General features: G+C 35.2%; 1 protein-coding gene across 1 annotated transcript; it reads left to right on the top strand.

The window, feature by feature from the left end:
- The first annotated feature begins 4929 nt into the window (after positions 1-4929).
- On the top strand, positions 4930-49502 carry LOC119260824 (transmembrane protease serine 11F). The gene is made up of 10 exons (XM_037529914.1): positions 4930-4984; positions 20030-20181; positions 23833-23951; positions 34091-34161; positions 35839-36002; positions 36265-36303; positions 37447-37648; positions 40734-40993; positions 46929-47071; positions 49336-49502. Exons 1-10 carry the CDS (start codon positions 4977-4979, stop codon positions 49492-49494), a joined length of 1317 nt encoding a protein of 438 aa, XP_037385811.1. The 5' UTR covers positions 4930-4976; the 3' UTR covers positions 49495-49502.
- The last annotated feature ends 5704 nt before the right edge of the window (positions 49503-55206 follow it).

Here is a 55206-nt window from a genome sequence, read left to right as displayed (position 1 = left end):
GCACCAGTTCAATCCCCGGCTGCTCCCCGGCCACCGGAGGAGGGTCCCACATGGCGCCCAGTCCTCTCCTGCCACCCGCTGCTCCCCTCAGCAGTGTACTTCAGTCCTTCTGCCTGTTCTGCTCCCCGCTCTGGCTCTGGTGAATTCTCTCACCCTCCCGTGCTTCTGACTGTACCCAGTGCTTGTATGTATGTATGTATGTATAAATAAATAAATAAATAAATAAATCTAAAAAAAAATAAATGAAGGGTTGGCCTGCTCAGAGCAGGTCCCAACCCTTCCCACTCAGCTCATGAAAAGTTCCACCTGAGAGATTCCTTCTGACCATAAGTCTCTGCTCTTGGGGTGGGGTTTCTTTTTTGAGGAGAGAATATCTCTGTCTTTTCTACTCTTCTCAGAGCTTCCCCTCTATGACTTGTTTTTTTATAGTATTTCTATTTGTCTGATTTTCAGGTCTTCTGATTAAATTATTCTATATGTTGTATATTTTTTGTGTCTGTGGGAGTAGGTAAGTTTAAGTTTTTCCTACACTGCCATCTCAGACCAAACCCATGATTCCTAGAGAATTTTGAATTTCAGAACATTCTTATTGTGGTAGAAAATGAGGAACCATTAAAAAATTTTAATAGTCACGTGATGCTTATGGATGGTCTTTACTGAGCATGAAGGTGAATTAAAATGGGAAACGAACAAGAATCATGAAGTTCAGCTGGGAAGCTGCCATATAGTTTAAACTGCTTAAGGAAGAGAAAGGAATATATGGACCAAAACGATATTTAGAAGGAATAATTATCAAAATTGTCTGAATACAGTGAATGAAGTTGAAGACTGAGTCAAGTATATCTTTTGGATTTTGAGTGTAGGTCATTGGGATTTTGGGTGGTACTACTGCAAAAAAAAAAACAAAAACAGAGCAGCTTAAAGTCACAAAGATTTGTTGAGTTTTAGATACTTAACTGCACTAAAATTCTGAGAGCAGGCTGTCATATTTAGCATGTTTGCCTTAGCAAAATGACAGGTAAGTGCCTAGCACATAGTTGAGAGTCAAGAAAATATTTTTTTAAATGATTGTATGTGGTCACAGTAAGATAATAAAAACCCAGCAGATATTTAAAGAAATATAACTTCAGTGCATGATTAAAATGGATACAGATTTAGAAATCATCACACTAGTGCCATAAATTCATGAGAATGATTTACTCATGAGAGAGATACTTGCTTTGAAAAAAATTTATTAAGATCTAATACAGATCTTAAGTGGGATTACTTGAAGCCCTAAAGGACTGCCTTCAATTTAAAATTTATGAAGGATAATAAATACATATTTCATGCTTGTATCACAAAATACACTTTGTATTAAATACTACCTGGGGAATTTATCCTGTGCCACTCAGCTTGACTTATCTTTTTCTTTCATTCAAAGTCAATGAGATAGATATAATACACAAGATACAAAGTAGATTAGTCTTTTATTCAGATCCAAAGTCACTTATTGAAGAAGACAATATCTCAATACACTTGACTCCAAATGAGACATACCTAATGATTTTTTTTAAGATTTATTTATTTATTTATACAAGCACTGGGTACAGTCAGAAGCGCGGGGAGGGTGAGAGAATTCACCAGAGCCAGAACGGGGAGCAGAGCAGGCAGAAGGACCGAAGTACACTGCTGAGGGGAGCAGCGGGCGGCAGGAGAGGTCTGCGCGCCATGTGGGACCCTCCTCTGGTGGCCGGGGAGCAGCCGGGGATCGAACCGGCACTGCAAAGGCTGCGGGCAGCTTCGCAACCCAGCGCTCAACTGCTGCGCCACCGGGGAGGCCCCTAATGATTTTTTTAAATAACATACACTGGAAAGAAATAGTAGATCATGTTTATAATCTATGCTTTCTCATATAGGAAAGTTTTACACTAGTATAATGGCAGTGGTTAACTCTGAGTAGTATGGGAAAACTACAAAGACCAGAAAAGTGGATTTTAATTCAAGAAAATCTCAATCATATCTTTTATTATATTTTAGCAGAAGGCTGAATGTATTGCTATTTGAAGATTTTGAAAACCAAAACTTGCACTTTCTCTCATTCTACTCTGAAAGAACTAATGCTTCCCAATATGTCAATCTTCTGTTTGTTAATTATTTATATCCAACCTTTTCTATTTTGTGAGAAATGCTTAACTGAAACAAGATCATTGTATTCATAAATAATTAACTTAATCAAATACTTACGTAAGTGGAAATACATCAAATACAATGAAAGCAAGCCAACAAATGTCAGTGTCACTCAGTGAACACCTCTTCTTTCCTCAGGGTATCTAGAGGGCAATACATGCTCATAGCCTTACCATGAAGGCTGAATGATGATGCCAATGTCAATCTGTGAAGGTCCACAAATTACTACTTTGACATAGAAATATTGGGCATATGTAATTTTTGTCATTTGATTTTGATGGCTATCAGTGTGTTCAGTGTGTTCAGAGGACAATTTTTAAAGAAAAGAAAAAATTTTTTGGTGGGAGACTCCTTGACATTAAAAGGTTTGTGCTATACAAAAGCAAAAATGGACAATTATAAATCAGAGACATACTGCAGGGGAGGAGGAGGGAGAGGGATCAGAGGGAGGGAGGGAGGAGCATAAGGGACTGAGGTGATGGTGCACGGTTGCATTGGTGAAGGAAACTCTATGGGGACTACACCTGAGGGGTGGGGGGAAGCAAATATTGTTTAAAAATGAACAATGATGTAAAAAATAAAAATATTAATAAAAACAAAAAAAATTTTGCAAGATCTTGTGATCTTGCAATTTCTAGGATATAAAACACTAATATCTTCTTTATCTTTAATGTTTACTTGATTCTATTATTAGACAGTTGGAAAAAAGAAAACTCCAAAACCATGAAGAGACCATCCAAAAGTGCTATGTAACTTTGTTCCTGAAGTCTCACTGTACTGTTTAAAACTAACAAATTAAGTATAATTACAGATGTTTATCAACCAGGACATCATTTTAGTACTTTATTATATATGTGAGAAAGTATAGTATGCAGTAGTTTACATATATGTAAAAAAATGGGGCCTCCCCTGGTGGTGCAGCGATTGAGCGCTGGGCTGCGAGGCTGCAGCGCCAGTTCGATCCCCGGCCGCTGGCGAGGGTCCTACAAAAAAAAAAAAAAAAAAAAATGTCTACAACTTCATTGCTAATTACTCATTTCACAATCCTAAAATTGGCTTTTGTATTAACTTGGACATCTTACACAAGCATAATGTTCTCCACCTGAAGATTTTATTAATATTATATTTTATTTTTTTTAAGATTTATTTATTTTTATACAAGAGCTGTGGTACAGGCCAGAGGCGCGGAAGGGTGAGAGGATTCACCAGAGACAGAGCGAGGAGCTGAACAGGCAGATGACCGAAATACACTGCTGAGGGGAGCAGCAGGTGAGAAAGGAGAGGTCTGTCATGCCATGTGGGAATCTCCCTGGCCGGCCAGGAATCGAACCCATGCTGCAGAGGCTGCAGACAGCCTCACAGCGCTGTGCACTCAAACTGCTGTGCCGCCGTGGAGGCCCAGATTTTATTTTTTTAACTATATTATTTACTAGCATAAACATTGAGCACATTTTTATGAACTTTAATAAATAATAATTATTAATTAATTTATTATTGACATGTAAACATGAAAGCCTTTTTTTAAAATCACATTTGCTTGATTTTAATTTCACATTAGCACAAGTACAACTATATAGACAATCAAAATAAAATTATTGCCTAAACTAAAAGCAGTATGATTTTAGCAACTTTTTGTTAGATTTTTATAACTTCTATTTCTGAAAAAAGTCAAACCCACAAAGAACAAAATTACTTTTGTAAACCAAGATATAATTTTCAATGCAGTTAAAGTGACTTGGTAAATTTTGTGAGCACTGTATTCAGAAACTTTCATTTCTTCGCAAAATTATATTGTCACATATTTTTTTGACATATCATTGTACTGACTTTCTCCCTCAGTTTTTCCATTTTGTCTTGGGAAAGATATTTTATACTATTGCCCTGGTAGGATATACTATGATTAGGCTACTGTATTTATAGTATTTCAGCTAGAAATATTCTGTGTGAGCAATAAATATGCATGTTTAAATTTTTTTTACTACTTTACTACTCCTGGCTTTTAGCTTTTAAGAGCAACTTTTAAAATTGCAATGTCTATTCTGCAGCTTTACTGATCTTCATTAAAATTTATGTATTCAGACTAAAATCTCCATAGATGAATGTAGTTATCTAAAGAGACTATAAATACTGGGGAATTTGCATACTGAGACAAAACTATTACTTTTTATTTTTTTGCTTGCATGGGGTGAATACATTCTTTCAATACAATCTGTTATTTTTAGAGCTAAAATGGAAAGTATTAGAAAAAACAAATGCAGTCCTATCATTACTTGTGAGGAAAATAAGTGCTGCCTGCAACTTAAGCAGCTTTGCCCAAGGTCATGGTAGAGACAAACCTCTTGGTCTGTAGCCCAATTTTCTATACCACCAAAATTCATGTTTCTCTTACTAGGAGAGACAAAAGGATTCTAGTTATGAAATGGAAGTGGCATCAATGTACTCTAGAGTTTTAGTGTTTTTAAATTTTTTTAAATAAATGTGGCCACACCTCAATGTTGATTACGCCTCACCTCCCAACAGGAAAAGTGTTGCCTTCTGAATCACCAGCTGCACCTAACATGCCCTCCACTGCTTAGAACTTCTCTGTGAAGATATTGACAATGACTTCACTATGTGGAAGCAGTTGGCTCAAATTGATCATGTTATCAGGTTATGTCAGGACTACAGACTTCAGTCACTAAACCTGTCAGACTTGTTTCCTTTACTGTTGCTAATGACTCTCATTATTTTTCAGCCTCCCTGTCCTGACTTGGCTAATGTAGATCAGATGGTGAGTGAATAGAAGCTTCCCCAGTCCTGAGTCCAGGATGTATGCGTAAGTACTCAGTTTTTCTCACTCAGGGTTATCATTGGGAACAAAGGTTCACAGCTCCTGGGATAGGCATACTTTTGGGGATAGAGAGTGCTTTAAAATTAAGCTGTTGATGTGTGTTACTATTTTATTTTGTGTTAACATTTTATTTTGTTTTTAAATGAAAGAAGTTTTTTTTAAACAGAGCCAAAGTGATCATTTCTAAATAATAGAAATAGGAGATATGCAGCAATAGATTAACTACATTATATTTAAATATTAAGGAAAACCTATGGTTCAAAGAATAAAGGATTTATATTTTATAGTGTGGTCAAAAGCTTGGTGTAAATTTTTGTTTTATGTTGCTCATTGAAGTATTTTCTGGACTGCAAATGTGAGAAGCTTTTAGAATTTTTATTTGTTTGAAATAGAAAGTGTGGTAGCAATTGGATTATCGTATATATATATGAATGAAAGATGAAAATGTAAATGTTCCTATCTAAATAATTGAAATATAAAATGTAGACTCTATGAGACAGCTGTCATAGTTGAACTCCAAAAGAATTTGATCAATTCATGAATTTATGGTAAAGAAATTTGTATATAGATATATTCACTTTTATGTTTCTTGACTATTATTTTATAGACTCAGAAATGAATAACTGATATTTGATGAGTGATTTCATTCAAATACCTGCTTAGTCTAATTTTGTTTCTCAAAAATGTTCTTGGCCTCTCAACTGACACATTTCCCTCATGTTGACTGATGTTTCAAACTTAAACATGATTTTGTGACAACTATAATTGTACAGTTATTTGATATTCTTTTTCTTTCTTTTTTTTTAGATTTATTTATTTATGCATGCAAGAACTGGGGTACAGGCCAGAGTTTTGGTGGGGTGAGAGGTTCACCGGAGACAGAGTGGGGAGCAGAGCAGGCAGATCTACTGAAATACACTGCTGAGGGGAGCAGCAGGCGAGTCAGGAGAGGAGGTCTGCCGTGCCATGTGGATCACCTCCCTTGCTGGGGATCGAACTTGTGCTGCAGTGGGTACAGATAGCTCCACAGTGCTGCGTCTTAACCCCCCGTGCCAGCAGGGAGACCCCTGATTTTCTGTTTTAATTTCTTTTTAAAGATTTATTTATTTATTTATTTATTTATATAAGCACTGAGTACAGTCAGAAGCGTGGGAGGGTGAGAGAATTCACCAGAGCCAAAGCAGGGAGCAGAATAGGCAGACTGACGAAATACACTGCTGAGGGGAGCAGCAGGTGCATCAGGAGAGGTCTGTCGCACCATGTTGGACCCTCGCCCGCTGCGCCACCAGGGGAGGCCCTTCTTTTTTAATTAAGAATAATAATTTAAGCCTTTAGTCTCTGGCACTCTTAAATGATGAGTATTCTTGTCCTACCTAATTAACATGACAGAGGAAATTGTCCATTTCATGCACAAAGCTCACCCCACAGGGGTTTTCATGATATCATGATAAAGCACTATTTATACTTTTTAATAAATATGAGAAAGTAATAATATCTTATTTACCAAGATAATATCTTATTTACCAAGATAAGGGTAAAGATGACGTTCAGTAGAAAAATCTTTCTTTTGTATTTAGCGAACTCTATATAGATATGTTAAAATTTTTAAAAATCAGCAAAGAACTTGAAGTTTTCATTATCATTTCATTTAGAATTCCAGAGTATAGATTTACTGTCAGCCTGATTCTCTTCCCAACTTATAGAATTATCCTCACTCATTCACTTTTCAGACTATCATGCAGATATGAAAGTATTTGTATTGAAGACTTCTCAGCTTGGATCCAGAGTTTATAGTCCTGAGGATTTTAAATAGGTTTTCTTATTGGATTCCAGAGCTTTATTATTTTTAACACAGATATTCTGTCAAAAAATATGGATTATAGCATAGAGAAAAAAGATACAAAAGGTAGGCAGTTGATTTATGGACTTCCTTGGTTAATGTATGCTCTCCAAGAGATCTCATCTCAAAGAGTGAATGAGTTAGATATTATATAACTTCTTAGCAGATATTTTACACTGTGTTGTAATGGAAAGAGTACAAGCATGAGATTGAGCAGTATTTTAATATATTTCTACTCATTTTTTCTGGACAAGTCACTTATTTCTTAAGATCTCACTTCTTTTATCTGTAAAATGTAGGGAGACTGTACTTTAAAATGAACTGGGTGGGACCTCCCTGGTGTCAGAGGGGTTAGAGTCTCAGCAAACGCTCTCAAGCTATTGCCAGCCACTGTGGCTTGAGAGTTTGATCTCCAGCCAGGGAGCTAACCCATATGAAGTAGCAGACCTCTCCTACCTAGCTCGTTGCTACCCTTAACAGTGTATTTCAGTCGATGTGCCTGTTTGCTCCACACTTTGTTTCTGGTGAATTCTCTCATCCCCTACCCCTTACTTCTGGTCTATATCTCAGTTCTTTATGCATAAATAAATAAACCTTTAAAAAAATAAAATTAATTAGGGAAGAGTTCTCACCATTAATGCAAATTGAAATCTTTGTGGATAAGCCAAAACTATCTTGATTTTTTATTTGGTTCATTTTGGTATTATTTTGATTTACCTTTTTGTGTTAATTGGTAATGAAATAATATCTGACATTAATCTTGTTATACTTTTACCATATCATAAATAGTTTAGTGTAAATATTATACATGGAATTATTATTTTAGACATATGATTATGTGTGTATAACATGCTGTGATGTAAAACATTTCTTACTGTGGGTCAGATCAAAATATTTTCAAAAACACTGCATTAGACAAGGCCTTTTGATTATTTAAATTCTAAAATTCTATCAAAAGTGTTAATAGTTAATACGGAAACACTAACTTTCTGGAGGCACTGGAGATCCATTTAAATTATCCCAGAGAGTAGATTTTTTTTTCACTAATCCCTATATCGATGCCCTCCACAAATGAGGCTGAGATAACAGACATGGTTACCAGCAAATAGAGACCTTACTGGCAGAGGCCACGCTCTGATGGCACAATTTGATAAATGTTGAAAAAGAAATATAATCAGTGTGCTATGGAAGTGCCCCCTCAATCTCATAAAGGCTTCTCTGAAGCTATAATGATTAAAAGCTAATAGGAATTAATTGGAGGAGAAAGGAGGGACTCTGGTACTGGAGAACACGGCCCTGCAAAAGTCATGAGACTGGAGATACACATACAAACAGTTGTTGGAAATTATCAGATGAAACTTAAGTGTTCAGACTATGAAGGACCTGTAGTGCTAGATTAAAATCTTTGAGTTTTATTATGTGTTGTGTAGAAATTTAAATAAGGTGAAGAACTGATAAAATTTTCAACTTAGAACCCTAAAGGTGGACCAGAGCAGGTTGGAGGTTCTGTTGTATTCCAGGTATAGTTGCAGTACTAAAAGCATTTGAACCCTTAGGCCTTCAGGAACATTCACATTAAAACCCAAGTTCAAAAGTCAATTCAAAGAAAAATCAGAGATGTCTGTAATTGCTATTGTATATTTTGTATATTATATTTTCTTCCAATAGTGTGACTTAAGTTTGAATTTTAATTGATTCCCTGTTGTCAGTATTTAAAATGTATTGACTTGTCTTTAAATTATTTTGCAACAGTTTTGATTTTCTAATTAATTGCTTATTACCACTATCTATTTGAATTTGACTCCTTTCAATGGACTCCATTCAATGACATAGAACAATGTATCATTTGGTGAAGAGATCAATTCACATACTTGCAGAATGTGAATGTGGTGCTACATATATGTAATTACATATAGTATGTGGCATGACAAATACAACTTTAAAATTTTATGATTTTATTAACTGTCAAGGTAACATTAGAAAAAATTCTTTCTATTATCTAAAAAACACTCACTTAGATACTAGATTGCCAAACAATCTTGAACACATATCCTGACAATGGGATAAGATATAATAAGTTGACAACAATTAACTTCTGATAATATAAATAATAATGTATATAACAAAGTAATATGTGTATCTAGACACTACTGTAAGCATGAAAGGGGAAAAATTCCAGTTAACATTTGCTCTACAAGGAGTCAAACAACAGACTCACCTCTTATTTCTGTCCCTCTTTATTCGTTGTCAGATTCTTATATTTTTTGTACTACTACTCATAACAAGCAGCAATAAGCCTAGACAGCCAGGAAGACCTAAAATGAAATGGCCTTTATAGCAATATGGCAGTGCTAATCATGAGCAGTTACACAAATAAGATCTACAGTTTCATCTTTTAAATAGATTAAAATTTATTTTGAAATAGATTAAAGTTTTTAAATAGCTTAAAATTCATGTCATTTAGGTTATCCTCATATTTCACACTGAACTCAATTTTGGTCATATCTATGCATCTGAGCAAGTGATAGAGACCTATTAAAGACTGGGTTTAACATATTAGTGTAAACAATACATTGAAATGATGTCAATATTATTTTGGTTCTCCTCTCTACTAAGTCAGTGAGACATATCCTACGTCATAATGACTATCCTCCTTCCCTTCCTTATCATTCATCCTTTCATAACCATCTTTGCTCTTGGTGGTTATACCTTCATTTCCAATCTCAAATTTCAGTTGCTGTAAGTGATACAGGCATTTATGTTATTGGGAAGGTATAGGAAAGATCAATTCACATTTTCACTGTATATGTATCATGTCACTTTTAAGAACTCATGAGATATTTTGATTGGATACCTGGGATATTGTTAGATAAAATGGTTGAGAAAAGTAACAATACCTTTCTGTATTTTTAAAAATGTTAATTCAAGAAATATGTACTTTTTAGAGAAAACACAGGCTTAGAATACTTGTCTTTCATTATTCATCTTTTTGGGGGCAGCTCCTTTTTAGGACTGCTCTGTGTTTAATCTGTTGGCTCAACAAGAGCAGCAAAAACTTAGTATGTGTTATTTCTTTAACTTTGGGAAACCATTCATTTGTCCTTATTTCCATTTATTTAACTGGTTTCTCTTGCTGACAACAGCTTTTAAAAGAAACTTAAATATTATTTATAATAAACTGTGACGGCATGAAAGATACAACTTACGAACAAGAAAAACACTTCATTCACATACTTGCAGAATGTGAATGTGGTGCTACATATATCTATTGTATTGAAGTATTTGTTTTATTATATTTGTGCAAAGTTCTCCATTAGTTGGAAATTTGGATGACTATAGGTAGAACTGCAGTTATTATCAAGGAAGATAGTAAAGTCAATTGTTACTGTATCTTTACCTTACAACCAACTTAGATAAGCTGAACTAGGTACTATTTCTGATATTTGTAAACTAAATAGTTTACTCAAACTATTTTCTCTCAAGAAATATTTTTAAGAGGATCAGGAAGTCAAGATGTACTCAATGTACATACCTCAAAACTAATGAGGATAAAGGGTACCATTTCATGACGTCTTTCTGGAAGAGGCTTAATAAGTTTTAAATAAGATGTGCTTTCATCCAATAGATCATTTATTAGGAATTGTTGTAGGTGTCAGAAAATGGACTATTTGTTTTAATGCATTAAAAAAATAAATATTATTTAAAATGTAATCTACTCACCACTATGGTATTTTCTTTGATTCATATACTAATGTTGTATTTATAATACTTCATGGCTTAAATGTATAGGAAAAAGTACATGGAAACTAGATTCCAAATCCTGAATTATACTTAATGAAATATGGCTATTTTTTTTTTAATTAATTAATTTATTTATACAAGCACTGGGCACAGTCAGAAGCGCGGGAGGGCGAGAGAATTCTCCAGAGCCAGAGTGGGCAACAGAACAGACAGACTGACGAAATACACTGCTGAGGGGAGCAGTGGGTACGGCAGGAGAGGTCCAGTCGCACCACGTGGGACCCTTGCCGGTGGCCAGGGCTCGAACAGGTGCTGCAGAGGCTGCGGGCCCAGTGCTCAACCACTGCGCCAGCAGGGGAGGCCCTGAAATATGGCTATTATTATACATATGTTCTGTTTTTCCTGAGTATTATTCCTTTTCAGGATTTTATCTGTCACCACATATAATATATATTAAGCTGATTAATGGATTGTCATTGAAATATAGAAGTAAATTTTTGTTGATCTATTTATGAGGTTAAAAGTAGGGGTCTATCAAAATATGAAAATCACAATTAATATTTGCATTGTTTAAACTATGCACACAATTTGTATTTGTAGTGATGAAATACAGACCTTCAAAAAATTTTAAAAAATGACTATTTGAAGAAACTGAATACATTGAAAAGACCTAATGAAATAGCACTTTTGTTGCACAATATTTTAATTAGTCAGGGACAAGGTAATTTGGTAAGACAAATTTCAGCATTTGAGGGGAAAATTCCAAGAATGAGAAGCTCTTAAACTTCTTTATATTCAATGCTGTAACCTATTCATTACCTCTTTCACACATGGCCCTTCAGAAATGTGACAGAAAGATTCTGGAACATGTTAATCTTGTTTATTTAATATGCAGATTATATTAGTTATAAATGAGAACATTGTTGATCTCCTTTATCTAGGACATTTATATCTCAATCACAGCTCCTCCCTCTGAGCTGTATTACAAAATACCAATGAAGTTCAAGTCCTTATGCCAGTTAATCATATAACAACCTAAGAGAAGAACACTGAGTACTTATTGAAAGCAATTGTGTTTTAAAGTACATATATATTCATTTAATTTATTTTGCCAAAAACTGCATGGCAATAGAATATTTTTTTTTGGTATCTGTGATAGATATAAAATAGAGCTGGTATTTATAACAAGTTTAAATTTATTGTAACTAGTAGCATTTTTATGTTACTATTTGGTCTTTGAATAGTAGACAAAATACTAAAGATATTTTTAAGGATGGTATACCAAAAATATTCAAATTCATAAAATATACAAAATATTTGTCAGTAGAGTGTGTGCTTAACAGTTGGTGGATTCTCTTCCGTCATTAAGACCCTTAATTCTAGTTTTCGCCTCTAAGATATTCCCCCAAACTCAGTCACAAGTAGCAGAATGTGATTTTTCAACAAGTATTTTATGCTCTGTTAAATAAGGATAGTTAAAATTATTTTGGTTGAAATAAATAGACTTAGTTAAAAAAATTTATTGGACTATTCATGAAACTGAAAAAAAAATTATTGGACTGCTTCATGAAACTAAAAAAAACCCTCCTATGGTTGACATAGGAGGTTTGGATTCAGTGTGGCTCAATTGGCTGGATGTGTTTTACAGAAGGAAGGTGAAGCTGATACACACTTTTTTATAATTCAGCATTTAAATTTCCTTTATGTCAATGTTCAGAAAGAGAATTCCTGATCATGTTTGAGGAAAAATTAAATGTCCTACCTGTTACCTGATTGAAGTTCAAAAACCTAACAGAGTGTCTTTTTGTTCTTCTTACTATTAGATTACATGAATTATTATTTGTCTACAGTTACAGGGGACAAGATAAAATTTCAGACCAGACAATTTTTTGTATTTGATGCTGGAAAATTATAGTTATTCTTATATGTTTTGTGTCAAATTGATGAATTCAGGGTTCATTGTGATTTATATAGGTAAAATTTTCCAAGTCAACAAAAATTTCTAAGGTTTTTTTTTTTTATTTTTGTTTTTCTTTAATGTAAAAGAGGGAGAGGACAAACTCCGCCCTCGAAAGTTTACAATCTTGGAGATGGAAACTTTACACACATAAATAAAAAATAAATTAGCCTGTAATCAAGGAGTAATAAGCATAAGACTATAAAAGACAAGTGGAAAGGACAGAAGAATATTTAATAATATGGCAGTAGTAGTCCCATAATCTGTACAGAGTGGTCCTCCCTAATCTGTGGTTTTCCTTTCTGTGGTTTCAGTTACCTATAGTTAACCAAGGTCCAAAAATGTTATATATGAGAGGATATTTTGGGTGAGACTGCAATCATGTAACTTTTATTATGTTATATTATTGCTATTATTAATCTTTTACTGGGCCAAATCTATAAAATAAACTTTATTATAAGTATTTTTTTATACAGGAAGAAACAACAGATGTAGGGTTTGGTACTATCTGTCATTTTAGTTATCCACTGGGGTATTAGAATTTATTCGCCCACTGATTAGGAGTATGTGTGTGTGTGTGGGGTGGTGCTACGGTACCTTTGTTTCTAAAGCAGCTCTGTTAGTACTGATTTTTTTTTCAAACATTTCTACAACTTTAAAAATATTATGAAAAGTGTGATAAACTCTTTATATTTGCATTGTTTTTTAATGAATTTCGTGTGCTGTAATATTGGCCATATTTATAAAGCTAATTTTCACACTCACATTTATTTCTGTGCAATTAAATTTGGTTATCTTTTTGTTGTGTCATTAGTCTGGTCTCTTTTTCACTGTTTTTCATCCACTCTGGCCTTATTTCAGTATGTGAACCTGTCAGACATCTATCACGTGCCTCTTCCAGACTATTGGTGCTGTTCTTCCATCCAAGCCTCACCTAATTAACAATCCTTCAGGTTTTGGTTTAAATGTCCTTAGTAAAACTCTCCTAATTCCTAGGATAGATAAGCCTTCCATGTTGAATGCACAGAGTGTTCCTTGCTTTTCTCTTCGTATTTTTCATTATGGTAATCATACATCAATTTGTGGATTTTTTTAATGTTTGCAGCTTGCTTTAGAGTATACCCTCAATATGTCTTGTTGATCATTCCACCAAAACTTGTAAAATTTTTCAATAGCTACTTTTTGAATGAATATATATTATCTAATAAAGATAAAACTGAAGGCACAATTTCAAAGAATTGTTAGATATTTGTAGTTAGCATATCAAGAATATATCATATGGGTGCTTCCAAATGACATAAAAAATAGAAAAGCTTCCCTCTTCAGTGTTACTGTATTTTCTTTTGAAATGTTCATCTATGTTTATAATATAAAAGCCCTTATCTAAAAATGTTATAAATTGAATTATAGTAGAGCTTGAATCAAATCTTTCTTGAAATTTCAGGAGACCCCTTCCATAAAATGGAAGATACTTAAGGTTATGGAATTAACATCTAAATATGTGTATTAACTTGGATGTTTTCCATCGCAATTAATAAAAATCCAGTCCCAAACTAACTTATACAGATATCAAGAATTGAATCATTGTTATGTTGATAAATTGACCCCCACCCCCCTTATCATTATGCAATATTTTTCTTTCTAGTTCTTGGTGAGTCCCTTGATTCACAGTCAATTGTCTAATATAATAAAGTTGCCAGTTTTCTTTTAATTAGATTTTATATAATACATAACTTTTTTATTCTCTTTTAACATATAGCTTTATATACATTGTGGGATTCTTGTAGACAGCTTATAGTTAGGTATTATTTCTAGATCCATTTGCATAATTTCTTCCTTTTAATTGGAATTTTAAAATCTTACATTAACTTTAATGTAATATTTGATATGGTTGGATATAAATGTAATCATTGTGTTAACCCCTGTTTATTATATCTGTTCTTTTTTCTCTGTTCTTTTTTTCCTGTCTTCTTTTGGATTAGTCAATTAATTTTTCCATTTTATTTCTACTACCAGCCTTTTGGTTATAACCCTTTAAGATTTCTAAGTACTTCTCTGTGATTTACAACATATATCTCTAAATTATTATAATTTAATTTTGAATAATATACTATTTTTCAGATGTAAAAGTGAAGGTTATCAAGAAGTTATCTATTATCTATAAGTATAGGGTAATTTATTGGCTTCTTAGTGTAGTAGGCAAGAATGTCTGAGCTGTCATCAGACTATTTATAATTTTTATAAAGAGAATGCGTTTATTAGGAGATTCAATGCAAGAGAATGAATAATTTAAGAAACAGTAAGCTGAGATGACTGAAAATTGTGATAGTAGATATGATTCCATCATAAAAGATAAACTAGGCAAACAAGGAAAGAGAAGGGAAACACCTGTATTCTGGGGTTAGAGCGCTGAGGTTTAGTAATGTTAATATATCACACTCAATATATTACAGAATTTACATAGAAACTACCTCTATTTGCTTAATTTCAGCTTAAATAAGGCATAAAACAAAAATGGGATCAACATACATGATAGTCTTATTTTGAGGGGATTTAATACAATGTATTAAGACAAACAATTGAAATGAAGTACATTTCCATCCTAGGACTTGGACTGCAGATATTTTATTTTCCTATGCCAGAAAGTCAGATAAGAACACAGGAAAACATTTCACTAGAGTGAGAACCAAAATAAAATGGTCATACTACAGGCAAGAAAGGCATTTGGATTTGGTATACCTGGAAAAACAGTGGATTTTTATAAAGATAAGCAATTTTGTGGCATTTTAATAATAGTAGAAACATTTATAGCACTCATGGCACTTTATATATATATAGCTCATTTTATTTCATAAGAAACTTATGAAGTAGAAACTGTATAACCATTTTGCTCATAAAAAATGAAACAGAGAAATTGTCACCTAAAATCACACACAATAAGCATAAAATAGTATTTAAGAGGGGACAGTTGGGTTCAGAGGGTGCTGCTAAACACTATACTATACCTCAACTCAAATCCCTCAAAACAAACATTATGCCTTTTACTGTCTATAGAACAAATCATAATGAAGATAGTCCATTGTTGGTGACACAATCCCTGTGCATCCTACATCCATAGTTAAATACTGGGGAGTAGGGTCTGGGTCTGCAAATATTGCTGAGGTGCAGAGGTTTCTTTGTGCATTCAAAATTGCATTTGAAATGAATAATGAATTTTTCTGTTGCCTCTCCTTTCCATTAACATTACCACACATATTACTACGTGTTTTAAGGAAGATCGTTAACCTTAATTAACCCCAGTCACTCACTAGGTATTACTAATCATGGTCATTGCCAAAAAAGAAGGCTTTTGGCAAGAAATAGAGAAAACTATGCCCAAAGTGAATATCTAATGTGTTCCTATGCTTCAGGTTGAATATAAATATGTTAAGATGGGTGAGGCAAAGAATTTTCCCTCAGGGTTTCACAAGAATATCTACTTAGCACATTAATGTTTTATGTCACACATTAAGTGGTGTACCTCACTTACTGTCAACTTGGTTATTTACCTTTGTTTACTACCAAGGATAGTTAGATATTTAAATTCTCATCTTGATGGCATCAGTTATCCAATAGATTCCTTTCACCCACTTCAAATTAACTGTATAGGTTTCCTTGTAAAATTTTAATAAATTAAGAACAAGCAAAGAGGGTGGTGGCGCAAGGGGTTAAGACACAACCTATGAAGCTATCTGTAGCTACTGCAGCAAGAGTTTGACCCCAGGCCAGGGAGCTACCCACATGGCGCAGCAGACCTCTCCTGTCTTGCCCGCTGCTCCCCTCAGCAGTGTATTTCAGTTAGTCTGTTATGTTCCCTACTCTGTCTCTGGTGAATCCTCTCACTCCCCCACACTTCTGGCCTGTACCCCAGTTCTTGTATGCATAAATAAATCTTTAAAAAAAAAGAAGCAAAGAATTATGCTCCAATGAATAAGCCATTTGAGAGTTAAATAAAAATTCGGTAACATTTTCATACTTCATGAAAGGACAGAATTGGCCTTTTAGCAATGAATTTTATGAAGTATATGCACATATTGATTTTTACAACGATGCACACTTGAAACTTGTATAATGTTATAATGCAACACTACTTTTTTTGAAAAAAAGATGTTTATATAATTTTCACAAAATAACTTCTCTTGTACTTAATTCTTGGCTAGCTTATCCTCCCTTCTCTGTGTTACTGAGCCAAACTAATATTCTACTTTATTCAATATAAACTCTTGGTTCTCATGTTCTGATTATGAGAGGCATCACTCTGTTGAGTGATTTTAGAACAACATCAGAACCTTAAATTCTGAATGAAGCAAACATATTTACATGGTTTTAGGGGCATACTTTCATGTTTACATTCATGTTCTATAATTCCTATTAGCAATTTCTCAATTCTTGGAAGGTATATGGGAATGTTTTCTTAACAAGTCCCTAACTGTCCCTAGGCTATAAGGGGGTTTAAACTGTTATCTCATAAGGCAACAGGGATTGATGATTCATAAATGAATACCCAGTGCCTGTAACTGTGCTGGGCACACATTAGATGCTCATTAAGAACCTATTAATTGAATTACATGTGATAGAGGGATTAGATCAATTTTATATAATTCTAAGGAAATATAGCTATTGTAATAGGTATAAACTATAGAAAGCATTCCTAAAAACTATCATTAGGTTATTTAGAGATAAAAGATTCCTCAGGAAGTTAAGAAGGAAGAATTTTAAGAATAGTTTAGACAACTCGCTAAATGGGATTTTAGCATCGGTGATTGAAGTAGGTTAATTATAAGTTACATTTATCTATGAATTCTGAGATTCTACATGGCTTCCTAGGTAAAATCAAGAAAGCAGTCTTCAAATCACTACGCCCATATTTACAAATACATGTGTATCTGCAACCAGTCTCCTAGTGGAAGTAGGTTCCTTTGTCAAAGGAATACATATACAATACATATACACACAATACAATATATATACACACACCACATCTTCTTAATACAGTTATCTCTCCTTGGGACTGTTGGTTGTTTCCATAACTTGGTTATAGTAAATAGGGCTGCAATGAACATGGAAGTGTGTATATCCCTTCAAATTAGTGGGTTTTTTTTTATACTTTGGGTGAATTCCTACAAGTAGAAATGAAGGATCAGATGGTACATCTATTTTTAATATTTTGAGAAAACTCCATAGCTTTCCATAGGGACTGGATCAGTCTACACTCCCACCAACAGTATATGAGGGTTCCTTTTTCTCCACATTGGCACCAACATTTGTTGTTTCTGGACTTTTTGCTATAGGCTATTCTCATGTGTGTGAGACAGTCTCTCATTGTAGTTTTAAATACATTTCCATGATGACAAATGATGATGACTATTATTTTGGTGCCTTTTGGATCTGCATGTATTCTTTGGAGAATAATATGTTTAGTTCATCTGTCCATTTTTTGATTGTTTTCTTTATGTTAAGTTGTATGAGTTCTTTGTAGATCTTGGATATTAGCCCCTTGTTAGATGTATGATGTGCAAATTTTTTCCCCCAATTTAGTAATGTATCTGTTTGTTTTGATATAGTTTCTTTCACTGTGCAGAAATTTTTTAGTTTGATGTATTCCCATTTGTTTGTTTTTGCTTTTGTTTCCCTTGCCCTGGAGTCAAGTCCCCAAAATATCACTGATGTCAATGTAGTGCAATGTTTTGCTTATGTTTTTGTCTATGTATTTTATGGTTTCCGGTCTGCCATTCAAGTTTGTAATCCACTTTGGATTATTCTTCGTACAGAGTTAATGATGCAGTTGTATTTTATTGCATGTGGCTAAGATTCCCAACTCATATTGTTTTGATCTTTTTGATTTGCTCATTAATAACAACATTAACATTTGCATTGAAAACATATTCTCTTTCTTTAATCTGGGAGTCAGAATTCCTATTTTTGCCCCACAGCTAAGCTATCAATCAAAAACCTCAAGAATTGGGTCTAAATTCATCGCCTCTACATTTTACTGCCCCTGATGTAGTTCAGGCCCTCCATTTCGCTCTCTCTAAACTGTTCTTACTATCTGAATACTTATACTAATCCCATTCTCATTCATACCTCTGTGATTTTTCTAAAATCTTAGTCTCATAAAATCTTGTATTGGTTCCCCATCTCCTGCAAAGCCAGTGGAGACTACTTTGGATCATGAGTCCATTCATGAGCTGGAAGAGCCCACCAGATTATCACAATCTCTACTTAATACAACAGTGCTATGAAGGATTTGTAATCATAAATATACCTAGGGAGACCATAAATTCTTTGAAAGCAAATAGTATATATTTTGTTTCCAGTACTAATAGTGTTGAATTCTGTTTCACATCCCTAGCCTTTTGGGGATGAGGAGCACATGTTATTTTCTCTGTTTCTTCTATACCTTTTTATATCTGGAGAACTTTTATTACTCAGAGCTTAATCATGTCACCTTTTTGATAAAATCTGCTGACACTAACAGTCCTCCAACATGTTAGCTGCTTTTCTCTTTCTGTACAAAGCTTTATTTTTGGCACATTTCACACTATATTACTTGTTTCTTTGTATCCCCTTTTAACGTGTGAGTATCCTGCAGACAAACAGCATATCTTAAAATCTCTGTACCCCTAGGGATGTAGGATAGTTTCTGAAACATTATTATAATGTGACAGATACTATTTCAAGGACTTTTAAATTACTCATTTAATGAATAAAGTTTATAGTAAATATTTGTTAGAGAAACTTAAAAAAATAATCTTATTTGTAAGATATTAAAATATTGAATATTATTTTGAAATTTGGAAAATGAAGAGATAAAATGTCAATTTTCAAGTTGGAGAAAGACAATTCAAATGACAATATATTCTGGGTGGAGAGGTAGGGTATTAGTGGACAGGGCTTCATGGGCACTGGAGTTGGATCAAATACAATCACAATTTGTGATTTTATTGGGAGATACTAATCAAATGCAAAGATCCATCATCAGATCTTCAAATGTAATATTGTTCTTTTAAAATAAATTAAGAATAATTTTAAGGTCATTAAAATAGTAATCTTATTAAAATCTTTTAATTATGTAAAACTTATGAGATTATTATATGACTTTATTGTTAAAAACTCCCTTATTAAAATATGAAAATTGTATTCATAAATTAACTTTTAGCTAGTGGGTTTTTGTATTTTACCAGCTGTATTTCAAATTGTCAAGGGGTCAGATAAAATGTACTAGGAAGATAATCTCATTTGAATATCAAAAATCTATGGAACTGTAACCAAATTTTATACTGTGATTGGGATTTTGGGGGAGGACATAAAAATTAAAATCTTATGTTTATTCAATATCTAAGTATTCTGTTATTATTTAGCAGTATAAACTATTTTCTTATGAAGACGACAAGTTAACCTAAAGTAGACCTATAATGAATTTTCTATTTTCTTCTTATTTCTGTTATCACAGACCAATTGAATTTTCAGAAGCTGATTATCCAGAAGTTCACTATCAAAGAAGACAGCAATTTTGGGATCCTATTCGGCTAGCTCTTTTTACATTGGCAATTGTAGCAATCATAGGAATTGCAATTGGTATTGTTACTCATTTTGTTGTGGAGGGTAAGTATCTAGGTCACATTCTATTGCCTAAGTGATTCATGCAAATATCTTGAAATTCTGTTGTATAAAAAATCATTTGCATGACATTAACATTTTAATTACTAATCTCATATTGAAGTCAAATTATAGTTTGCTCCAGTAATAAACTGTATTATATCTTTCCAGCGAATGAAACTTGCTGGATAGACATATTACATGGACAAACATATCCAAAAGAAATAAATGTTTAAAATGGAAAAGAATAAAAAGATTATTTTAAGAATAGAGGGAATGAGGGCACAATGGACTATAGTGGTGGACTAGTAGAAAGCTGTTTCATTTTCCAGACATTGATGAGGGAACGGCACTAGCAGCAATTGAGTTTGTGAGTGGACAGTGGACCTTCAAAATTTACTTATTATATGGTCAGAACCTGTTCATTAATTATGATTAGATCACAGATTATGCCAAGATTTAGTGTGGGAGATTGTAATAATTACATTTAAGATAGAGAATCTAAATGGGGACTTCTTTCTTAACAGAGTGTCATTTATATTGGGATAGATATTAGCTAGGTTGTTGATGAGAACCTGAATTAAGAGTATACCTTTTCTAGGTGGGATAAAGAATTAGAGATATTAATGGACTGCTATCCTTTTTTTTTAAAAGATTTATTTATTTATTTATTTTGAGATTTATTTATTTATTTATACAAGAGCTGGGTACAGTCAGAAGCGCGGGAGGGTGAGAGAATTCACCAGAGCCAGAGCAGGGAGCAGAGCAGGCAGAAGGACCGAAGTACACTGCTGAGGGGAGCAGCGGGCGGCAGGAGAGGTCTGCGTGCCATGCGGGACCCTCCTCCAGTGGCCGTGGAGCAGCCGGGGAGCGAACTGGCACTGCAGAGGCTGCGGGCAGCTTCTCAACCCAGCGCTCAACCACTGCGCCACGGGGGAGGCCCTGGACTGCTATCCTTTAAACTTAAAAGACTGCAAGACTAAATGTTGGAAATGAGGATGAAGTTTAGCTTTGGGGGACTGTGTGGATGGCTGGGCTATTTCTGAAGATAGAAAATATGGGAAGTAGGGAGGGCTTGAGTACAGGAATAGGTAAATGACTATGTCCCTTTGGAAATATTTTTCATATTTATTAAGATATATTCATTTATTTTAAATATACTTAATGTTTAAGGTACTTACTAACACATCCAACAAATAGTCACCTATAGTTTTTTTGTTTTTTTTTTAAAGATTTTATTTATTTATTTATACAAGCACTGGGTACAGTCAGAAGCATGGAAGGGTGAGAGAATTCACCAGAGCCAGAGCAGGGAGCAGAACAGGAAGACTGATGAAGTACACTGCTGAGGGGAGCAGCAGGCAGGGCAGGAGAGGTCTTCGTGCCATGTCGGACCCTCACCCTGAGGCCGGGGATGGAGCCAGTGCTGCAGAGGCTGTGGGCAGCTTCGCAACCCAGCGCTCAACCGCTGCGCCACCGGGGATGCCCACCCATAGTCAGTTTATAGAGAATTGAAACTCATGATAGAGATGTAGTTGGGAGGTAAAAACTTAGGAGTTATTAATTGTTAAAATTACAGGGAGTTCATTGTACTGAAGTGGCTCTAAAGCCTTGTCAGTTTACATACACAAGTCAAAAGCTAAACTAGACAAATTTAACTATATACACTATATACACTTTTTTCTTTGAGATTTTCTCAGAAATAATCCAACATAAAGAAAAGTTATAAGAATGAATATGGTACATATAAAACCATACAGATTTAACAGAGATAGATGTTACCCATTTCTTGCCTCATTTTACCTCATTTGCTTTATTAAAGTCTATATCCTGCAATGTCTTTTTTATTATCACTAACTGAAATATTATTGCTCTTCATAATGTGTGTTCATTTTAGCTCCAATGAGCTTAAACAAACCCAACTTGTTCAACTACAAGTGTATTCTGGTGGTTTTCAACTGGAGAGAATTTGCAGAAATAGAGGTTTCATCAAGACATGACTAAACCCCTGATAGCCTTGGACAGGAGCCTTAACTCATTGTGTGCACATCCAAGAGCCTGTCTCTACCAGCACATGCTAATATTTCATTGAAGCCCTTCAGTTTTGTGACAAGTTGTAACAGTGGATTATTTTGTGTGTGGGCATTACTGTTAAATATAGGGACTTTTTTCAGCACAGAATATGTATCATAAGTTAGTATGGACATTAGATGTGATTGTGATGCTACAGCAAGGTCCATGGTCTCAGATCTACAAATGGGTGGTAAGGAATTAAACAGGAGACAGGTTCTTTGCCACATGTACTGCCTGCCCATTATGAAAATTCTTTGACTTTAAGCCTTAAAATACCCACATAGAGTCTGTGGTCAAGTCATTCAAACAAAGAGTTCCTTGGACACTGGACCTCTAAAAAGAAAATGTCTTCTCTGGAGCAGGATATCAGGATTTGCTTGTGAGCATAGCATAGCTAGCTGCTCACATCAGGAGCCCAGGCCCCTATTTGGGATAAGCTATTTCACTTTTGTATCAGTTACTGGGTTATGGTAAATTTCCCAAACTTCTTTAAAAGGTGTCCGTGTTCAACTCCTTGCATTTTATTCTGGCAACTCCCTGCCTGAAGCTGCTTTCTGTTCTTCACCCACTTTTTGAGGCTGAGAAACAGAAGGTATCCTCTGTTTCAAGTAGGTGAAAGTATACATTTTTTACTGTGATTTGTTCAGGGCCATATTTGACAAAATGTCTTGTTTTCCTTATTATTGTTTCTGGAAAGGAAAACTCAAAGTGGTTTTAGTTTGAATACACAATAGTTTTTGAAATTAGGGCTTTCTTTGAAAATAATCTTAATTTAATTCAAATAATGTCAATAACATCAAAAGTAAGACAATATTCAGAGACAGTTGTTCTGATCAGATGGCCTAGAGAAATTTCTGGGATATTCATATTTGAAATTCTTCATTAATCAATGTCTTTATTATTTTTTTTTTTTTTTTTATTTTTTATAGAGGCATGTTTTATTTATTTGTTTCTTTGTTTGTTTGGTTGGTTATACATGCACTGGGTACAGTCAGAAGCACGGGAGGGTGAGAGAATTCACCAGAGCCAGAGCAGGGAGCAGAGCAGGCAGAAGGACCGAAGTACACTGCTGAGGGGAGCAGCGGGTGGCAGGAGAGGTCTGCGCGCCATGTGGGACCCTCCTGTGGTGGCAGGGGAGCAGCCGGGGATCGAACCGGCACTGCAGAGGCCGCGGGCAGCTTTGCAACCCAGCGCTCAACCGCTGCGCCACCAGGGAGGCCCTAATCAATGTCTTTAAATCTAACTGAAAACTGCAACATTATTCTTTGTACATTTTCATTATATAATGTTAACAAGCTTAGCTGCAAACAAATTAAATACTTAAGCTACTTGTTTTCCATGCCTTTTCAATACTGTGATAATGTTTATTAATTCAAAAAACTTATGTGATTCTATTAAAACTTTTCCCTAGTTCAACATTCCATTTATAGACTTGTAAAAAAGCCTAGCTTTTAACAGTTAAATAATAATTTTACTTCATGAAAGAAATAAGAAATAAACTGCTTCATGGTAAGCCTATTTCCTGTGATGAGACAGGAAATGACTTATTTAAGCATGGGTCTTTTGTTTATGTTTACCTTTCAGATGATAAGTCATTCTATTATCTTGCCTCTTTTAAAGTCACAAATATAAAATACAAAGAAAATTATGGAGTGAGACCCTCAAGAGAATTTACAGAAAGGAGTCATCAAATTGAGAGAATGGTAAGCCCAACAGAATTTTTTTTTCATTTATGAATATGCTTTTGGCCTTATGTTGAATGTAGTAGTTATAGAAATTTAGCTTCTCTGTGCCTCAACTTCTATAAAACGAGACTAACATACTATGTTGGTCATATGGTTATGAGTACTAAATAACATATGTAAAATACATAGAATAATTTCATGTAAAATTAAATGTATGTCTATTAGAGTAAGCAACAAATTAGCATCTAAGGAAATTGTTGAAAGAGATGTTCTTATTTATCATTTAGGTTTTTTTTAATGCCCGTAAAAGGCTATAAAGGGTCACATACAAGTATGTTTGTCTTTAATTTTTTATATCGACATCACATTTAATTATGTTTCTCCAATATTTTGGTTCCCCTTAAGAGCATGAATTTATCAATACAGTTCTAACTTTTAAAGTATATTAGGCAAGCTAAACCTTTACCTATCATAGCAGAAAGTCAAACTGAGCAGTCTTCCATTTTTTATTAAAAGCACATATCTGGAGAATATATATTTGTATATTTTTCATAATATACTGAACAAAATTGAGTATATTAGCATAGAGTATACTCTATAAAGCTTATGAGGGTTTTTCTGGAACAAAGGAGTAATCGCATGTAGAAAGGGGAATGAAATAATATGAGTACTTGTGGTTAGCAATTGACACTGTTTCTTTTTATATATATATTTTATATATTTGTACAATGTATGATTGTACAAATGTATGATTTCCCATGAAATTCCCACCACAATTCACCTGTGAACCATCACCATAGTCCCTTGCACTCTTCCCACCCCTGTCCTGATCCCCTTCCCTCCTCCTCCTTTACAGAATGTCTGAATATTGACACTATTTCTTAATTAAAATATGAAGACTTAGCACTCCAATCATTCATTTGCTGTGCTCTCCTTTTTCTGAATTTTTACAACTGGGGAAAGTATTTATAATTTATTCAGTTATCAATATCTTTTTATAGGTTGATTTTCAATATTGAAAACCAATAAGCAGTATTTTCATTTTCATAGCTGTTTAAGTAGCATTTGTCATTTATCAGAAGTATTTTTTGCAATTATATTGCAACAGTCCTAAATGCTGTTCAAAGAGCTACATTCCAGAAACAACTTTGTGAAGACCCACTCTTCAGCTGTTTTACTGGGTCTTTGGATATGTCCAAGGTTTCAACATATTTTTATTTTTTTAATTCTTCCTTATCAAAACTTTATGCTTCCTGCTTCAACTTGAACTGGTTGCTTTCTAGGTCTACCTCAGAGAGGTAACCTGGTTCAGGACAGGACGCTCTAGTATGTGAGATCCATTGCTTCTTGCATCCCATGTTTTCCATATTATGGTATGCTATGTCCTTAAGTATCTTCCTTGAGAAAATGCATGGGAGATAAAAGTCCTTCAATCTAATTCAATTCAATTCAATGGATAATCTGAATACAGACTTTTAAATTGAAAACGATTTCCCTTCAGACCATCCCAAAGTCTTGCTTGTTTTAGGTAGCTGATAAAAAATTATGAATATCTACAGATCTTGAATATCTCTTTCAGTTTATATTTGTTTTATATACTAGGTAGTCCAATTTTGGGTTCAACAATTTTTTTTTTAAGACTATTACTATTTTTTTTTAAAGATTTATTTATTTATTTATACAAGCACTGGGTACAGTCAGAAGTGCGGGAGGGTGAGAGAATTCACCAGAGTCAGAGTGGAGAGCAGAGCAGGCAGACTGACAAAGTACACTGCTGAGGGGAGCAGTGGGTGGCAGGAGAGGTCTGCGCACCATGTGGGACCCTCTCCCGGTGGCTGGGGATCGAACCAGCACTGCAGAGGCTGCGGGCAGCTTCGCAACCCAGCACTCAACTGCTGTGCCAGAGGGGAGGCCCTGGGTTTGTGTTTTAACATGTTCTCCATGATATTTGGCAGAGTTTAGAAGTGACTAATATAGTATTAAAACAAGAGAATATTGTTTTCATGCTATGAATTTCTAGTTTGATTATATTAAAATTAATGAAGTGTGACTAAGTGTAATACAGAGAGGAACTACATAGTACCTATTATAGGGCTAGCACTGAACTAGTTATAATTCTAACACAGACATCTCCACTTTGCAACTGGGGACATTAAGTAGTTAATCCACTCCTGAAAGGATCCATACCTCAGGGTCAGAGTTCTAAAAACTCGTTTGTACATAATTAAATATGAATAGATGTTCTGATGTGATCAATTGGCTTCCACATCTTCTATGATAAATTAGCTTTCATTTGGGAACCAATGCATAGAGTAATCCCAAATTTATTGCTTTATCACATGACAATTATTATTGGATAAGAAAATGATTTACACAATGAAGACTGAAAATTTCTCATGATTCCCATACACTATGCTGAATTTTCACTATTGAGGGTCTACAGATCTTGAATGTTTATCTGTTTCATTTAATAATAGATTAGTTTGAAGCACAAACTACTGATGAGCATTAGTTTATAAAGTAACCTAGATTATACATGTGGTACCAAATTTATTATCTAAAAAATGACATTGAAATAAAAACCCTCAAGATATTTACACTACAAGAGTTAACAGAACTGGACATGTGTTACTGGAGGAATCATTTATTATCCACAATGCTTCAAAATATGGAACATTAATATTTTGTATTTTGTTTTAGTTTGCTTCTTCCTAGGTGTAAATCTTGAGTGTACTTTTTGAACAGGCTAAAAATGTTTTTCATTGTTGTTGTCGTCTTTTTCTTTTAAATATTTATTTTTTTTATTTATGCAGGTAAGAACCGGGATGTAGGCCAGAGGTGGAAGGGTGGGTGAGAAGATTCACCAGAGACAGAGTGGGGAGCAGAACAGGTGGATCCACCAACCATAACTGTTGAGGGGAACAGTAGGCAAGACAGGAGAGGTCCGCTGCACCATGTGGACCAGCTCCCTGGCTGGGAATCAAAACTCATGCCACAGAGGCTAGCTGGCTGGCTGGAGACAGCTTGATAGTGCTGAGACTTTAACCCCTGCACCACCAGGAAGGCCCAAAATGTTTATGAGTTTTAAGCAAGTAATTTAATCATGTGCAATTTGGATTACTGCCTCAAATCAGAATACTTGCTGGCAATATTGACACTTTTCCCCCCAGTAATGTTTACATTTCTCTTGTATCTAGTGATTTTAGACTTGGTTTTGTTTGTTTGCTTTGATAGGCAGAACAAATGCAGTAATCAGCTTTCAATGTGAATTGCAAATAGTGTTCAACTGGAGGATTATTTTTAATATTATTTGTAAAGATAATCAGTTGACCTCAGATAAATGGCTATTCATTAACACAATTAGGTTAAGTAGGAAGTATATAAGATAGAAAAGTGGGTGGCCACTGTGAGTAATTCACAAAAAGCAGGAGAAATTTTTCATTGCAAAATAAAATATCTTTAAATATAACATTTTTCTATCACGCCACTTTTTACTGTGAACTTTATGTTCTAAAGTTTTAACAACTAAATTTAAAGTATGTCTTTAAATTTTTTTTCCTATTGTAAGGAAACTATACTATATTATATACAATAAAAAATCACCTTTGGAAACAAACTATTATCTCTAAAAACATTTTAAATTTATTAACTCTTTTCCTGGTTACATGCTAAAAAAATTGCACTTTCAAATTGAAAAATATCTTCCAAAGAATGGACTCAGTGAAATAGATGCTTAGCAGAGCATTCTCTAGCCCCAACTAATTTATTCTGACATAAGTTGGATCACAAGAAGTAGCATCTGTGAAGGTTGTTATTGACTAAGTAGGTTTATTAACCAACAGCTTTCTCTCTCTCTCTCTCTCACCTCACACGCACATGCGCGCGCGCACACACACACAATTGTAAGGAAGTGAGGGCAAGAAGAAAGGACAGAGGACAAAACTAGACAAAAGTGTGGTTTCATAATTGCAGCCCCAGTCTGATTTCTCTGGGAGATGTGGAGTCTAAATTTCATCACAGAAGTAGTTCTGCCCAGAGTTAAGAGGGCTGGGTTGTTTGTGTTATATCAACAAGAGCTTCTCAAGGAAGGTGGAGGTAGGCTCCCAGATAGCACTGGGTGAGGTGTTCAGGTCAGACGAGGGCAGGCCCCAGGAAAAGTGCACCTGTGAGCTGTTACCAGTGAGCACTTATAGAAACTGGGAGTTGGGCACACCTGCCCAACATATGCAGTTTCAGTAGGGAACAAATACTGGTACAATTCTCTTTCATCACAATTCATCATCATTTAAGTGAATTCAGCTTCTTAAGAAAGAACAATTTTATTTGCTGCTGGTGATTATAGATAAAAACTGTTCATTGGCTTAGGCCTCCAGATCATCTGAGGCATGATCTTGACTCTGCTGCCCTTTCTTTCATTGCTCTGTAAATTGTCTTCTTCATTCCATAAATGAAAGTCACAGAAGTCCAATTAAATAGTTAAATATGAAAGAAGGTAAAGAAGGTAAGAAGAGAGGGGAGAAAAGGTGATGGAGGAAGGAGACTGTCAGGCTGTGAAAAATTCCAAATTTATATAGTACTGTCCTCCTTTATTGGGATTTGTAATATGGTTTTTATATGGAAAAGAGTATAAACTGAACATTTAAGTAATAAGATGATTTGACATGAGAGCTGCCACAGTGCATAATATGACTGTCAAATGTATGTGTCAAACCATTAAGATTTCAGGAGTTCAGAGGAAGGAAAAATCCTTTTGAGAAGCAGAAAGCTTTCTTGGAGAGGGAATGGCTAAGGGATTTGCTTTGCTGGTGTATTTGCCCTCTGCTGGTACATGTTCTCCTGACAGCAGCAGGAAATCTACATAAGTTGCTTGATTTATTTTCATGGGTGGACCTAGAAAGGGATTCCCTAGTTGGCATCCAGTAACTACTTATTTTTCATGAGGACTTAATCTGCAGGCAGTTCCCAGCCAGAGGGAAAGTGCAAGCTCAAACTTGTCAAAGACAGTAACTGTATATACTATTATTAGAGCTATACATTTTCTTTCCAAAACTTTTTTAATGCTGAAGTTCAAACTAATGACAATTGCTATCTAATTTTAAGGTGAACTAGTTTTTCCATCTTAATATGAACTGAAAAACTATCTTGTCTTAAATGCAATAATCTCTAATAAAATAATCTATTCTTAACCTTGGACCACAAAAAGGGAAGGCGATAATTACTTTTTATAATTTGGACTAAATTTAATATTACTGAGATACTGAATATCTCAGGAAAGCATCAGCTAAACTTCTTCAGTAATTGCTTACAACAATGATTAGATGTGGAAAAGGAAAAGTTTCCTTAGTCCTATTAAACTAAGTAGCAGGGAAAAAAGCAACCTCACAAGAGGATATGTTTTATCAGATTTATTTAGATTTAGGGATTAAATGATCTACTTATGGCATATTTTAAGAATTTCTTGCCCACACCATCCTGGACATCTGTCATCTAGTACATAACTAGCTCAAGATTGTCAGTGCCAGATATGTTGTCATCCAGATATTTAGAACACAAGATCTAAAACCATATTCCTGAGTTAATATGTCAGGACCATCACTTCTCATGTCACCTTAAGAAAGTTTACTTAGAGCCTCCCTGGTGGAGCAGCGGTTGAGCGCTGGGTTGCAAAGCTGCCCGCAGGCTCTGCAGCACCAGCTAGATCCCCGGCCACCAGGCAAGGGTCCCACATGGTGTGCAGACCTCTCCTGTCACCGCTGCTCCCCTCAGCAGAGTACTTTGTCAGTCTGCCTGCTCTGCTCTCCCCTCTGGCTCTGGTGAATTCTCTCACCCTCCCATGCTTCTGACTGTACCCAGTGCTTGTATAAATAAATAAATAAATCTTTAAAAAAAAGTTTACTTAACTATCCTGAACCCCAGTTTCTCATCTATAAAATGAGACTGATAAAAGTATTTTCTTCACTAAGGTGCGATGAGGCTTAACCAAATTAATTGGTTCAATGCCTACCATGCAGTATGGACTTGATCCATGTTAGCTATAATTAATGGGCACACCAAGATTGTGCTGTACCAGAATCTACCTATTTTTATTTATTTTTATTTTTTTAAAGATTTATATAACACCAGAGCTGAAAACCATAAAGAGATACTATCTTATATCCACGAGAATTGCACCAGAAACAATAAGTGTTGAGGAGGATGTGGGGAAGAAGGAAGCCTTGTATACACTGGTGGGAATGCAGACTGGTTCAGTCTCTATGGAAAACAGTATGGAGATTCCTCAAAATATTAAATCTCAGCCTACCATATGAACCAGCAATTCCACATCTAGATTATCTACTCAAAGAATATAAATTATTAATTTGAAGGGATATATGAACTCCTATGTTCACTACAGCTCTATTTACAAGAGCTAAGTTATGGGAACAACCTTAGAGCCTAAAGACAGAGGAGTGAATCAGGAAAATGTGGTATATGTAATGGAATACTACTCAGCTATAAAAAGAAGATGATCTCTTGCTATTTATGACCACTCTGAGCAACTGGAGAGGATAGTTCTAGGTGAGATGAGTCAGAAGACAAATACTGGATGGTTTAACTTATACATGTAATCTAGAGAAACAAAAGACAGGATAAGTCAAAAACAAACCAATGATAAACTCTTAACATCTGACTGTAAAAAAGAGGCAACCAGAAGGTTATGGTGGCAGGGTGGGAATTGGGGAGAGAGGGGATGTAATAGAACATGGTGGAGGATTTTAGAACACAAGTGTTAGGCAGGGTATGAAAACATGTATTTGTGGAGGTTTAAATCTATAGCCTCCAAAGCAGCTACAGAGTAAAGTCAACCAACTTTACTCCAATAAACATACCTCAACAAACATAAAAATAAAGTGTAAAAATATTCTAAATAATTTTTTAATATTTTAATCTTATTCAAATATTTTTTTAAAGATTCATTTATTTATACATACAAGAACTGGGGTATAGGACAGAGGTGTGGGAGGGTGAGAGGATTCACCAGAGACAGATTAGGGAGCAGAACAGGCAGACTGACTGAAATACACTGCTGAGGGGAGCAGTGGGTGTGACAGGAGAGGTCTGCCGCGCCATGTGGGTATCTCCCTGGCAGGCTGGGGATCAAACATGTGCTGCAGAGTCTGCGGACAGCTTCACAGTGCTGTGCTTAACCCCTTGTGCCACCAGGGATGCCCTCTAAATAAATTTTTAAACACTACCCTAATATAAATTATACAGATATGCCCACCCAATAACGAGAAAATAAAACAAAATACTAGAGACATCAACATCTGATTTTCTCCCTGTTCCCTGAGAGATGGAAACCAGACTGAACTTAATAAAATCAATCCTAAATGATTTAACTCAGAAATGAGCCAAACCACAGGTATGACCTGCCATGGGAGTAGGATGACCACTGGGTCTCCTGAGTCCTACCTTGCTTTAGAGTTCCATGAATTTCCACTTATACTAGCACCATGATTCCCTCATAAAACAAAGAATGTGTTTTATCTCTTCCTTTCACTAGATTGTTTATTCTTAATTCATTTACTCATTTATTCATGGATTTATTCATCAAATATGCATTACATGTTTACTGGGGGCCAGGCAGTGTACCAAATGTAAAAGATAAAAGTTGAATCAGATACACTCACTACTATCACACAGCTCACAGTCTAGGATGCAAAAAACACAGCTCTAAATCCATGTGATAACTGTAAAAGAGAATCACATGCAAGATGCTGGAAGACTCAAAGAGTTCAATTTTGAGGGGAGGAAGTCAAATATAACTTGTTAGTGGCATTTCTGAAGAATGACAGTTTTCACTGAAGAAATTTGCCTGAGGAAAAGGAAGTATTCTAAGAAGAGGGAAATGACTGTGTGGAGTCATGAAGGTGTGAATCAGTCTAGTGAGATTAGGAAAATGTAGATGATTCAGTAGGTAAGGAAATATGTTTAGAAGGTGGGGGTGAGGCAAGGGCCAATAGAGGGTTAATATTGTGAAATTCAAACTGCGGGAGATATGTTAGAAGCTGAAGTCTAATATATTTACATTTGCAGGTTTGGGATGTCATCATGGTGGCTAGCATTGTCGGGGAACAGCTCAGAGGAGGAAAGATGAAGTAGGCTAGAATTGGGGTTTGGGGAGCAGGCCTGGAGTCCAAGGACCTCAGGCAGGCTCTCTCTTGGTTCTTATCGTTGACGATGAAAGAATTCAATGTGGAAACCAAAGTTACAGAAAAGCAAGAGATTTATTGATAGATAAGTGGAAGGACAGGAAACCTCTCTGAGCACAGAGGTGTCCCAAATGGGTAGCCACTGAGGACCTGAAAAGCAGTTTATATAGGTATAATGGACAGGGAGTGGGGGTTGGGCTGTTGAGTGTCCCTACATTGTGTCTTTCACAGATTGGCTGGGCCTGCAGGGTCTCCCAGTCTACTGAAGCCCACTGAGTCTTCCCACATTACCTGGCCTACTTTCTGGAACCAGCTTTGGCCTATTCCTATTGTGTTATTGTGTTGGTGTTCTGAACATTCCATTTTTAATTGAGTTGGGAGTGGACAATTCTGGTCCATTATTATTCTCCAGTCAGAATGATAAATGGACTTAGGCCACCTGGTCTTGGAGGAACTCCCTCCTGGTTCCAACTTATTGTTTTTCAATGAGACTGATAAATGGGCTTAGGGAACCTGGGCTTGGGGTGGGAGACACCCTCCTGGTTCCCACTGATTGTTCAGATTGATAAATAGGTTTGGGTTTGGGGCACTCAGTTCCTAACTTTCTCATTCAGAATCACATAGTGTATCAGTGAGGGGACTACTACAAAGGCTTAGGCACATATGTAAAATATTAGTTGTCCATAGTGTGTGGCTTTATTTCTGGGCTCTCAATTCGATTCCATTGTTTCGATTATCTGTTTTTGTTGTAGTACCATGCTGTTTTAATTATTATGGCTTTATAATACAGTTTAAAGTCTGTAAGCATGATGCTTTGATTTTTTTCCTTTTCATTCAGCAGTTTTGTCTTTTTAGGTTCTTTTGTGATTTCTTATGAATTTCAGTAATATTTGTTCTATTTCTTTGAAGAATGCCTTTGGTGTTGGGAAAATTTGGACTGCCACATGCAAAAAGAAAAAAAATGATTTTAGACTATTGTGGTAGGATTGAGGAAGGGATGTAGATTTAATATTTGGGAGGTAAACTCTATGAACATTGTTGCTAGTTTAGGGTAGTCAGGCAGAGGGAAGGATCTTGCAGAAAGGGAGGCAATGTTCCCTTTTCCTCAGGAATGTAGCCATTTTAGGGCGAAATTTACCATGGAAATAGGACATATGTAAATTATACAGACATGTAATTTCTGACTTCTGAAATTCAACCTAGTGCTTTTTGACACAAATGCAGATCCCTTTAGCAAGTCAGTTCATTAATCAATCAAAATCCTTCAATTGCTCAGGCTGGAAATGCTAAGTAATAAAATGCTGATGGTGTGGAGTGTAGTGAAACCTATTCCGAAGTTCCAGTTATTCGCCTGCCACAGAAAGGTGGCTACAAGTAAGGGTGTTGGTGTCACATGACAAAGGTTGTTACATATTATGTTGAATGCTCTAGTAATGTGGTAATAATAAACAAATTGATATCAATAGTGGAATAGGTTCCATATTTGAGAATAAGGCAAACTTAGGGTGGATAGGTTTTCTTAAAGGTGAGGATGCTGCCTTTAGGCAAGCGGGGAAATCTGATACTTCCAAAATACCAACAATAATGTAAACTAATGTTACATCAATTAAAAAAATAAATTAAAAAACACAGATATCCTAATTCACTTGACCATAACCAAATTGAACATTATTAATAGTTTGCTATATGCCAGGTGAGGTGTGAAATGTTTGATATGCATTATTTCATTTTATCCTCAAAATAACATCTGTGAAGTAGATATTGTTTTATCCCATTTTAACAATTTTGTTAAGTTTGTTTAGTTCTCAGGGATTAGAACTTGACTTTCTTGCCAGGTATGCTAAACCGTTTCACATATCTAGGAATAAAGTAAAATCCTTGTCTTTGCCTCAACTCTGTAGGTAAGATGAGGAGTAACATTTTTTCTTAAGACTAATGTTTCTTATTTTTAATTTTTCTAATCAGATGTCTAGGATATTTCGACATGATACTACTGGAGGGGGTCGGTTTATCAAATCTCATGTTGTCAGAATAAGGTATGAAAACTTGGTTTGCAACATCAAACCATTATCTTTAAGAACCATTTGATCAACACAACCACTAACCTCCACTGAGTAAACCTTTGCAAGAACATAAAGATTTTGCAAACCTAAGCAGTCCAGTCTATACTGCCTATTTCCCAGTATTCTCGTTTGAAATAGAAAGATATAAAGTACTCTGCAACAAGAGACAATGTCGGCTGGTAGATCTAAAAAAAAAAAAAAAAAAGGTATTCTCCAGGAGAAGGGAGAGAAGAGAGAGAGTGCTGTTGCTGATATACCTTGCCCCTTAAACTAGGGGCTAAGTGGAGTTTAGATCAGTTCTTTTTCACTGTCCTTATTCTAAATGCACCCAACAATCAGACTGTTACTTTCTCTGCAATATTTTTCTTAATGTTATTGCATTTTATTATCATTTTGATGCCTTTCCAATTTTATGCTCTGAGGAAAGACAATACATGTAAATTGAATATACACTTGTTGTCAGAGACTAGAATTACTGGAATCTATTCATTTAGGATTGCATTTTATGAGATATTCAAATGACTTGGCATTTTCAAATATATCTTGTTTTTTTACCTATTTTGATGAAAATACTAATTTTTTCTAGCTATCAATCAATATACAAATATACATGTATATATATGTGTGTGTGTATATATATATATACACACCCACACATGCATACATATATACATATACTTATTTGTTTCCTTCACTTCTTGATGGTAAAGTACATGTACATGTGGTTAGGAAGGACATGCCTTTTATTTCCCTCTCTACCTCCCTGCTTTTATTTCCTCCTTTCATATTTTCCCTCCCATCCTCCCTTCTGTTCTCGCTCTCTTCCTTCCTTTTTTCTCTGTTTGTATCATCCAAATTAAAGTTACTCTCAAAAAAACAACCAGAAACTTTCAAGATCTACATGTTATAGTATACATTTATATATTTTAATATCTTATCAAATAGTTTCCTTATATAACTGCTTTCTTTAATCATCTACTTTTCAAACACACATTGAGTACCAAACCCCATAACATCAATGACTTAACTGAATAAAGGTTTATTTCATTTCCATGCTACAGTCCAAAAGGGTCAGAGGTGGTAACCAGGGATGTGGGTGTTGTTGAGGACTGTGGAATAAAGATTGTAGAACTGCTACATCTGGTTAGCAAATAAGGGAGAGTAAAAGCATGGAGGATGGTATGGGAAGCTTTCGGGGTCTGGGATGTGAATGAAGGACATTCCATTGCCAGGAAATCACTAGAGAGTTTCAATAAATGGTAATGGAGGCTAGGCATTGAAATCTAGCTCTCTTCCCAGGAGGCAAAGACAACTGGGTTTGATGAACAGAGTGTTGTCTCTGCTATAGCACTACTGGAGAATCATGACAATGGGTACAACTTGGACCGACAGTATATTAAAAAGTAAATCATTTAAATACATGAAAGGTATAATTTCACACACATTGCCTCCTCTCAAAACCTCCTGTAGACTATCTTGTAGACAGCCTTGTATCTTAGCCAGTATACCTGAAGATAATTTTAGAAATCCAATGTATGCATATGCCAAATGGTTTTTTCCTCTAAATTTAGTGTGAATCTTAATAGATAAAAAGAGTTAATGATTAGAGAACCAATTTTATTCTCTATTTCTCTGCATTTTTCACTTCAGTCCAGATGAACACGGTGTGAACATTGTTATGGTGCTCATGTTTCAATACCCATCTTCTAGTAGTGCGGAGAGAATCAAGAAAAAAATTGAAAAAACTTTATATCAAAGTCTGAAGACAAAACAGATGCCTTTGACTATAAACAAATCATCATTTACACTCACATGTGAGTTCTTTCATTATCTTTGTGGTTCCGTCATGATCCTCTTTATTTTGCAAAAAAATTTAGGTCAATGTATTTTCCCACTTTAAGAATCTAGAGTGTGTATCAGTGTGGAATAAAATATCATGCTCCCTTGAAATATGGATGCTTTAGATAATAAACATTCAGATAATGACTATTTTAAAATCACATGAAAATAGGAACATGTTCTTCTACCAATTAATTCATTTTGTAAACCAAACATTTAATGTTTTGTTTATTCCAGCTATCGACAGCAAAAAGATGAGGAATCTAGTCAACAGCCGTAAGTTCCAAAACCCACAATTAACTATTTCATAGTAAAGATAATGAAAAAAGCCACAAAGAAAGTTAGAAATAGAACTTACAAGGTTTCTTTAGCTCATTTTGTATTTTTTTCATTTTCAAACTTCTTAAAAACTATTTGTTCACTTTTATTAAGGTGAAACATTAGTTTATACCATGGTATATAATTTAGAGGTAAAGGATATCCTTCAAGTGTTTTTCACACTACACCCAAAACTGAGAATCCCAGTTCTCAACCACAGCCCACTGTGCTCACTCCCTGCTGTGTTCTCTCCTTTCTCCTCTACCTCTGTCTTTTTGTGTTTTTGTAAACCAAACATTTAGTGCTTTTATTGCTTAATATATTAAAAAAATAAATTTATAAATTTACACTAAATACAATTTAAGTTTTATGCTTTATGGAACACAGTAAAATTAAACACAAAGTATTCTTGATGTTACCAAATATGTAACTATATTTCTAACACTCTATTTTAACATTCTTTTTAAATATTTCTCTTTTAATATTCACTAATAATTCAAGATAAAGTTTTAAAATGATAGGATTTTTTCCTATTAAAATTCTTACTTGCAGTTTTGATAAAAATATTTGGCATGTACATTTTCTGCCCACCCCTTCCCATTACCTTTATCTTAAATTCTTCTAGAATTATTGGGTTAAAAAATTTCCTATGGGGCCTCCCCAGTGGCGCAGCGGTTGAGCGCTGGGTTGCAAAGCTGCCCGCAGCCTCTGCAGCGCCGGTTTGATCCCCGGCTGCTCCCCGGCCACCGGAGGATGGTCCCACATGGCGCGCAGACCTCTCCTGCCACTCGCTGCTCCCCTCAGCAGTGTACTTCATCAGTTTGCCTGCTCTGCTCCCCGCTCTGGTGAATTCTCTCACCCTCCTGTGCTTCTGACTGTATCCAGTGCTTGTATAAATAAATTAATAAATCTTAAAAAAAAAGGAAAAATTTCCTATGAATTCTATACATTAGAATTGTATACATTCTCACTTCCAAGATGGAGTGCTTAGGAAGAGTAATAAACAAAATGGTTTGTTGAAGTATTTGCACTCAGTGTATAAAAGGTATACATTGTCCTCCTCCATTGCATTAAAACAAAGTCACATTATTTCTATGCCAGGCTGTGGAATAAGGATGACATCTTCAAACATGCCATTACCAGCATCATCTTCTACTGAAAGGATCGTCCAAGGACAGGAAACAGCTCTAGAAGGGGAGTGGCCCTGGCAAGCCAGCCTTCAGCTCATCGGGGCAGGTCATCAGTGTGGAGCCAGCCTCATAAGTAACACGTGGTTGCTGACAGCTGCTCACTGCTTCCGCAAGTAAGATCAAGGGCTGTTGTGAGTTGTCACTGATTTCAGCGCTTGTGAAGAGTCTAGTTTTAGCAGTTTATCCTTTGTGGCACTTAGAATGAGCCCTGCCCTGCCCCCTGACATGCTTGCTATATGCCCATCATGTTCTTCCTCTCTCCCTTCTCTCAATATCTATAATTGATTTAGATTACTTATATGGTTCTTACTGCATATTTTCTCATATTGTGCAGTTAGTGCCATCTTTCCTATAATATCATAAATTATTTTAATGGAAAGACTATTATATGTATAGTAAGTCTATACATATACAATCAAGAAGAAAATTCAGCCACTTCTGTTTGTTATTTTTTTAAATCAATCTTTCCATCTTCTTATAATCACCCATCATCACTTTATAAAGAAAATATCGAAGTTATCACTCCTGAAGCTTTCTCTTCCAAATGCCTTGTTCAAGAACCCCTGCAGGCTTGTGTGATCCAGGCAGGTGTGTGGACTCTTGGTGAGACATGCCACTCTGTCTCATTGCCCTTGGTACTGCAGACTGGCCACTCACAACCTTTTAGGAGTTCTCTGCTTCAGCTTTAGCAGCTTTAACTTTGGGAACTCAGCTGTGACAGTTTACATACACAGACATACATAGACACACTATTGCTTCAGGAGATCAGGAGCACACCATTTTTCCCCCTGAGGCTTCACTATCATATGAAGGAAAGCTTTTATTTTTAAACTCTCAACAGACAAAAACTCTTAAGTCCTAGCCAGTGGCACTGTTCACACATGCCTTTAATAGAAACTAGCCTTGGTAAAAGCAGGAGGTTCTTTTACCATTTTTTGAAGAGGAAAGTCAAATGGTTTCAAGATGCCTACACCCTTTTTTATGGGTAGATAATGAGGATGACTTCATCCATTTAAAGGAATTGTCACTCTCTCACTAGTCAAAATGGACTTAAATATATTTACAACCTCCCAAACAACTCATGTCATACTTTAGGGAAACTTGTCTCACTGATTTATTTAGACCTTTTGATATTTTCAGGTCCACTTATTTCTCCAATCCTCACCCTTATTTTTGGAAGAGAAATCCATTTTAGTTTATAACTGATCTGTCTATGTTATTGAAAACAGAAAGAGATCAATTTTGGGTTGATAATAATTTCAAGTAATTATACAACATAGAATATATTTGTGAAGGAAAACTATAAGGCAATTTAAAGACAATATCACAATTAGATTTAAAAATTCTCCAAGTGTATTTTTCTAAAAAATAATGTATATTTTGAGCATGTTTAAAATGAATCTGAGATTTTAAATCATTTTATTTAAAAATTTTTAGTTCAAAATATTTTATTTTTCAATAAATGTATTTCTTCTCTTACATCAGTGTTCTTTTTGGGATAGTATTTATTTTCTCCCATCAGGTGTAGCCCCTGTAATTCTCCCACCACTGCAGCATCCATGATCCATCCCTATAGTCCTTTGTGCTCTTCCCTCCCCTGTTTGGACCCCTCTCCCTTCATCTCCCTGCTGATGATTTAGATCTATGGTTAGCTTGCAAGTTTTGTCTTTTTCCTGACCCATTGCTTGATTTCTCTATATTTCACATATAAGTGAAACCATCTGATAATATCATTTTCCTTCTGGCTAAATCAGTGTCTTTATGTCCATGAAAAACTATTCCAGTCTTTATGAAACAGTGTGAGGTAGGGAAACAGTTCTTGACAAATGTCAGGAGAACTGGGCCACGTCTCTCTGACACTGACCAGCTGGATATGCCACCCACTTATATAAGTCATTAACTCTGAGCCTCAAGTTTCTTATCCATAAAGTATATTGAACTGTAACTATCACATGAGGCTTTCTTTCTGGTTGATAATGCTTGAAGAGATGGGTTATTTCTATTATATCTACTCAATCAGTTTATAAGTTTCTTAAGGACTGAAGTCCCAAGTATTCATATTTCCCAGGATTCTAATTTTCAAACGAATGCATCAGCCCTAAGATTTCCAATTCAGATAAAGTCTTTTTAAAATAAAGTGAAATACTATAGAGAGCCACCTTTTTTCCATTCCCTCCACCCTACCTGACCCTCTGCTCTCCCTGCTTATCTCTGGGATACTGTAGAGTACTTTGAAATCACTGCTTTTTCAGAGGTTTTTTTTTTTGTTTTTATTCTTTAAAGTTTCTGAGTCACCAGCTCAGTAATCCTGAATGAACAAGGAAATCCACTTTATAAATTCTCCTTCATGTTATTTCCTTCTACCTAATTTTCCTTTACATGGAGAATTTAAAGTTTTGATGTATTTCTAGTCATTCTTGATGGGGAAATTAGAAAAAGAGGAAACTGGGCTTTGGGAAGGAACAGGAAGGTAAAGAGATAATAGGACTAAATAGAATTTGCTTGTAATATAACCCTGTAGGACAGCAAAGCATGTGTGTGGAGAGCGAGCCTCAAAAATAGCAAGAGGAAATTACAGGGCAGTGAAAATATAACAGCATGAGGTTGGGTTAGGGAGGCTTAGTCTTGACATTGGGGCGAAGTTTAGGCACAGGATGGAGGAACAATCTGATGTACAGATGAGGGTTTGTGAAGCAGATAAATTACACTTTGTTTCAAAGATCACAATAAGACTCAGGAAGCAAATGCTAACAAGTGAGTCATGAAGTAAGCATGGGTGGGTAAAATCTCTGAGACAGAGGGAAGACGGATCTTCGTATGCATATCATCCAAAACCAATCAAAATCAATTCCAAATGTTTTATATAAAATATAGAAGAGAGTTTGAAGCATTTCTAACAAATTAAAGATTGGAAAATAATTGTAAGGCATCCACTATTATTATCAATTCAAATAAGCATGCCATTTCATTAAGTTGCCGTGTTCTTTTTAATTATAGAGGATGTAAAATATACCTAAGAGTTTTTATATTTTCACTGGTATCATTAATATTTGTCACCTCATTTTTCCATATCATCAATTGCGGATTCTCTCATTATTGGGATTTTTCAGGAGCATAACAATTGGGGAGAATAAAAGTTTCATATTTTTTAAAGGATACAATTAAGCATCACAAATCTTACTCTTCAATTTTTTGCAGAAATAAAGACCCCCGTCAGTGGATTGTTACTTTTGGTTCAACTATAACACCACCCGCAGTGCAACGACGGGTGGGAAGAATTATCCTTCACGAAAATTATCGCAAAGAAACAAACGAAAATGACATTGCTTTGGCTCAGCTTTCCACCCGAGTTGAGTTTTCAAATATAGTCCAGAGAGTTTGTCTTCCAGATTCATTTATAAAGTTGCCACCTAAGACAAGTGTTTTTGTTACAGGATTTGGATCCATTGTAGATGATGGTGAGTAGTTAAACCTAATTTACTTAATAAAGATTTGTCTTGAGTGTTAAAAGCTGCCTTAGGGGAAATCTTTTCGAACTTTTCATAAAAATAATGTTGATGCTTCAAATGTGTATGACTCTGAGGAGAACCGAATTCTGTAGGTCAAATCGTAAAAGGAATCAGTGTCCTAATCTTGAGACATTCAAAATTAACTGGAGCCAGTCTTAAAAAGGGGGGAAGTGAATATAGAAGACAAAAATCTGACTAGATTAGGTGGTAAGAATGGGCTGAATACTACGGGATTACCAGGAAGTGCGCAATTCCAAACTCTGTATTTCCAAGATATAGATACTTTGGTTTGGTATGTAATGAAAAGCATAAACAACCCTAATGGTAGCATTTTGTCCCCCCCCAAATCCTTCATTTTAATGAGGAATTATAAAAATCACACACGCGAAAGTGTTTATGAATTTTCATTTTGGTTAGTTAATAGATTAAGTATTTTTCTTCTATTCCATTTCTTAGGGGATTAAAAGATACCAGTTCTAATTTTATATATTGAATATCAGAATTTAAGATTTTTAGGTTCTAGTTCATTCAGCTTTAAAGGAGAATAGAGGAATATAACCAAGATGAAAATGCATACATTGTGCAAAAATGAAAAATGATGTAAAAATATATAAAATAAAAAAAGGGAGAATCAAATGTTTTAAAATAATAGGAAATAAGAAATAATTACAATGCTCAGAGGTATCCTAAAGAAAATAGGAGACAAATGCTAATGTATCTTATTACTTATTCATGTCTTTATTATTTACTCACTTGTTTTTTTAATTGAAGTAACACTGGTGTACAACACTATATATTTTAGAAGTACAGGTTCACACTTCTTCAGACGTATGTTACCACACCATGCTCACTAAGGAAGAGCAAAGAAAACTCCACCATAGTACCCCCTTTAAGCTTTGCTCTTTACCCCATCTTTCCCTCTGGTGACCTCAGTTCTGCAATCAGAAACCAAGGGTTTATTTTGATTTGGTCTGTTACTTTGCTTTATTATTTTATATTCTATGTAGGAGTGAAATCATCTGGCATTTGTCTTTCTCCTTCTGATTTATTTTGTTTAGTGTAATCTCCTCATTCATGTTTTTGCTAGAAGATTTTATATGCTTTTTGTGGCTAAGGAGTAGTCCATTATGTATATAGACCACATCTTCTTTATGTAGTTATTCATTAATGGACACAGGTTATTTCTATAACTTGGTTATTGTAAATGGTGCTGCAGTTAATATAAGGATGTATATATCTTTTGTACTGCTGTTTTTATATTTTTCAGCTAGATAACTATCTGAGTCATATGGTAGATCTATTTTTTAATTTTTTGAGGAAACTCCATACTGTTTCCCATAGAGGGTTCACCAGTTTACATTCCTGCTTGCAGGGTATGTGTATTCCTTTTCCCCACACCCTCAACAAACTTTGTTTTTTGTGGTATTTTTAATACAGAACATTATCAGAGGTGTGAGGTAATATGTCATTGCAGGTTAGGTGTGCATTGCATTTGCCTTATTATAAATGATGGTGAGTCATGTTTTTTCACATACCTTTTAGCCCTCTACATGTCTTCTAGAGAAAATGTCTATTTAGGTCTTCTCCCATTTCTTTTTTTTTTATTATAAATTTTATTTTTATATTCCCCATACAATTGCGACCCCCTTATTTGGACCCCAATCCCTCCCCTCCCCGCCCACCCCTCCCCATAGAGTGTCTCTGGTTCATAGTTGTTTGTTGATTTTGATTTTTACTTTCTTACTCTTTTTCCTGGTCCCTTATTTAAGTTTTCTAGATTCCTGGCTTATTTTGCTGAGCATGATCCCTTCCAGTGCCATCCATGTTGCTGCAAATTGCATGTGTTTATCTTTTTTGAATGCTGAGTAATATTCCATGGTGTATATGTACCACATCTTCTTGATCCAGTCATCTATTTTTGGGCATTTGGGTGTTTCCAAAGCTTAGCTATTGTAAACAGTGCTGCTATAAACATAGGGGTGCAGGTGCTCTTTGGAATGGATGTTTCTGTGTCCTTTGGGTAAATACCTAGGAGTGGAATTGCTGGATCATATGGAAGCTCTATGTTTAGTAGGTCCAGAAATCTCCACACAGCTCTCCATAGTGGTTGGACCAGTTTGCACTCCCACCAACAGTGCAGGAGAGTTCCTTTTTCTCCACAACCTCGCCAACATTTGTTGTTGCTAGTTTTTTTAATATGTGCCATTCTCACTGGTGTAAGATGGTATCTCATGGTCGTTTTGATTTGCATTTCCCTGATTACAAGTGATGTTGAACATTTTTTCATATGCCTGTTGGCCATTTGCATTTCCTCTTCAGAGAAGTTTCTTTTTAGCTCTTCTGCCCATTTTTTGACTGGATTATTTTCTTTGTTTTTGTTGAGTCTCATCAGCTTTTTGTAGATTTTTGTGATCAATCCTTTATCATTAGTGTTGTGTGCAAAAATGTTCTCCCAATCTGTGGGGTTTCTCTTTGTTTTGGTTATTGTCTCTTTTGCTGTGCAGAAGCTCTTTAATTTGATGTAGTCCCAGCTGTTTATCTTTGCCTTCACTATCACTGCTTTGGGTGATGTGCCTATAAAGATGTCTTTGAGGTGCATATTATGTAGTGTTTCGCCTATATTTCCTTCTATGTATTTTATGGTTTCAGGTTTTATGTCTAGTTCTTTAATCCATTTTGAGTTGGTTTTTGTGTATGGTGTGAGGTAGTGGTCAAGCTTCATTCTTTTGCATGTAGCGACCCAGTTTTCCCAGCACCATTTATGGAACAAACTTTCTTTGCTCCAATGCATAGTCTTTGCTCCTTTGTCAAAGATTAGTTGACCATAAATTTGTGGGTCTATTTCTGGATTTTCTATTCAATTCCATTGGTCTGTGTGTCTGTTCTTGTACCAATACCATGCAGTTTTGATGATTATGGCTTTGTAGTATAGTTGGAAGTCTGGGAGTGTGATGCCTCCATCCCTTCTTTTTTTTTTCAGGAGACCTTTGGCTATTCAGGGTTTTTGGTGATTACATATGAATTTCATCAATAATTATTCTATTTCTTTGAAGAATGACATTGAGATTTTTATTGGAATAGCATTGAATCTGTATATTGCTTTTGGCAGGATGGCCATTTTAATAATGTTTATTCTTCCAATCCATGAGCAGGGGATGTCTTTCCATTTCTTTGTGTCTTCTTCTATTTCTTTTAACAGTGTTTTATAGTTTTCCTTTGTATATGTCCTTTACCTCTTTTGTTAGATTTATTCCCAAGTATTTGATTTTTTTTGTTTCAATTATAAAAGGGATGGTTTTTTTGATTTCTTCTTCTTCAAAATTATTGTTTGTGTATAGGAAGGCTACTGACTTTTGTGTGTTGATTTTGTATCCTGCCACTTCACTGAACTGATTGATGAGTTGAATTAGTTTTTCTGTGGAGTTTTTGGGGTTCTCTATGTATATTATCATATCATCTGCAAAGAGTGATAGTTTGACTTCTTCTTTTCCTATTTGGATTCCTTGTATGTCTTTCTCTTGTCTTATTGCTCTGGCTGGACTTCCAGTATTATATTGAAAAGCAGTGGTGAGAGTGGACATCCTTGTCTTGCTCCATATCTTAATGGAAATGCTTTCAGCTTTTCACCATTGAGAATGATACTGGCTGTTGGCTTGTCATATATGGCGTTTATGATGTTGAAGTATGTTCCTGTATGCCAAGAATTTCAAGGGCTTTTATCATGAATGGGTGTTGTACTTTGTCAAAAGCTTTCTCGGCATCTATTGATATTATCATATGGTTTTTATATTTCTTTCTGTTGATGTGTTGGATAACGTTGATTGATTTTCGGATGTTGAACCATCCTTGTGTCCCTGGAGTGAATCCTACTTGGTCGTGGTGAATTATCTTATGGATACATTGTTGGATTCTGATAGCTAAAATTTTATTGAGGATTTTTGCATCAGTGTTCATTAGGGAGATTGGCCTATAGTTTTCTTTTTTTGTGTTGTTCTTGTTCGGTTTTGGTATTAGTGTAATGTTGGCTTCATAGAACATGTTTGGTATTATCCCTTCCTTCTCAATTTTTTGGAAGAGTTTGTGAAGGATAGGCACTAATTCATCTCTGAATGTTTGGTAGAATTCATTTGTAAATCCATCAGGTCCTAGGCTTTTGTTTTTGGGGAGGTTTTTGATTACCATTTCAATTTCGCTGCTTGTAATTGGTCTGTTTAGGTGTTCTATTTCTTCTTTATCTAGCTTTGGGTGATTGTAGAATTGTAGAAATTTGTCCATCTCCTCTAGATTGTTGAACTTGTTTCCATACAACTGTTCATAGTAGTTACTGATTATTCTTTTGATTTCTGTGGTGCTTCTCCCATTTCTTGATTGAGTTATTTGTTTTGTTTTCTTGAGTTTTATGAGTTCTTTGTTGATAATAACCTCATGTTGAAAATATGATGTGCAATTATTTTCTCTCATTCAGTAGGGTAACTTTTTGTTTTAACAGTAGTTTCTTTGGTGGCACAGAACCCTTTTAGTTATATGTAGTTCCATTTGTTTATTTTGACTTCTGCTTCCCTTGCCATTGGAGTCATTGAACTCCTTCACTGCAGCCTAGCTCTGATATGAGCAGATTCTACAAGTAGAATTTTTCCCTAGAGACTCAGGCAAGAGCAGAGTTATTGTGTTAGGGGGATTCGTGGGCTCAGGATACAGGCAGATACTCTGGATAATCACAATCTTAGCAGAGGTAGGCTGCCTAGAAGCTCTTAGAACTCAGCTGAGGGAGTGGGACTGGTGTTTCAAGGTAGCTGATTGCAAGCCCCAGGAGGAAGCTATGAGTATGGCCTGCCTTCAATCAATGAAGTCTGCAGACCCAAGATGGGCAGAAATGGGTGTTTTTCAAGGACCTCAGTAGCTGGTTAGGCAGATTATGATCACTGACCATTCCCACTAAGTTCCACAAACAAATTTTTCCCTGCAAGCTCAAGCTCCAGCAGTTACTGCATGATGGTGCTAGCTGGCTGTTGTAAGAACTGACTGAAAGCCACAAAAGCCCCTGATGGGCAAGGGGTAAGATGATACACCCTTTGATTCTGGCTTCTTATTTCATTTTAACCAGCATAGCATCCACCAGTGTCAGAACTCCACAGTCACAATATTGCCTAAAGAAGTTTCCTAAAAGCAGAAAGAGTTGACACAAAGATCTTGCTCCTCTTCCATCCTGAACTTTTCTTTTTTAGCCAAAATATATCTTAATGTAGCTTTTTTTTTTTCTGGACAGAGCTCTATTATATGTAAACTTTGTCAAATACCCCATGCAGCTCCAAATTGACTTTGTAAGAAGTGGTTTTAAGTCTCCTTCCACATTCTCTTTCCTTGCTAGTAGCTCACAGCTACACACTGATAGCTTCAATCTGTACCCCGTGCATCTGTTCTGTTTCCCATGCTTCAGTACATCTCTAAGTTAGCACACTACAACCTAGAGTAGGGCAGTAGCTCCATGCAGTTCATATCCTGGTTTCTAGTTAAATGTATTTTGGAAAACCAAAGAGCTTCCCTATGTTTTGACATCCATAAATAGGAAAAATGTGTCAGTTGAGTAAGATTAGTATCATAAAGTCTCTCCTCATGAAAAAAATTAAATATATTGCATCTAATGTCAAGGGTTCCAATAGCTTGAAGATCCATAAAATACAATATAATATCAGGGCATGTATATTTATGGTATCTTGAATGTACACATTTATGATGAAGAACATAAAATTAGGTAATGACTATGTCAATAAATATATCTTGTGAGTTTACTCCTAGGAGTATACAATTTATATGCCTTTCATGTCTAAAAAATATTTTTATTCAAAGAATACATTTTTTGAATGTGTGCTTATTTGTGTAATAGGGCCTACACAAAATAAACTTCGGCAAGCTAGGGTGGAAACCATAAGCACGGATGTGTGTAACAGAAAGGATGTATATGATGGCCTCATAACTTCAGGAATGTTATGTGCTGGATTCATGGAAGGAAAAGTAGATGCATGTAAGGTAAGCCCAAAGTCAAGGTCAAAACTTTAAAAGCAAAGTTTCCATTTAGCTATTTCTAATTGTGGCATATGTTTCACCTGGCAGCAAAAATATGGCATCCCTTTTACCAAGAACCCTGTTTAATAATCATAACAAATGTTGAGTGTCTACTCTGTGCCAAAGTGCTAAGAACTTTTTATACATCATTTAATAAGAGAAAATCAAAGCTGTAGAAAATTGTTCATATTTTACAAATTAGGAAATTAGAGTCCGTTGCACCGTATTTCTAGTTCACACAATTAGTCTTATACTCTATAACTATTTTCTTAAACAAAATTGTAAACAAAAGACAGAAAAACCTCTCCATTGATGAGCACTTCATTCAACATTGTCACCATCTCTTTGCCTACCCTCCAAGTATCTGCACCACGTCTCTCTCATTTTTAATGACATTGACACCTGAAATAGGTTTCCTTTCCTTTATTCTGAGCCCTGGAATACTAACATTGACCCATTTAGATGCTGGATTCTTAGTTATTAACCCCCTAACCTCCAGTGATCTTTACTCCCCCTCATTCATTCTAGTTCTAGGGTCACACCTTGAGTCAAGCCACCAGAAACTCTTCCACCTCCAAAACACTAATTCTCCAAATGTTTGTATTTAACAACTATCCCCAATCCTTCCTGCCTGCTTTTGAACTACTTCAGCTGTCTGGGGCACAGTCTCTGTTAGACCCCAATTTACCAATCCTTATTCCCCCCCAACATACACAACCTATGTAGATATTCTTTGCTTCCCTTCCATTTTATTTTCCCCTTTAGCTCTTATCATCATCCAAATGTAATATATTTGATTTATTGTCTGTCTGTCCCACTAAACGAGTATGTAAGTTCCGGAAAGGCACAGATTTGGAGGAATTTTCTTTATTTATCACTATATTACCAAAACTTAAAATAGTGCTTCACACAAATATTTATTGACAATATTATTTTTTCAACTTCACAGAGCCCTATAGATCATTGCTTCTCTGCTTTTTCACATTCCAAAACCTTTCTTTTCTTCTATCTTCCTTTTTTTCCAGCTTAAATTTCACTATTGGTAGTTTTTTTTAACACTTTTGTTAATATCTCAAGCTCACTTTATTGCTTTCACTTTATTGCTCTCTTTTCATTGTTTCTTTCTGACAAAGCCCCAAACCTGCAAGAAGTCAAATATTCTTTCTTTCTCTCTCTCTCTCTCTCTCTCTCTTTCTCTCTCTCTCTCTCTCTCAGTTCCTATTTATTTTTAGGCCTTTTCATATGTCAGGTTCTTCATGTCACAAAGCATTTTACAAAGCTGTTAAAAACCTCTGCCTAGAACACATTTGATCCCCACCCTCCTGTCACAGTTAAATCCTCTTCCTTTAAGATATTAGCACCATCCTATATCATTAGGAAAAACTATCTTGACCCTCCTGACTTCCCCTATTGTGTTTCCATAGCACTTATCACCACTGCAGTTTTGCATTTATTTGTGGATGTAATATGTTTTTAAACCTAAACTTCAAGTTTTATGAGCATAAGGACCATTCGTTTTGGTCTCTCTATCCTCAATGGCCATAAAAATGCCTGGAATGCATAGTTGGAGTTCAATAAATAGTGGCTAAATAAATAAATGAGGTGAAAAAAGATTAAGTTTCTTACCATAGGTCACATGTCAGTAATTAATGGAGCTAACCCAAAGCTTGAACAGTTCAACTGCTGAGACCACCCTTTTAACTGATACATGTATATCTGTTTATTACTTAAATACATTCTAAAACATATTAAAGAGGGCATATATATAATTCAACAATCAAGTATAAATTAAAATTTGGTGAATTAGTGAACAGAAGACCAAGAGCAGATCCATAAAATATAGTGAAGCTAACTATGTTCAGAAGAGATTATCAAAACTTTCCTCCTAAGCCTATAAATGCTAACCTCATATTTAATATTTTATACATATGCTTACTAAAGCATAAAGTATCTAATTAAACTAATAAAAGGAAATCCAAGAATGCTAAATCAGAAATAATGTAACCATTCTACATGAATGACTTAGCCTTTCTATAACAATGAACTTAAAAATTTAGTACAGAATTTTTAACTCATTTGAAAAAAACACTGTATATCTCTAGTCCTATTGCAACTTCTATATATCATTTTCCTTCCTTTTTTTCTGTAGATGAGAGATAACTCCAGTGACTATTACTGAATTTGAGTTAATAACTTTAAATGTTTCTGCTTTTTTTTTTTTTCTGCAGGGAGATTCTGGAGGACCTCTGGTTTATGATAATCGTGACATCTGGTACCTTATTGGTATAGTAAGTTGGGGACAATCATGTGCTCTTCCCAAAAAGCCTGGAGTCTACACAAGAGTGACTCAGTATAGATCCTGGATTGCTTCCAAGACTGGTATCTAGTGTGAACCATCCAGGAATTATACCTATGGTGCATGGAACTGAAATGCATGCATATTGTCTATTATTTATATTCATGTGGTTTGGACCAGTGCTTTTGTTAAATGTCAGAAAATCCTCCAGACTCAGAACTAGTACCATATCACCATGTCATCTTTGTGTACCTGAGACGGAACTCAACCCTGTGAGAAAAAGACACAGCAAATGGCAGTAGCACCGACTCCTCACTCACAAGGAAAACTGTTTTATTAATAAGATGAATATTTATAAATGGTTTCTCCCAAGGGAAGATGGGAAATGTAATTTCTCACAATATATGAGAGCTGCCAAAAACTTACCTCATATAATACCTGGAGTACCTGTGATTCTTCTAGCAAACACCAATCAGCAATCGTCCCTGAGGAGTCAGAGCTTCAGCATTCTAGGAATGATGACTGGATATTCAGCAGCTAGAATGGAAAAGCATGGGATTTTGTAATATAACTTGATCTCTAACTTGGATTTATAAATCATAATACAAAGCATTATCACTAACAGTAAGAGTTGCTGTTTAAAAAATGTTTACATGTGTCTGAACTTGCTATTAACATTGTTATGCACATAGGCACGAGCCTCAGGATGCATGCTGCATTGTTAAACATTTCTGATTCATCTTTAACAGCATCATGCTCTTCATATATGAATTGGAGTTAGATCATAAAGGAGCAAAAGCAGCTTTTGGGAGCTTTTTCCCCTGGGTGCAAGGAAGATAAAAAGAACTGATGGGACCTAGGCTAACAAGGTTGGTTTCAAATGAGTAATAACAGGATAGTCTTAAGAGTTTTGATTGAATGAGCTGTCCAGTTATTTAGAAGTGTCTACAGCAATAGATGGTAACTGGTGCTTCTTTAAATCTTCAGTTTCCTCACAGATCAGATGTCTATAAGAATGTCAGGTTGTCAGAGCTGATTTTTGTAAAGCACATGGAATTGTGCCTGATATATATTATGCTTTACATGAATGTTTGCTATTATGTAAAGGAATGCCTCTATGTGTTTTAAGATCAATTATCTTAATTTGTTAATATGAGTGAATGACTTTGGGGCTTAAATATAGTTTAAAGTATAGTGAAGGAGAACACAGGTTTTGGAACCACACTGCCCAATCTTAAATGTTGTCTCTGCCATGTTTGAGCTGTGTGTGCTTATACAGTGTTTTAACATCTCTGTGATTGGTTCTCTCATCTCCATACTAATATCTACCTCATGTGGTTGTTATGAGGATTAATGTATTAATAAAGGGAAAGAACTTGGAATAGTGTCTGCACAGAGTAAGCTCTCAATATGAACAACTATTAATTATTGATGTGCATTGGACTCAATAAAATATACTTTTTATTTTTTTATTCATGTTTTTGAATTTTCGTTAATTTTGATAAAGGTAACATTGGTTTACAACATTGTATATGGTCCAGATTATATAAAATCCCACCACTATGGATGCATGATACCACAGTACACCCACCAAAAGGGCACCTACAGTCATCCACCATAGTCCAATATGCCCCCTTCCCTCTTTGCTCTCCACTCTCCCATTCCTTTCTGGTATCCTCAGTTTTACAGTCAGATTTCTAGGGATCAATTTTGCTTTGATGTTGGCTGACTCTTCATTTTGTTTCCACATGTGACGGAAGCCATCTAGTGTTTGTCTTTTTCCTTCTGACTTATTTCACTTATTTCTTTTCAGTTTCATCCCTGTTGCCACAAATGACAAGAGTTCATCTTTTTTTTTTTTTTAATAGCTAAGCAGTTTTCTACTGTACACACATACCACATCTTCTTAATCCACCCATCTATCCTTGGATGCTTGCTTCCGTAACTCTATTACTGTAAATAGTGCTGCAATGAACATTGAGTGCATATTCCCTTTGAGTAAGTGTTTTTTCATTTTTTGGGTAGATACCTAAGAGTGGAATTGCTGACTCATATGGTAGATCTATTTTCAATATTTTGAGAAATCTCCATACTGTTTTCCATAGGCTGGACCAGAGCATTCCCACCAAAAGTATAAAGGGTCCTTTTACTCCACATCCTTGCGAAACTGTTGTTTCTTGACCAAGCGATATGGGCCATACTTACAAGTGTGAAATGGTATCTCATTATAGTTTTGATTTGCATTTCCCTAATAACAAGTTATGACGATCCTTTTTATCCATATGTTTATTGGCCATCTCTATGTCTTCTTTAGCGAAGTATCTATTTAAGCCTCTGCCCATAATTTTTTTAGGGGGGTGTTGTTTTCTTTTTGTTGAATTGTGTTAGTTCCTTGTAGATTTTGGATATTAGTTCCCTGTCAGATATAAGACTTGCATATATTTTCTTCCATTCAGTAGGGTGGCCTTTTTTTTTTTTTCATTTTAATGATAGTTTCTTTCATTGTGCAGAAGCTTTTTAGTTTAATGTAGTACTGTTTATTTGCTTTTGTTTACCTTATAGAAGTTGAGTCCCCAAATATATCACTAAAGCCAATGCCATGGAGCATTTTGCCTGTTTTCTTCTCTGTATGTTATGGTTTAAGGTCTGCCAACCAAATATTTAATCCATTTTGAATTAATTTTTGTATATGATATAAGATAGTGGTCTGTTTCATTCCTCTGTGTGTGGCTACTCAGTTTTCCCAACACCAATTTTTGAAGAGATTTTTCCTTTCTCTAAGTATATTCTTAGTTCCTTTGTCATAGAATAACAATCCCTTTTACTGTTGCATCAGAAAATATTATATACCAAGGAATATTTAAAAGGTGAAGGACCTGTACCATGACAGCTATAACACATTGTTTAAAAAAAAAAAAGAACACAAAAAATGGATAGATATCCTTTCCCTATTCATAGATTGGAACAATTAACATTGTTGAAATGGCTAGGTTACCCAATCAATATACATATTTAATGCAATCCCTATCAAAGCTTCAGTGTTATTTTTCAAAGAAATAGAACATTACTGAAATTTATATGGAAACACCAAATTTATATGGGCTCCAAACAGCCAAAGTAATTCTGACCAAAAAAAAGGTGGGAGGAAGGGTGGAGTTACCTCACTCCCAGAATTCTAGTTATACTATAAAGCTATGGGCAACTAAAGCATTATGGTACTGGCATAAATATTGACACACAAAAAATGGAATAAAATTGAGAACACAGAAATAAACCCACACTTACATGAAAATATACTTCTCAAAAACTGTCCCTTGTTTCTTTAAAAAAAATCATATAATTGATTCTAGTTTAAATTACATTGTAAAAAAAAAAAAACAACCTGGTCAACTTCAAGATTTTCAAATTCACTCATTAGGTTTCATTATATTTTAAACTCTGTCTGCTTACAGACAAGTAGTCTTAGGATGCATGGTCACGATGGTCAGGATTGTGACCACAGAGACACAGCTGTATTCATCTGTAGTCTCATATGTGAGACCTCAAGTGTGCTAGATTTATTGCTTTTATTTATCAGAGAAAATCTACTTGTTTAATGAATGAAAATTTTTTTTATTTACATGTATATCTATGTAAACAAGATTAATAGAACTAAAACAATTTCTAGTTGTTATTAACACCTTCATATTAAAATATCAAAAAAATAAAAAAGATGGTCCATGCACATTTTCCTTCTAAAAAGAGAATGCCAACAAATTTTTGAGTGGATGACTTTTAATGACTAAATATCACAGAACATGCAGTGTCAAATCTACATTTTTTTTCTGTAATTTCCAGAGCTTTCTGGAAGATATTTAACAATTCAAGATGTGATTGATTGATGATAAATCTTTTCATTTTTAATTTTTAAAATATTTATTTATTTATGCATAAATAAATATGCATATTTATTTATCCTGTGGAAATAAATATGCACAGGAGCTGGGGTGTAGGCCAGAGGTGCGGGAGGTGAGAGGATTCACCAGAGACAGAGTGGGGAGTATAACAGGCAGAACTACTGAAATCACTGCTGAGGGGAGGAGCGGACAAGACAGGAGACATCTGCGGTGCCATGTGGGTTACCTTCCTGGTCGGGGATCGAACTCATGCTGCAGTGGCAGCTGATAGCTTCATAGTGCTAAGACTAACCCCAATGATACATCTTTTTAATATTAAACTAAACACAGCCCTTGGTAGGAAGCAGAAAACAAATTTGTCTAGAACAAAAACCATTTTCTACTATGTAACTTCTATAATGAGTACATGCTTTTGTGAAACTACATATTTCATAAGACTGTGATAACTTTTTGGATATAAAAGTCTGTGACACTGTATGCTGAGTTAAATAGTTCAGTGCTGAATTCAATTCAATGACATTTTAATACAAATTAGAGGAATAAATGCATGTAAATTAATCTGGGAAATGGAAAAGGCGATACTTAAACAGAATGTATGTGTCTTTAGTTTGATATCTGACACAGTGAGTGTCATTGAAGGAACAAGGAATACCTTTTACCCCTCGTTTTCCATCTACCTGATAGCATTGTTATGAGGCTTTCCTTTTAAACCATAAATTTGACAAGTCAAAGAATTTTAAAACTTGCTTAAAAGAGGCAAAGTATGTTATTGTAAACAAATATATGTACAAATGATGCTGTGAATGCTTTAAGATTGTAAAGAAGGGGGTTTTTTCAACAGTATTGGCATTTTTATTATCATAGTCTCTGTGAATTTTGCAAATAAACTGTGATTAAAAAATAAGCCTTTGTTTTCCTTCCTTTGTTCTGAGTGCGATAATATTCACATATTTTCATAGAAAAAAAATTCTTCAATTTGTCTTACTCAGATTTTTGTTTGTTTTGACTCATTGTTTTAAAAGAAAGAACAAATCTACTAAGTTGACCACAAAGAATTACTTTGGATAAAATATATATTTTACAACTAATATATATTGTTATAATTATTTTTAATGGCTGCCTTTTTGCTGATACATCATTGCAGAAACCTTTGCCAGAATGTCAAGCTAACCTTCTATCAGCTAACTAAATTTTACACCAGGGACATGCACCATAAGTATGTCATCCTCCCCATTCTCAGTCCATGAGCCCGTTAACTCTGAACCAAATGAAGACTACGCTGACCAAATGTTCTTTACTTTGCTTCTTTCCCATAATTCTCTGATGTCTTCTACTTCTTCTCATTTGGTTGTTTGTCTTCCCTACTGGTTTAACATCTCTCTATTACCTTCTATCTCAAGTGGTTCCTCTGGCTCTTCCTTGCTCCTTTTTATTAAAATGTTCCTGTACCATCAACCTTTTTACAGGTTATTCCCTCATGATCTTACTAAAGTCTGGATGTCACTATCTAAAACATGATTTCGAATCAGGAGGAGGCGAAGCAACATGGCGGCGAGGAGACGCTGCGAGTAAGATCTCCCATTAAAAAAAAAAGTTAATAGGGAGGAAAAGCAGCAGGTCCCAGTGAAAACTGGGACACGGAAGATAAATGGACAACTCCAGCAAACTACACGAAGAAGGAAGTTGCCATAAAAGAGGACTAGAAGGGAGGAAAGCGCAGAACCCTGCTACCCTCCCCCACCCACAGAGTCCGCACTCTCCGACCAGCAGAGAGGAGGAAAAAAACAAACCAAAAAGACCAACAAGAACAAACTACGCATAAAGCAGGACTGGGAGTGGAAAGGAACTATTTCAGCCACCACACCCCGTGAACTGGAGCTGTGGAGAACCCTGCAGGATTCGCCACG

This window comes from Talpa occidentalis, unplaced genomic scaffold (genome assembly GCF_014898055.3).
Source record: "Talpa occidentalis isolate TD23 unplaced genomic scaffold, MPIMG_talOcc4v2.1 talOcc4.6, whole genome shotgun sequence".
Classification (NCBI taxonomy): domain Eukaryota; kingdom Metazoa; phylum Chordata; class Mammalia; order Eulipotyphla; family Talpidae; genus Talpa; species Talpa occidentalis.
The sequence above is the reverse complement of the archived record's forward strand: the minus strand, read 5'-3'. Positions and strand labels throughout refer to the sequence as shown.

Excerpts from the sequence above, each read along its gene's own strand:
- LOC119260824 (XM_037529914.1), top strand. Across the intron at positions 36,003-36,264 it reads ATCATCATTTACACTCACAT|CTATCGACAGCAAAAAGATG; the intron begins GTGAGTTCTTTC and ends TGTTTATTCCAG. Across the intron at positions 47,072-49,335 it reads GAAAAGTAGATGCATGTAAG|GGAGATTCTGGAGGACCTCT; the intron begins GTAAGCCCAAAG and ends TTTTTTCTGCAG.